This window comes from Silurus meridionalis, chromosome 13 (genome assembly GCF_014805685.1).
Source record: "Silurus meridionalis isolate SWU-2019-XX chromosome 13, ASM1480568v1, whole genome shotgun sequence".
NCBI lineage: Eukaryota > Metazoa > Chordata > Actinopteri > Siluriformes > Siluridae > Silurus > Silurus meridionalis.
This window is the reverse complement of record NC_060896.1, coordinates 22,369,064-22,441,152: the sequence shown is the minus strand read 5'-3', so window position 1 is coordinate 22,441,152 and position 72,089 is coordinate 22,369,064. Positions and strand designations below refer to the sequence as shown.

At 37.5% G+C, this 72,089-nt stretch overlaps 3 protein-coding genes across 9 annotated transcripts in view; 2 read left to right on the top strand and 1 right to left on the bottom strand.

The window, feature by feature from the left end:
• The window catches only part of kifc3 (kinesin family member C3), a 44,441-nt gene extending 20,608 nt beyond the window's left edge, over positions 1 to 23,833 (top strand). For 4 of the 5 annotated variants that reach the window (XM_046864404.1, XM_046864401.1, XM_046864405.1 and 1 more), the window contains exons 2-22: positions 733 to 841; positions 3,534 to 3,673; positions 7,047 to 7,248; positions 7,334 to 7,470; positions 8,795 to 8,860; positions 9,861 to 9,992; positions 10,147 to 10,377; positions 12,191 to 12,352; positions 13,841 to 13,988; positions 14,066 to 14,196; positions 15,171 to 15,282; positions 15,806 to 15,984; positions 16,079 to 16,183; positions 16,285 to 16,415; positions 16,848 to 16,971; positions 17,524 to 17,653; positions 18,004 to 18,233; positions 19,652 to 19,804; positions 20,109 to 20,235; positions 21,184 to 21,230; positions 22,974 to 23,833. In XM_046864404.1, coding sequence (XP_046720360.1) covers positions 760 to 841; positions 3,534 to 3,673; positions 7,047 to 7,248; positions 7,334 to 7,470; positions 8,795 to 8,860; positions 9,861 to 9,992; positions 10,147 to 10,377; positions 12,191 to 12,352; positions 13,841 to 13,988; positions 14,066 to 14,196; positions 15,171 to 15,282; positions 15,806 to 15,984; positions 16,079 to 16,183; positions 16,285 to 16,415; positions 16,848 to 16,971; positions 17,524 to 17,653; positions 18,004 to 18,233; positions 19,652 to 19,804; positions 20,109 to 20,235; positions 21,184 to 21,230; positions 22,974 to 22,982 — 2,778 coding nt within the window. In that variant the 5' untranslated portion in view covers positions 733 to 759 and the 3' untranslated portion in view covers positions 22,983 to 23,833. The remainder of the gene's footprint in view (positions 1 to 732; positions 842 to 3,533; positions 3,674 to 7,046; positions 7,249 to 7,333; positions 7,471 to 8,794; positions 8,861 to 9,860; positions 9,993 to 10,146; positions 10,378 to 12,190; positions 12,353 to 13,840; positions 13,989 to 14,065; positions 14,197 to 15,170; positions 15,283 to 15,805; positions 15,985 to 16,078; positions 16,184 to 16,284; positions 16,416 to 16,847; positions 16,972 to 17,523; positions 17,654 to 18,003; positions 18,234 to 19,651; positions 19,805 to 20,108; positions 20,236 to 21,183; positions 21,231 to 22,973) is intronic. The other variant, XM_046864402.1, reaches the window with a different exon arrangement.
• Positions 23,834 to 25,188: 1,355 nt separating this feature from the next.
• wt1b (WT1 transcription factor b) lies at positions 25,189 to 44,085 on the bottom strand. 3 transcript variants are annotated; one of them, XM_046864971.1, is made up of 9 exons: positions 43,347 to 44,085; positions 40,685 to 40,795; positions 39,126 to 39,216; positions 35,807 to 35,878; positions 31,765 to 31,867; positions 29,888 to 30,035; positions 27,314 to 27,403; positions 25,851 to 25,934; positions 25,189 to 25,718 (listed from the first exon to the last, which is right to left on the bottom strand). In XM_046864971.1, exons 1-9 carry the CDS (start codon positions 43,726 to 43,728, stop codon positions 25,597 to 25,599), a joined length of 1,203 nt encoding a protein of 400 aa, XP_046720927.1. In that variant the 5' UTR covers positions 43,729 to 44,085; the 3' UTR covers positions 25,189 to 25,596. The 3 variants fall into 3 exon arrangements, with proteins under 3 accessions (XP_046720927.1, XP_046720925.1, XP_046720926.1); XM_046864969.1 differs by having other exon boundaries at positions 25,842 to 25,934; positions 43,347 to 44,083; XM_046864970.1 differs by having other exon boundaries at positions 25,842 to 25,934; positions 40,685 to 40,792; positions 43,347 to 44,079.
• Positions 44,086 to 57,997: 13,912 nt separating this feature from the next.
• Positions 57,998 to 66,565, top strand: eif3m (eukaryotic translation initiation factor 3, subunit M). Its single transcript, XM_046865205.1, has 11 exons — positions 57,998 to 58,127; positions 59,793 to 59,925; positions 60,102 to 60,240; positions 60,934 to 61,057; positions 61,143 to 61,237; positions 61,336 to 61,419; positions 61,505 to 61,604; positions 62,118 to 62,199; positions 64,686 to 64,829; positions 64,993 to 65,053; positions 66,348 to 66,565. Exons 1-11 carry the CDS (start codon positions 58,086 to 58,088, stop codon positions 66,469 to 66,471), a joined length of 1,128 nt encoding a protein of 375 aa, XP_046721161.1. The 5' UTR covers positions 57,998 to 58,085; the 3' UTR covers positions 66,472 to 66,565.
• Positions 66,566 to 72,089: the final 5,524 nt, after the last annotated feature.

Sequence of the window (72,089 nt, the reverse complement as noted above, 5' to 3'; positions counted from 1 at the left end):
TCGAATGTGCAGTGGGATACTGCAGTAGGTAAATACACTAGAGCAGAGGTCTTCAGTCTCCTCGACAAAGGGCTACTGTAACTGCAGCTTTGCATTCCTGACATTCCACACCTGTTTCCAACAATTTACGGTGCTAATTTTGGTCTTCTGTTAAATATTAGGTGCTTCAGATCTTTGATTGGAAATAAAACTGGCATCTTAGTGCATAGGACCAATAGGAGATGCCCTGGTTTAGGCTAGGAGTGATCATCATGTCACAGCATGGCTTCCACAATATCGTAACGATCCTGGAAAATCTGTCCTGCCAGTTGGATTGAAAGCAACAGCACCTCAGGCTTTTCCTGTTTGTGGTCTAAACTTGCAAATGAGCCATGTTGTCATGTGTGTGAGTGTGTGATTTGTATCTCTCCCTATGCTTGCATGTCCCTGTGTGTCCATGCCTGAAAGGCTGGTTCTACACAATCTGTTTTTTTTTTTTTTTTTTTTCCCTACATCTTTCCGTGTGTGTGTGTGTGTGTGTGTGTGTGTGTGTGTGTGTAAAAAATCTGTGATCGGAATTCTGATTAATCAGAACCGTATTGCTCTGGAATCTAAGAAATTCCTTGTAGCAAGGAATCATGGGAAACATTGCCACCTGCAGAAAAGGTTCCATGCTCTGTTGCATATAAAGGTTGAACCGGGCACGCGAAGTCATTGTTTCTCTTGCTCTCTCTCTTTTTCTCTTTCTGTTAGCGGTACACTCTGCTTGGCCCGGCGGTCATGTTTAGCACAAGGAAGACGTGGGACCTCGGCCACACCCCCTGCCTGCAGGAGCTCTGGAACACAGACCTCTCATTGGATGGTGAGTGAGCTCACGTGCTTTCGCTCAAACCAGTGTGTCGACATTTTTTTGATGACAAGCGTGTGTGAATGAAAGCGAGAGGAGGGTAGGTGTGTGCGGTTGTCTAGCTCAGTCAGAGAGGAGAGGAGAGGAGAGGATAGGAGAGGAGGACAAGAATGCGACAGAAGGAAAGGATATCATGCTGAATATGGGAAAAAGCATTTACACGTATTCCAGGTAAAGCTCTTGCTCGATTGAGAATGAAGGAGTTTGTTAAAATGCTGAATGAATGTCGATTCATTTTTGTCATTTTAAAGCTGCTGATGTTAACGGTAGTGTCTGTGACATGACACACTAAAATATTTGGCTCATAGTGTTATTCGTCATGGTTTGTTCAGAGCTGTCATTTCCCTGTTTTTAAATCGAAAAGCGGGTTTCTTGGATAACGTTCTTGACCGGTTATCTGCTGAAGGACATGCAGTTCCTCTTCGATCATTGGCTCGGGGGTTACCAAAATTGAATCGCATAGATGTCGCATTATATGTCGCATGTAAGGACCTCGGAGGAGTCGGTCCATCTAGACTAGTGTTCTGAGAAATGGCATTGCAGCTGCAAAAACATTTCCCACTGGCATGATGACTTTGAGAGCATGACGACCTGCTGCATTCATGAGTCGCGTTTCCTGCATTTGCAAAAAAGATAAAGATAACAAAATATAAACAGTTCTGTATAAACAGGCAAATATTAACATCAACAAGAATGATCTGAGTGCCATCATGTCTTTACACTGTATGTACACTAGCGGTGAAAAGGTACACAATCGTACTGAAATCCCTCGTACTTTGTCACCGTTTTGTTTTGGTTTTTGTTTTTTTTAATCATCAAATTTGTAAACATACGCAACAATGCCAGGGCTGTGAAAAAGAAACTCGAGTTAGCGCAGTGTCACTGTGGCTACTCAATCTGTGCGGGAAACACGGTTTGTAGTGCATTGTAAAATTTTAGTTTTGCACATGCGTGAAATCGCCACCACTTCCATTTTTACGTCTCGCGATATGGATTCTTTTGCACTTCATGTCCAGCTTCAAGAATTCCTCTTAAAAGGAGAAAATTCTGCATATCAAGGGAGCAAATGAATGAAGGATAAAAGGAATGAAGACATTTGTTAGTATGCTGAAATGCGCACACACACTGTATTATACACATCTGTATTACCCAAATGGGGTCTTACAAATGTAAAGTTTTTAATACAATTTTTCCATTTATTAGAATTTTATTGAACTAATTTAATCAATTACTCAATTTAATTAATATAACCAAATCGTACCGTGCTGTGAATTTCGTGTACGTTACACTTCTAATGTACACCTAGAATATAATATTATAGCGGCCTTTTGTGACGATTACTTGACTTATTGTACAAGACAATCAAATATTGTACGATTTCTATAACAGAATGTGTGATGTATGCGAATGTTCAGCATGTCGGATTAAATAACATTCCTCTATAGATAAACGTGTTGATAAAAGTCTTAGAGAAATCAGGATTTTATAAACGTTATTCAAAGTGAGCTGAAATATCTTTCTGGTCTCTGAGCACCACCATATTTGTAGCTGTCCCATGAGTTTTGCACAATCTCCGTATCACAGCAGCTGTCAACACACTGACATTTCAATCACACGTCTCCGACACTGCCGGAGCGTTGTCTTACGCGACGCATGCAGCGTAAACCCGGCTTTAGATTGCCGTGCTCTACGTGCATGCTTCCCAGTCGCTTAGCAACACTGCGATCACTACCTTAACCACTTGAATGGCAAGCATACCCCTCCCATGCCGAAAGCACGAAGCCACCGGTTCTCTTTTTGACGTCATTAATCGGCTGCCTTATTGAATTTTACAAGCCTTGCAGCTTCTGAAGGTTTGCTGTATGCGCTTCCTCCCGTATTGTCTCAGTAGCCTTTTAAGAGATTACAGAAAGTTTCAGGTGAAACCAAAATCCATCAGAATCGCTACCTTGTTTTTTTTTTTGTGTCACCAGGGTTTGTTGGAGCACAGAGTCCTGATTGTTTTCCCATGATAAGACTCGGAGGCACTGTGCAGTAGATTAAAAAAATCAAGACACACACACACGCGCACGCTATACATACACACATGCAGGCACCTATGTTAGGTTAATGTGTCACTTGCAGAAGCCTTTTATCTGTTAACATACCATGATTATCGCACTGTTCCTGTTTCCATAGTGCCTGGAGGACCTTGAAATTGTTGTTGTGGAAATAAATGGACGGGGGCATCCAGAGGGGGAAAAAAGGATCACAAATTTTAAAAAAAATCTGTGTTAAAAAAAGTTTGTCTATTTTGTAAAGCATCAGAGTTCTCCTCTACCCCCCCATTATTCTAAATGAGGTTCATCCCCCTGAATGTGTTTTTGTTTTCAAACGTTTTAAAAATGTATGCTGTGTTTGTTTATTAGGGCCTGTCGGATTAATAGAACACAATATTAACATCTACAGATGTCACAACTAGTAGCCTGTAGCTACAATAACCAATACAGGGTTTTTAACCTGATAATTATATTTAGCACCAATTTCGTTTTTTTATATAATTAAATATTGTCCATATCCCGATGTGTGTGTGTGTGTGTGTGTGTATAGTATGCATGTATGTATGTGTGTAAGATATAGATATTGATAATATATTGTGTATGTGCAGCAAGCTCAGTGGATTTCTTGATCAGTGATTGTGAGGATGAGAGCTCCTTCCTGACGCTGCCCAACTCCGTTCTCCAACGCCGTCGTTTGACCTCCGACCTCTCCGATCCCAGCCTTTCTGACCAGCAGCTGCTCATACAGGTAACATTAGCTACTTATTGACTTTGCGTTTTAGCTGTGCTGTGTTACACTCAGGGATTTCCAGCTACTCTAGTGCTTATTTCACTTTAATCCCATGAGATGAGGCTATTTGAATAGGAGAGGTTATTCAAAAGTGGGGAAAAAAAGTGTGTGCTTTGAAGGACCTGCATAAATGAGTACATCACCTTTTAGAAATTCCGGTTTTCATCTATTTCTCAGCAAATATCAGACCAATTTTCTGCATTTATTTTTTTTTGTTTACAAAATTTTAAACATTTACTTTTATGATCATGATCAATTAAATAATTTATTTCTGAAAATGACAAGCAGCTATTTTCACACACACTTGGACTTGTTTATCTTATTGGACACACTACATACTCAGTGGTCATAGCTCACTATATTAGGTGTTTGTGCAATGTTGAAATATCACACACATTTGTGTGTGCGTCTGTGCCTGTATTTGTGTGTGTGAGACCGTGTAAGAGGAGAGGGTATAAATGGGAACGAGCTGGACTCTTCATACCCGAGTTTCTAGGCTCTTCACTTCTTAGCTCATGCTCAACCCTGATTGGTCACTGATCACATGCCGCCCAGCTGCGTTCCTGTCTTTGAGAGGCCAGTGCTTTTCCCTTTGAAAGTGCAGTGACTTTATGATCAAACACAAAAGCTTTGACGTGGGACGCTCTTGCATGTGTACCACAACTGTGTACTCTGCATTGCATTGACGTCCTGTCAAGCTTGGTTTTTAATGTTGACGCCTAGCAGAAAGGGATTTATTACTTGAGTGTCGCTCTATCTACCATTTTAGCTAACTCAGCTCGACAGTGCATTTCCAACTCTGTTAGGCAGATTGGAGAGCAGGCATGTGTGAGTATATTTGACTCTGTATGTTACGGTTTAAGTTGATTTGGTTTCTGGTTTTGAATTAAACATGAGCTAAGAAAAATGCTGCTGTGCTTTAGTATTGTTCTGCTCAGCATCTACATCTAATGTTAGTCCTGCTGATCATTTTTCAACTTATATTTATATTACATTGCTGATTTTTCACTCCCCCCCCCTTTATCTTTTATCTATTAATGTTTCCATTCTTTCCATTGTCATTATCATGGGACTATATACTCCAACACACTTGGATTTTTGAGTTCTTGAACTCTCTAATCTGAAAGAGTGTTTTTCTAGCTTTTGATTGATCACGTGTTGATTGATTTATAGATGTATATGGTCGACACCATGCACACATACTTTGTCAAATAATAAACAAATGGGAAACATTTTGTTTTTAAACAAAGGTAAGTAAAAGTATAACTGCTGTTATTGTGGTGTTTTCTGTTAACATTTGCCATCACATTGTTAAGTCAGTTACACCACTGGAAATACTTCAAGATGGAGGAGTTCTTGTTTCTCTGTGATTTTTGTTTACCTTTGTGTGAGAGAGAGAGCACGAGCGAGTGAGAGGGAGATCTAAAGCAAAGTAAAGGTTGCTGAGGGATAGACCGGTATTATGCTATTAATTAAATGGCAAGGAATTGTCTCGTACTTGTTCTATATCAACAAATGTTAAATTGTACCCGCTAGTAAACTGATGTGATGTAAACGATAAAAAAATCACTGGGGTGATAACAGTAACATTCTCGCATCGCTCCTTATTACTCCTGCGTTGCATGGGTTAGTTTTGTGTATCGGTATGCCGTGTTATTTGTTATGTTAAATAGTAAAACCATCCGGTTTGGTTTGTCTGTATAACTGTCCCCTAATGCATTGTTTCCCAAATCAGTTTTTTGGGACCCCATGCCTACCCACCCTCCCCTCCTTCCTCCAGCTATTTGTATCATTAAAGAAGAAACTGCTTAATTAGCCTTTATAATTGTCTTGGCTCTCTCTGCACCATCTCACCTGTACAGAAGGTCACGTGCGCGCTCTCTCTCTCTCTCTCTCTCTCTCTCCCTCTCTCCCTCTCCCCCATGCAATCGTTTATTCACATTCTCTTCTCCCTCCCCATCTTTGTGTTTAGCTGTGACCTCTTTTTGTCATCACCGTGATTCTCTTTATGGAGAACCTTCTCTACAGTGCTGCGGGTTGCTGGTCCACTGCTAGTTTTATTGGTCAGGCATTCACATACTGATTCTGTTTGGAGATCAATAAATAAATAAATATTTTTATTTTATACATTGTAGAATGATGCAGGTGTCATGTTTTAGTCCTTATAAACACATTAAAAGTTGTGGGTGTCTCTTTTTTTCTTTTCCCCCTCACTTTTCTTTTCACCCCAGCTTGGTCACTGTCGAGTTCCCACTTTCCAGCTAGCTCTCTCTATTCAATAGCATACAATAGCCACCATCTAGGCTGTTCTCTCAGACATATCAGAGTCCTAGCTGTGATTAGATACCCTGATATTGCTTTGTTGTTTCCTAATGATCATTAAAGATTGGAAATGATGGCCTCAAAACAGTTTAAACCAGATTACACTTCTTAGATTAGATTAGATTCAACTTTGTCATTGTACGAAGTACATGTACAGAGCCAATGAAATGCTGTTAGCATCTAACCAGAAGTACATAAATTGGCTATTTACAATAAATAACTATGTTAAAGGAGGGTATGGGTCCATATGTACAGGGCTGAGAGTGATTCATGTACATAAGAGTGCAGTAGATAATAAGCATAATACCATGCTCAATAATGATATTCATATATGAATGCTTGTTGTATACAGTATATGCAGAATTAATATTATATATTTATATAATATTGCAATGATAACCCAACTAAAAATTAGTTATGGATGGTGTGAAGGTGCATAGTGGATAAAGCAGTGCAATACAGACAAAAAAGTGACAATGCAGTAGTGTATTTGTTGACATTATATGATCAACTGTTCAGTGCACAGGAAACAGTTTGTGCAGGCTCTGATGTAGCATCTGCCAGATAAGAGAAGGTTGAATAGTCCATGATTGGAGTGAGATTGAAGTCCTTTGCCGACACCGTTTCTTGTAAATGTTCTACAAGGTGGTGGCTGAGTGCTGATTTCTCCACCCTCTGAAGGGCTTTACAGTCCGAAGCAGTGCATGCGGATGGTATTGTGAGGATAGTACAGCGATTAAGTTCTCCAGTATCCTGTAGCACAGAAGGGACTTTAAGTCTCCTTAGAAAGTGGTTGTGCTGTTGTGCCTTTCTAGTTGGATTGCAGTGGGTTGATTGCATTTTTTTCCCTTTTTTTACTATACAGATGTCTGGTATTAAAGTTAAACAAAAACCATGTCCCTAGTATTGATATGATACTGAATTATTTGATGGAGATGCATGACATCACTGAATCTTAGCATCACCTAATAGGATGTACTGTAACTAGTTTGAATTGTCTGTACGCCAGGCGCTGCAGGAGAAGGTGTGCGAGTTCCAAGCTCGATTGCGCAGTGAAGACACCACCGACAGGCGACTTCTACAGCGACTACGTGCACCGCAGGTCAATCAAGACCCACAGAACAAAGTAGGCACAAGCCAAGAGCATCCATTCACTAATCAAGAGATTCTCGAGCAGGACAGCCAGCAAAGCCAGGCTGCCTTCAACACAAGTAAGAGAACTGGTGCAGGATTTAGTGTATAACCTGTAGTGGAGTTAAGATTTGTTGTATTGACATTATTTTTTGACTGCTGTAGGTGTAGGGAGCGTGAGCGCAGGATCTCCACATCCACAAGAATTTCCTGATATTGCTGCGGTGAGAAAAGGTCACGCACAGCCTCGGTTTAAAGAAGACGTCCACCAGCTTGCGCTTATCACAGGGCTTCACACACAGGTGAGCACACTAGGCAGGCATGTGCTGGTAATAAATGTTCATGTCAGTTATATGATCTAACATACTGTAACAGTAATATTGTTACTGGGGCATGTTTTATTAAGGTTCATTTAGTTTGCATTTTTTACCAAAAAAGTAAGCTGACTGTAGCTGTTGTGAGCTACAGATATATCATGTAATGTTATGTTAATTAGTTAGTTAGCTACATTTATGTAATATACCCCGATCAGGCATAACATTATGACCACGTGCCTAATATTGTGTTGGTCCCCCTTATGCTGAGGAAGACAGTCCTGACCGCCGATGATCTTCTCAGCCATCCTCACTATCCTCTGTAGGGTCTTGAGATCCGAGACGGTGCAGTTCCCAAACCAGGCAGTGATGCAGCCGCTCAAGATTCTCTCAATAGTCCCTCTGTAGAACGTGGTCAGGATGGGGGGAGGGAGATGAGCTTTTCTCAGCCTTCTCAGGAAGTAGAGACGCTGATGGGCTTTCTTGGTGATGGAGCTAGTGTTGAGTGACCAAGTGAGGTTATCCGCCAAATGAACACCAAGGAATTTGGTGCTCCTGACGATCTCCACGGAGGATCCATCGATGTTCAGTGGAGAATGGTCACTCTGTGCTCTCCTGAAGTCAACAACCATCTCTTTTGTTTTGACAACGTTCAGAGACAGGTTGTTCACGCCACACCAGGCTGTTAACCATTGCACCTCCTCGTTCTTGCTGATGAGACCCACCATGGTCATGTCATCGACGAACTTGATGTGATTTAAGCTGTGTATTGCTACACAGTTGTCAGCAGAGTGAACAGCTGTGGACTGAGCACACAGCCCTGAGGTGCCCAAGTGCTAAGTGTGGTGGAGCTAGAAATGCTGTTTTCGATCCGGACTGACTGAGGTCTCCCAGTCAGGAATAATGTTATAATGTCATGCCTAGTCGGTGTATTTACTACATCCTTTGATGCATCAAATATAGCTAGAATAAGAGTTGTTCTATAAATAGAATTATATAGTAATGCATTTCTTGTCCTATAATTTCCATTACAAAACAGTTATTGGAGCGTTGCTCTTCGTAGGTGGTAAAGTAACCAGTAAAACTGGTGTGTGTGTGTGTGTGTGTGTGTGTGTGTGTGTGTGTGTGTGTGTGTGTGTGTGTGTGTGTGTGTGTGTGTGTGTGTGTGTGTGTGTGTGTGTGTGTGTGTGTGTGTGTGTGTGTGTGTGTGTGTGTGTGTGTATGTGTGTATGTGTGTGTGTGTGTGTGTGTGTATGTGTGTGTATGTGTGTATGTGTGTGTGTGTGTGTGTGTGTGTGTGTGTTCCTCTCAGATTGAGGAGCTGGAGAAGAAACTGGTGGACCGGACTCAGGAGGTGGAGAGACTGCGCTCTGAGCTGGTAAGTGAGGCTAGGCCTGAGTTGCCATTAGGAGCTGAATGTTGGAGGGAAACACTCAGTCCGATAAGGATCGGAGGAGTTTACTAAAGTTGTGTGTTTAAAATCTTACCTCCTTGTGCAATAAGTACAAACACTGCCTGCTGGATTTCACTTTTAATAGCCAATCTGAATTAATCCATAAAAATGTAGTGTTTTCACACAGCTTGCCACTCAGGTAAAACTGTTCACTATTAATGAACCAAAAACGTTAGTGACAGGTCTGTACAGTCCACACTGATTTGCATGTTATTAAGAAAAGCTTTTTGGTGACACAGGAATTATAGCTGCATTCAATGTAATTCACTGCCACAATGACGTCTGTCATGAATGCCATGAATGTAATGTAAATGGTTGCCTGTCATTCACTCGCTAAAATAAAAGTAGGGCAAAGGTAGCATATTATATTAACAGCTAACATCCGAACAATTAGGACATTTTATTAATTTAAGTCATGTTGTCTGTCAATAAAGCTCCTGGTTTTGTACGAGTTTGCTGGCTCATGGCCGAGGCAGCTTACCTGTTTTGGTTTGAATTTTGACTTTCAAAGCAGCTAGCTTCAGATAACATTTGCGGTCATCATTTCTTACGCTTTTAATACTAAAAGCAGAGGCTCTGTTGTTTTGCAGTCCTGGTCAGGACATAACAGTGAATACTGTGTCAAAGTTTAGTTTCAGCTAGCATCAGTTTCTTTGTGCCTGGTTTTATCTGAGAGCTGAGAGAATGTCCCACTTTGAGACTGAGCCCAACCTAGTTTACATATGAGAGCAGCAAAGCCTTTCAGTACAATCTATTTACGTGTGTGTGTGTGTGTGTGTGTGTGTGTGTGTGTGTGTGTGTGTGTGTGTGTGTGTGTGTGTGTGTGTGTGTGTGTGTGTGTGTGTGTGTGTGTGTGTGTGTGTGTGTGTGTGTGTGTGTGTGTGTGTGTGTGTGTGTGTGTGTGTGTGTGTGTGTGTATATGTAGGGGGCGACAGACCTGGAGAAGCAGCTGGAGCTCCTAGAGAGCGAAAATCAGCGGCTTAAACAGGAGCTTAAGTCCAAGAGCATCCATGAGCCTGCACATGCCTGCTCCACCTCCAGCTGCCCTCACAGCCAGGTAACACTGAGAGATGTACTCACACACACACACACCTGTGAGACTTCTTTTTTCAATGTTCAGTATGATGTAAGTAGCACAATACATCCTAGAACAGTGACTTGCATAAATGTGGTGCATGCCCTGTCTGACATCATCTCTGTGTGTGTATCAGGAGGCAGCAGCCCTCCGAGGGGCGCTCTCCTTATGTGAGGAGCGCTGTAAGAAGTATGAGTGGCACATGGCTAAGCTACAGCATCAGCTTGGGGAACGAGCGGGCTCAGTGGACGAGCTGCACGTGTGCCTTGAGGAGGCGCTACAGAGCCGAGACAAGCTTCACAAGCAGCTCTCTCACACAGAGGAAATGCTGCAAAGGCACAGTGTAGCAGCGCCATCTCAGGCCATGGTGAGAACTGTGCACACATTCATAATAACCCTGCAGTTTGCCTTTAGCATTTACTATTTACTGCAGTCTATTTTTTAATACCGTTTCAAGAATGTACACTTACTGAGCACAGGGCTGCCGCAAGGTCTTAAAAAGTCTTAGAGTCAAATCTAAAAATCAATTAATTTAGCTGTTCTAGGTCTTAAATTATTTTAAACAGGTTTTAATTTTCTGATGTCCATGTAACACAACCTCTAATTCTCATTAAAATGCTCTCTTTAGAGCTTTAGGATTTATTTGTTTGTTTGTTTGTTTGTTTCCTTGGTGTTGTAGTTCTTTCTTCTGCTAGTCCAAATGTAATTTGATGTATTATGACTGTTAATAAACCCAACAGGCAATCAGCTTACTGTTATTGCCACAAATCAGATTTTTTTTTTTTTTACTTTTTCTTTTTAGTTAAGCGATATGCATAAAAAAAAAATGGCTTGGTGAAAGCCAGTAGCTAACAACGTATTTGTGTGTGTTTAATGTCCTGATTATACAATCTGTTTTAGTATTCTTGCTGATCATGTACATGCTAAAATGTACCCATTTCAGTGGATACTTCTAGCAGGATAAAGCACCAGGTTATAAAGCAGCAGAGATCATCTTAACCTAGTTTCTTGAACTTGACAATGAGTCCAATCTACTTCAATGTATTTAAGTGGTATTTAAATGTATTCAAGATCTAAATACAATAGAACATGTGGGAGGGGATTCAGTGCATGGAAGTGCGTCTGATAAATCTGCAGCATTCATGTTAACTTGAACCATAATCTCAAAATAGTGTTTCCTGCACCTTGCCATGAAGCATTAAGGATATTTTGAGTGTAAAGGAAGGGTCCACCCAGCAGTATTCTCAATAAAGTGCTCAGAGTGTGTAGATCCCTTAATTAGTCTTTTGATTGCTAAGTTTTTTAAATCAAACATTTGATTTAAATGGGGAAATCTTCTTTCTAATGAGGTTGTGTTCATTTCACTCATTTTTTCCACAACAGAGAAAGAAAGAATGAACGGACAAACTATGTAGCAAGTGTCCAGCAATGTTACATTTTATCTTGGAATGTACAGTAGAGAGAGAATGTTCCATCGCCTTGAGCCATCCTGTGAAAAAAAACATACAATACTGTTGTGTTGCAAGTTGCTTCCGTTGGGCTATTTGCTGTTTGTTACTAGTTCAGTTTTTAAGCATCAAAAGCCTGACACATGATAAACATGTTAGGAAATTCTCATATTGTTAAGAAAAACAAGACAATCTAGCTTCCTCTTAAAAAAAAATATATATTTTTTTTTTTATTATTTATTTTTTTTTTAAATGATTGTGTTCGTTAGATTTCGTGAGAACATTTAATTGTAATGAGTTTTTATAATGATCTGAGGTGTCCAGGATATACTTTTCAGCCTAAATCCTTATCTCCTCCTATCTTTGTATCACTTCAGTCACCAGCTCCAAAACCTTTTTTTTTTTTTTTGTCATCCAACAATTGAGATTTAGAATTTTATTCTTTATTCTTTTTTTGTTTTTGCATACTCTCATTACTTTTTCATGTCATTTTGCAAATGATAAAAAGCCTCTTTTTATGTAATGCAATACATCCTCAGTCTACAGTTAATGCCAGTAGCGTCAAATTTGATACATAGAATTTTTCAACAATTACAAGTCTTGTTTCAAAATACAAGGAAATCAGTGACACTTAAATTTTACGTCCCGCATTTTATGCATTTTCTCTTTCGCTCACTCGCTTGCTCGCTCACTCACTATTTATGTCTATCTCTGTCTCTTTATCTGAGCAAGGCAGCAGAAGCAGAGTCGGCTCAGTGGAAACAGGCTCTAATGGAGGCTCAGGCACATAATCAGGCTCTCCAGGAGCAGCTGGGGGTCCAGCGCCACCTCCTCCGAGAGCTTGAGCAGAAGCTGTATGACAGCCAGAGAACCAGCAGTGAGCTTCGCAAGCAGGTACACATATACACACACATGCGCACACAAACATCTAATTATGCTCAGTATCTTAATGTGAATACCAGAGCTTTTTCAAACATAGATGATGAGCAACTTATTTCTCTGCTCTGCCCATGAGGGTTTCTTCCATTTTCTTTTTGGAGTCTTTTTGATTTTTTTATTTTTGTTTGTTTGTTTTGAAGTTTTGAATACTGTTGTGTGTTTCTTTTATGGTTTAACTGGCATGCTTATGGTTAAAAGCTTGTGACACCTGACCATTTATACGAAGACGTGCTTTTTTTTTTTTTTTTTTTAAATATATAAACATCCCATTTCTGATTCGACCTTCACTCTTTTGGAAAGACATTATACTAGATTTTGGATTGTAGTTGTGTTCATTTGTGCTCATTAAGCATTAGTGAGGACAGGCAGCAGGCCTGGTACTCGGCCACATTCTAAGGTGTTCGAGTTCTTCCCTTCTAGCCTTGTTGCCTCATTTCTTTATAGGGCTCACATTGTGTACAGGGAACTTTAAATAACATATCAGAATTTCAGCTAGACCCTGATAATACGTTTTACATATACTTCTTGTCTTACTGTTGATTTTTGTGACCACCTCAGTCTGACATTTTGTACAGCTCTGTCGTATTCTTATTTATTTATTTATTTATTTATTTATTTATTTATTTATTTTTGGTTCTGAAGCTGAATTCTAAAAGGGCTCAGCTCTGCATTCTGTTTTTTGATACTTCAAGCTATGCTCTGGCTTTTTGAGGCCAGCTAGATTTTCCTGACCAGGGTCAGCAATGTAAATGTAAAGTGTCCATATCCAAATGCATTAATTATCTTTTTTGCCTAACTAATAATAGATTAATCTAAATGATGGTTTTATGGATGTCATTGAACTGTGCTTTTTGAATATACAATATAAAACTGTTAGGCCAGTATTGGTATTTGATAGGATTCAACACTGTCACGCGATTAGTACCATATATCTCCAAATCCTTGTCGGTGGATTTTGCCCATTGTTGATCCTTGAAGAGTAGAAGAATATGTACTTTCTCAATCTGTATGAATAAGTGACATGGTCTCACCCATTGGGGTCCTTATACCTTGGTGGACTCTCACAGCCTCCAAGGTGTTTTTTCACTGGGCTATATTAGACTTGAGTGTCTGACTTCTCCTTATTCATTCTAAAAGGAATGTTAGTAGATTAGTAACACAAATGGTTTTCAAAGTGGGCTATTTATCTGCTTATGGGTGTTAAAAATGTGATTGTGTATTTGAGAAATGTCTGAATTAATCACAAGATATGCATTAATGCTCGACTGATATTTGAGATTTTTCTTTCCAAATAGTTTTTGATTTTAAATTTACATTTTTCATATTATTTTATTCAATATTATTAATTCAATCTGTTTTGCAAATAGCATTTATTAAGTTGCTTATCACTTTATTTATTTATTATTATATATATATAAATATATATATATATATATATATCAGATCCTGGCTTATGAGGGTGAGATGGAGCAAACTCGAAGCCAGCTTGCAGCTGAGATTCAGAATCTCGAGGAAGAGAAAAACAGGGTCATCGAGGAGGCATTCATCAGAGCCGAGAGCGAAATGAAAGCTGTGCACGAAAACCTTGCAGGTGTGTGTATTCTGGATGTTTGTGTGTGTGTGTGTGTGTGTGTGTGTGTGTGTCTCTAATCCTCTTTTTACATACAGGCGTAAGGATGAATTTGCTGACTCTGCAGCCTGCTCTGAGAACACTTACATGTGACTACAATTGTCTGAAGAGGCAGGTCCTGGATTTTCCCTACATGCTGCAGAATGCAATTGCTGAGGCTAAGCAGGAGGTGAGAATCCAATAGAAACGCACTAATGTGTGATTATGAACATATACATTTGTGGTCATGTGACCTAGTATTGATCTTGCACAGCTGCAAAATATACATGTGTATATAGTAAAGCTTAAGTAATCATTTTGTTTTAACGGGGGGGTGTATGTAGAAGACATGGAGTTTGTTGTCTTATATTTTGTCTATGCATACCAACACAAATGGCTAGATTTGGATTTTACGTTTTTAAATTGATACAGAATAAAAACTATAATACAAATAAAAATAATAAAAACACCACGTAAAATAGTACTGAACTTTATTATAAAAATAAATGAAATGCTATGGACATTGTGTAGACATTTAAAGATTACCAATTTAAGCCTGATTGTTTTGAATTTGTGAAATTGTAATGCTTTAAACTACGATTCCATTAGTAACATTAACTGAAATAAAAAATGCATTAAAAGTATTGGGTTTTTTGTTAATTTCTACATGTAATAATACATTTGTAAATTAAGTTGCATTCGATTTTATTTGTTAGCTTTAGTTAATGCACTATAAATTAACAGAAATGAAGTACAGCTCACAATCTAACAAGTCAAACAGCACATGGTGTCAGTGGTTTGACTCTAGAGGCCGCTCTTGTACTGCATAATGACAGCGAAACTTCTCAGCCACTCCAGCACAGACGCAAACCTGGAAAAACTATCAGTAATTTTTGCCGATAGTTCAGCAATCAACAATTGTGCCGGTTAACTGGCAAAACCGATGAATCAGTCGACCAGTGGTACAGATATATCATTTAGCCCATGCCAATTATCATAATTTCTACAGGGGTCCTCTGGCAACATTTTTAGCAATTAATTTTTTTTTAATGCTGTACATAAATATTCTTCACATACTTTTATCAAAAACCATTGGAAAGCTGCTTAATCTTTTTCTTACACACTTAGATGTGCGTGTGTGTGTGTGTGTGTGTGTGTGTGTAGATATGCCACATGATTGCAGAGGTGAGCAACACTAACCAGGAGCTGCTACGCAAATACAAGAGGGAGATGAACCTTAGGAAGAAGTGCCACAATGAACTGGTCCGCCTCAAAGGTACAAACTGTACTGTGTAGAATATACATTAAAAATTATTCTTTATGAAGTGTAGAGTCTCCCTTGACAATGCTTGTATATCGAAACAAGTGCATAACTTCAGCATAATTACAAAACCAACAAACAAAAAAAATTAAACCTACTGATACAATGGGTAAAATTGCATGCTTTAAATTTTAGAAGAGATCACCACATTCTAGCCAAAATGAAATATTCATGTTGTTGAGGATGATACAGCTGGGTAGAGAAAATGTTCTGTATATACTGTAAGTCTATTTGATGGAAATTCTACAAAAATTGTTGTGAACATCAGTTTACAAAAATATTTATTGTAACTGTTAATAAATATTATGTAATTTAATCAAAACATTTATACTCTGTGATGTGTAGGATTTCTAAGGGATGTCTAACGTCCAGTTTGATTCCATGTCTCATCTTTTTAATAATGGCTTAATTTTTATTTAAAAAAAAGACTTGATTCTCAGCAGTTGATTTAACAAATAAATTTTGTCATTTTTAACAGGAAACATCCGCGTGTTTTGTCGCGTGCGTCCCATCTGCCAAGAGGAAGCGGAGACGGAAGCCAAGAGCGTGGTGTCCTTTGACTCTGACGACGATGCAGTGCTTCACCTTTCCAACAAGGGCAAACTTATGGTCTTTGACATGGACAAGGTCTTTCCACCTCAGGCCACACAGGCAGAGGTCAGGAGGTCACTGCAGCCACTGTTTGGGTTTTTTTTGTTGCTTTTTAAGTGGCCTGTAAAGTGATTTCATAGTGTCTCTTCTGTTTGAACAGGTGTTTCAGGAAGTGCAGTCTCTCGTCACCTCCTGCATTGACGGCTACAACGTGTGCATCTTCGCGTACGGACAGACAGGGTCAGGAAAAACCTACACCATGGAGGTAACAGTTTAGACTATGTTATGATTTCACCATAAACAAATAACTATCATCGAAATTGTTCAGATTATGAGTGTTAAATATTTGGTCTGTGTATCACACAGGGTATTCCCGAGGACCCCGGCATTAATCAGCGAGCTCTGCGTCTGCTCTTTTCTGAGGTGACTGAGAAAATGCCCGACTGGCACTACACCATCACTGTCAGCATGGTGGAGATCTACAATGAGACACTGAGGTAAGAACTTCAACACTCTCTCAAACAAACGTTTAGACTCTGGACTCTCTCAACTGCCATACAGCAGTTAACCACAAGAGGGTGAGCATTACATTGATTTTATCACAGCTAAGGGTGTTTTATATAAAAATACAAAACACATTTGGTTGCTTAGCAGCATAACAGCTGGAGAAAATAATTGCTGTAGTGTAAAGTTTTGGTTTGCAACAAGATTTTGCACTCGCTTAAAAATGGATTTGAGTTTTTTTGCAGTTTTATGTATTGCCATCTAGTTTGAGTGTGTATAGAGAGACTCCTGCACACCCCTGCACATGCACATGTAATTACACATTCCGAGGTATTGCTAGATTGTACTCTTTAATTGTGCCGTGTACTCTGTTTAATTGTGTATTTCATTATGCTTTGAATGTAATGTTACTCTGTTTTTCTTAGGAATCTGTTAGGAGACAACCCGAGTGAGAAGCTGGACATTAAGATGTGTCCAGATGGCAGCGGTCAACTGTATGTGCCTGGACTTACAGAGTTCACAGTGAAGAGTGTAGAGGATATTAATAAGGTAAGCGCTCTTCAAATTTGTTTAATTAAAAAATAAATATAATTTTTCTGTATCAATTTATGTTTATCCTATGCTTTGATTTGTTTTGTTTTTCTTCCGTCACTTGCAGGTTAGCACAAACAAAATCAATACTGTATACTATTATTTTAAACTTACAAACATGACATAAACCAAATGTTCTTATACACCGATCAGGCATAACTTTATGGCCACCTGTCTAATATTGTGTTGGTCCCCCTTTTGCTGCCTAAACATTTTTGACCCGTCGAGCATCAACAGCATTAACTTCAATTTTCAAAATTGAGCTACAGAAACTCGTCTGTTGGATCGGACCACACGGGCCAGTCTTCGCCCCCCACATACATCAGTGTGCCTTGGTCGCCTATGACCCTATCGCCTTCCTTTCTTCGTCTAGTCATCACAATTTGGCCCTCGTCAAATGTTATAAAATGTTATAATGTCAATGTTATGCCTGCTCAGTGTATTTGTGTAGTACAGTGATTAACAATGCTGCTTGAGTGGAAGTGTAATCTTTGTCCTTTAAACCTGTAGGTTTTTGAGTTGGGTCACATGAACAGGGCGACAGCATGTACCAACTTGAATGAGCACAGCTCTCGCTCTCATGCTCTCCTCATCATTAATGTGGCCGGATTTAACTGCTCCACAGGGCACCGCACCTCAGGTGATCTCACATACACACGTACAGAAACATTGAACAGCTTATCTGTTAAAACCTATTCGATTGTTCAGAACCTGCTCTTTTCTGCTGGTTAGTCTTGCTGTTGTAAACAATCCCAATCATACAGGCTAGTCAAAGTTTTTGTAACTGGTAATACTCATTCATGCTAACACTTTCCCTGATTCTGGTCTACAACCTATCAACATTGTAAAGTAAGGCACAGCTATTATTGAATGCAGCTTATTTGTCGAGGGATAATCTATGTACCTGTTTTCATAGCAGCTTCACTTTGTATTGTTTAGTGATAAATGGAATATTGGCAGCTGTTTTTGTTCGTATGTATGTTAATGCAGGTAAGCTGAATCTGGTGGATCTGGCTGGTTCAGAGAGAATCTCTAAATCTGGGGCTGAGGGAAGTCGTCTGCGTGAGGCGCAGTGCATCAATAAGTCGCTCTCTGCACTGGGTGACGTCATTAACGCACTTCGCTCTCGCCACTCACACGTTCCCTTCAGAAACTCACGGCTCACGTACCTGCTGCAGGACTCGCTCAGCGGAGAGAGCAAGACACTAATGCTGGTGCAGGTGTGTGCACTGCTTCATATAGTTTGGCTTGTGGTGATTGAAAATGGTGACCTCTGCCGTAACTCTTCATGCAGCACCATCTATTAATGAATACTGTCTGGTTTATGAGTTTAAAGTAATACAAAATCAACTGCCCTACTTATTATCAAGGCATTTTAATAAGCAAGCTGATTTATTATAACGATAGTATTTTGCTATGTTTTTAGGGGGTAACAATTAAGAAGAAAGAACACAGAAAATTCTTATTATAACAGTAGAAAATCATTTTATCAATCAAAAAATGTAAAAACCTAGGGTCCATAAATGTTATTTAAACATCAGCAAGTTCCATCAAACACTGTATAACATTGAGCAATATTCAACACCAGGTTAATGCAACATATGTTCTCTAATGCAGGATTTTCATGTTGAGGGGAATGTGGAATAGGTTGGGCGTGTAATAGGGGCATAGAGTTTAAATTATACATTTTATATTCAGACTTTTTAAATAAATCATCTTTTAGAGAGTTAAACTTCCGTAGAGATTTAAACTGTGTTAGAACCAGTGGTGGACAAAGTACACAAACCCCATGTAGTTGAGTTGAAGTAGAGAAACACTCTAAAATATTACTCCAGTAAAATATGCTCTCTTTAACCTTTTCTTGAGTAAAAGTACAAAAATGTTTGCCTTCAAATGTACTTTAGTATGCAAAGTACTATGATTATTATGGGAATAATGTTCCTATTAGCATTTTTTATTTAATTTTTTTAAGACTTTTGCTTAATCAACTCAAGTTTGTGAAAACTATAAACGATCTATTAATAAAATGATATTATGAGTCAAACACTGATATCTATTACATCATGAGCCCAAAACCTTTTTTATATTAACTAAAAAAATAATTGTGCAAATAGCGTCATCATTTATGAGTCTCAAGATGTTTTGCTTGTTGTTGAATTGACACTGAACTGTATGTTCATGCCATGTAGATACGCCCAACCGGCAATCAAAACAGTTTAAAAAAAAAAAAAAAAGAGCCTGATTGGTGGCTTGCTGTGTGCTTAAAGTTTTTATTAATTTATAATTAAAAAAAACGACTGATTTCGCTAAAAGTAGTCGAGTAAAAAGAACAATATTTGACTTTTAAATGTAGTGAAGTTAAAGTAAAAGTGTCCCCAAATGGACATACATCAGTAAAGTACTGCTGTTTAAAAAAAAAGCTACTTAAGTACAGTAAGGAATTACATTTACTTCATTACTGTCCATAACTGACTAATATCCCAGCAGTATACTAAATAAGCAGCAGCAAACTAGGACTATTTCTAGGCTGGATTGAGGTACTTTAAGGCTAACTGTAGCCTGTAATACTTTTTAGCTTTTGTAAAACAAGTAATTCTAATGTACGAAACAGTGCAATTATTTATTTTACTTTTTTCAGGTGTCTCCTTTAGACAGCAATATCATCGAGTCAGTGTGCTCTTTGAAATTTGCCCAGCGCGTTCGCACAGTTGAGCTCGGATCGGCCTCCTCTTCACGAAGACAAGCGGAGAACTCTTCAACGTCCTCCTCACCTACCCATGACAGTGTGGAGGTACACGCTAAGAACATTTTCAAATAGTATGATACAGATAATCAAACATAAACATATATTATTAAATTATAAATGAGACCCCAGAGCGGTCCAGAGTTTAGCGAGTGGTGCGTCAGTAATAACGGTCCATGTGCAGACATGGTGCTGTGCCTGTAGTGAAATGGACTAAATGAAGCATCAATGTAATTTGTTTTAATGCTTTTTTTTTTTTGTATTCGAATTACTCAAGGAATCGTTTTCTGTCAGCATTAAGCACATAACTTGCGAAGTCAGCAAGATGTCTTTCTCTTTCTCTCAATCACAGTTGGATTCTCCACCCATAACTCCTGTGCTTTTACCCATCTCCCGGGCAAGCAGTGTGGGCTCTTCTCTGTCTACTATCTCCAGGGTGTCCAGCACACGGAGGCGATCCCAAAGCCAGCAAGCTCCAGGTGAGAAGATACACAAGCCTACGTCCTATTGTCTGTTTCCGAATAGTTTAAAATAATAGGAACAGAAAATACGTTTTTCAAAGTCAAGTTCTATTTCTCAAATAAAACTTTTTAACTAAGTGAAAAAATGTTAAGTATAAGTTCTCAGGGAACACAGAGTAATGGCATAGTTATAAAAAAGAAAAGAAAAAAACAGCCATGTGGTATAAAAGTAAGGAAGAAGATGTAAGTAATAAAACATAGCAGGAAGTGATATTTTTAATTTACCATTTCTAATGGTTTGCAATAAAATGCATAAAATAAGTCTAATTCTAAAACCATTACAAGAAACAAGTTTATGTAACCACTTTCCTCAAAGCAGCTATAAACACTAATTTTTCTTTTTGAACATTAATGAGACAAAATAACCAGTTTGCCATTTTTCCAAGAAACTGTTAGATAAAGGTCTTGTCTTGAATTATTTCCCATATTAGGTGGAAAACTTGATGGAATGTTGAACCACTCCTATATTTGCCAGTCATCCTTAAAGGTTTCTTTTTTTTCCACTGTATTAAGTTATTACTCATGGTGCACTTTAGTACAGAACCGTAGCTGGGCAGGAGGTGATATAACAGTTAGATTTGCAATTCACCAAAGGATTTCTCAAATGCTTATAAATTCCCTTCTTCTAGTCTTTAAATGTTCGGATTTTAGTGTGTTTTTTAGTAGTTCAGGTACAGATCAGACACCTTGTATGAAAGTCGTTACTTGTAATGTTTGTGCACAAGAATCATTTGTCTTGCATGTGTATTTCTTAATATACTTTTTAAATGCATTTTCTGTTTACTTATAATGCAACCATATTTCAACTATGAGGGGATCTAAATCATTCCTCATTCCTATTTGCTGTCCCTTGTCACCTTGTCTGCATTGTGATTGGTTGGTCTCCTCTGATTGGTTGGTTTGCAGACAGACAGGTAGACAGAGGCAGTCCATTGCTTGGGGACAGTGGGCAGGTAGGTAGGGTTTTATCCGATTAGTCTCTCGGCATGGAAATGCTCAGCATGGCATCCGTGTCACCTGATCACCCTCGGTTCATCTAACACAATGTGTGCTAACCCAAAGAAGGTGTGTGTGTGTGTGTGTGTGTGTGTGTGTGTGAGAGGAAACCTGTGTTGGTGTTTTTCCTTTTTTTTTTGTGTGTCGTTTACATGTGTGTCTAAGTACCTGCTTTTTTTTCCTGTGGCTTTCTTTGTATGTGAGAGAGAGAGGAGTGTGTATGCACCTGCTTTTGTATGGCTGCACTGTTCCTTGGTGCTCACTGATTGTATATGGGTAGACCTACAGTAGATCATGAACACAGAACCCACATGTACATGGCTCTTTCCAATGTTGAGCTCTTGCTTTTGTCTAATCCATGAATAAAGCAGGCTGTTATTTTCATGCAACTTTCATGGCTGGTGACTAACGAACTGTAACGTATTTTCCATACTCCGTCACGTCAGAGCGTAAGGGTTTATTTAGACACACTTCCCTTGTAACCCTAATTTTATCTGGTCTTTTTTTTAAACATATATATGGTTAAAGGTTTGTGATTATTGCGCGTATATGTGGTACGTCTGTTTCACACTGCTCTCACAATGAAGCATACAGTTGCTTGAATGTCTGCACTAAAACTAAGACTCTGATCACACACTCCTCCTCATCTGAGACATCAGTAATGCTCTTGTAGCTGAAAGAGCCCAAATTGCCACAGCCACGTTCTAAACTCTCTAAGTCAATGTCTATGGCTTATAGCATAAATGGACATGATGAGAGAACAGATGGAGAATAGATCTGGAGTGTGTGTTTATCACAGATTGGTTGTTTTGTATACACAATAGAGTCTTTATTTTTCATTGAGAGAGAGTGTGATTCTATTTCATTATGTGCTTAGATGCTACAATTATTGACTTCAGACACTGGATCAGTATACAGTCTTCGTTTATACACGTTTTGTTCACCCACAGAAGTTGTAATTAACACTTATTTGGGACTGTTTGAACATTTGTTATTCTCACTGTTATTTAGGGGGGCAGTGCTGCATATACTGTATCATACTAGAATGAACAGAAAATGAATGTAAGCCGAAAATTACAAATGGCTCGCATTTGACCATAAATGACCAAACAAAAGTACACTGAACTCATATTTTCTGCTGTCTGATTTTAGATTAAGATCTTTCCAAGCAAATTAATTGTCCATTCTTGGTTTTGTAATGCTAAGGAGATGGGTTCTGCACGTGCAAACACTTCTCCCTGAGTTTCAACACATTTCTCTATTTTGCATTTGTGCCAGTTCTATTGTAGATCTCATCCAAACCCCATGTCCTTCTACACTTTCCTGCTCTCAACAGCGATTTGTAGGCCCAAGCTCGCATGACTCATTGTTTTGGAGTTGTACAGTGACTTGTGACAAGCTTGTAAGCAATACAAGCTATGTTTATTCCTAACCCCATATTTGTTCATGTAAACAGATGTGAGCTATTATTTTTGTTCTTGGAATGAAATGATCTACTGAAAAAGCGAAAAATATCCAAGATAGTATGGAAAATACAATGTGGTGACTGGCTTTTTTTTTTATTGGATTTTTGATTTTTTTTTTCTTAACAGTCAGCTGGATTATTAAGTCAAAGTGGGGAATGTGGGTTTTACTTGTGGGCTGTTTAGATTATTGTTCTCTTGCAGTTTTTTAATCTAAACTCTTTGTTCTTTGCTCAGGACGAATGAAGCTTGCCACATGATGCTCTGATGGATCGAGTGTGCTGAGAATCTGCCCTTCAACATGCTCCACCACGATTTTATTTTAAACACCGGGGACCGGGACGAACCAAACTGACAAATCAGGGATATGTGCAGCATTTCTGTGAGAGACTTGACTATACTATTTGTGACTGAAGAACCTGCTTTCCTGCCAGGCTCTGTGCTGTCTCATGGAGAATGTGAACACTTCCTCCCTCATGTCAGTGTTTATGGACCTCTATGCACTTTAGAACACACTGATCTGATCATTCATAGTGTTAATAACCCAGTCTGGTTTAGGACTATCACAGGACTGGTGTTTAACTTTAAGTATGTGTGTTCTTTCTCTTTTTTTGAGAGAAAAATACTAGTGTATTCTCTTGTTTTTTTGTTTTTTTTTATTGTCCTTTTTTTTTAATATTATTATTCAAAGCCTAAGAACAAAGTCATACTTCTGAAAACTTGTGTAGCAGTCGCAGTAAGCAATAATCAAGGCCAAAGTCGAGCCTGCCTGTTAGCAGTCACGTTCTTGTTGTGTATATTTGGAACTGAAGGCAGCATATTGAAGTCTTCCCGATTTAAGCATGTGTAATTTCAAATTTATTATCAACAGCTGACTTATTCATTCCATATAGCTGTGAATAGGAATGCTTTACATTTCCACCCACAGTCACTATTGCATTTTCACTGTATGAACTCTTTCATCTGAAATGGACCACTGAGAGAGAGCGGATATTGACTGCTGTGGGGTTTTGCTAGTTCCGGTTTATAATAGCATTGCTTTGTATGCATCCCAGTTTTTTGTACACTTTTTAATAAATGCCTTCAATGTGATTTTATTCTTTCGCCTTCCCAAAAGTTTGTGCATTTCTCTGATGCCGAACAGCATCAGTTACAACAAAGCAAATGTTTTTTTTTTTTTTTCCTCCAGGTCTTTCTCACCTAAATTCTTTATATACACTATATAATAAATTCACCATAATTATTTCTTTAGTGTCACAAGATGAAACCTCTCCTGACCTGCGTATCTGAAAGAAAGCTGGTTCTTGTACATTTACGAGAGAGAAAAGATGCCGTGATTGTCAAACTCAATCATAGAGGGGGGCCAAAATTAAATAGCAGGTCTCAATAGAGATCCAAACGCTGTCAACATTTAATAAACAACAAGACAGAATAAAGTGTGAAAAGTAAAGTAAAGTAAAAACTTCTGCTCTTATGCGAATTTGCCTTAACGAGATGCTTGGCATTGTTTCTTGGCTGTCAGTTTAAAGTTTAGGGTTTGGGGTTTTTTTTGCTGTGTCCCAAGATGAATAGTAGAAACGGTGCAGCACTCGGAGTCAAACTTTACCAGTTATAATAGAAATATGATTTTACCTCACGGCCTGGATATAATGGATCGGTGAGGCTTTGAGTTTGACGTCTGCGGTATTCCTTTTCCTGTAATTGTATACTTTATTTGATAGCAGGAATGAGGCACGAAGGCACCATAGCAACAAACATTCACACATTTTGCAGAACAGAAATTTTTTTTTGCCAGAAGGCAATTTTGTATTATAGTACAGTGAATAACACTGATTAATACTCATCATCATGGCATCTGTTAGTAGGTGGGATTTATAAGGCAGCAAATGAACATTAAGTCCTTAAAGTTGATGTGTTAAAAGCAGAAAAAATGGGCAAAAGCAATGATTTGAGTGAGTTTAACAAGAGGCAAATTGTGATGTCGTCTAGACGACTGGGTCAGAGCATTTCCAAAACTGTAGCTCTTGTGGGTCTGCAGTGGTCAGTATCTATCAAAAGTGGTCCAAGGAAGGAACAGTGTTGAACCAGTGACATGGTCGTGGGCAGCCATGGTTTACTGAGGCACGTGAGAAGTGAAGGCTGGTCCGTGTGGTCCGATCCAACAGACGATCTCCTGTAGCTCAACTGCTGAAGAAGTTAATGCTCAATGGGTCAGGACTGTTTTGGCAGCAAAAAGGGGACCAACATAATATGAGGCACATGGTCATAAAGTTACGCCTGATCTGTGTATCTGTGGAACTGATTTATACATTACTAATGGCGGACTAGTCTCTTCTTCAAAATGCCTTTCAAGCAAATCCACTATTCCAGTCAAATCTGCCATGATTAGCATCATGGTCATGTGATCTTACCAGTCACCAGCTATTTAAACATGCAGAAAGGATTTTCCATGTTGATTTGTATAAGAAGATTTTTAATACAAAATATGGATATTAAAAGTCTGTCAACGATTAACATACAGTATATACAAAAAATACATAACAGTGCATTTTTGTTTTAATTAAAAAAAAGGGCACGTTTATAAAATCAGAAATGATCATAATTCTATGTGAGCCAGTTTATCCATTAAAGAGCTCAATTCATGAGTTATTTACAGCATGAGATGATCTAAATTATTCCTTCATTCAGGCCTCTGAAGCCTTTTGTTTGTTATTTTTTCTGGGGATTACTTTTATATTCCAAAGCAGTTTAATGAGGTTAATAATTGAGTGTTCAGTCTTGGGCATTGCCGTCGTCGGGTCTGTTTTAATAATCACCAGGAGTTAGTTAATGATTGTATGTGTGTAAGGATTGTGGGAGTTCAGAGAGACGACTGCAGTTTGGTGACGTTCCTCTCATGCATGCTATGATGTCTGACGAGCTCGTCCGACCGAGCAAACTTCTTCTGACAGCTCGGCCAGCGACAGGTAAACGGCTTCTCACCTGAGACAGGGAAAAAAAGAAGTGTGAGAATAATTAAACGCATTAGTACTAAGCTATATAATAATTGCTAATGAATCTGTACTTAAACTGAAAAAGGATGAGGATGAAAAGGGGATTACGCACTTGTTTTACCTGTATGAGTCCGCGTGTGAGTCTTGAGGTGGTCAGAGCGTGAGAACTTTCTCTGACACGTCTCACACTGAAATGGTTTTACTCCTGAAAAGGGGGAAATGAGAGCATGAAGATTTTTAGAGAGCAGAATAATGGGTCAAGTCTGATCATTATTTATGTTGATATGCTGATAAAGACACCATGGATTATATTATTCTAAAAAATACATAACCATGTACAGTAAAACATGCAGTAAAATTCATTTCACAACATAAGAAGGCTGAAAACCTTCAAAAATTGAACAAAATAATAAAACTAGAATAGAGGAATAAAAACTACATGGATAAAAGTATTGGGACACCTGACCCAAATGTCCTCCAGAATGACAATGTCCCTCTGCACAAAGAGAGCTTTATGAAGAAAAGCTTTACATGGGTTGGAGTAGAAGATCTTGAGTGGCCTGCTATAAAGTTCAAAGCTCAACCCTATTGAACTTCTTTGGGATGACTTGGAATGCTGACTGCACCCCAGGCCTCCTCACCTCACCTACATCAGTACCTGACTAACCAGTACTAACACCCTTGTAGCTGAATGAGCACAAATCTCAAAAACACACTTCAAAATCTAGTGAAACATCAAAACATTAAATATGTTCTAAATGTTCATAAACCACAGTTTTACAGTCAGGTGTCCACAAACATTTGTCCATATAGTGTAGTAGAATTTAAAATAGAAATGTAAATACATTATGGAGTAAATATATGTGGCAGTATTTATACTCCCATTTTGGGAAGGCAAAAACAGTGTGGATTCTTTAGTAATTGTCTTTGATTTTTTTTTTTTTAATGAAAATTCTCTGTGTAAATATTCAAGAAACTAAGAATAACACAAGCATAAACACATGTTGACTGATTGAAAATTATTCATGTCTTGCAGGACCTAAAAAAAATTCTCCTGATTGATTTTCATGCTTAATTTTACTTCTTATGTTTCTGTTGTATTTTAAAAACACACAGTGATCCATAGCATTACATCAGGCACCAAGAGCTTTTATCTTTTATTAGCATTTCCTGCAAACAGCTACCCATTAATTACTAATAAATACGGTCAGTCAAGATTGTTTATTAATTTGAGTTACAATTTGTATCTGAAATAAAGACTTTTATATTTTAAAATATTTCCAAATGATACTAAATGATTCTGATAAGACATGGGAACAGATGTGTAGAGATAGCTGAATGGCTGCTACTCTAGATTACTGATTACAAGGTTGAGGGTTCATGCCCTGGCATTGCCAAACTGCCACTGTTGGGCTCTTAACCCTTTCTGCTCCAGGGGTGCCGTGTATCATGGCTGGCACTGTGCTTTGACCCCAGCACCCTAACAACCTGGGATATGTAAAATATCACTGCAGATATGAACCAAAAATGTAATGCATATATACCATTAATACAAGTTGAATAAAGAGAGCGCTGGAGTCTGACCTGTGTGTCTACGCTGGTGTCTCTTTAGCTGGTCGGATCTGGAGAATCGGCGGCCACAATCCGTGTAGTCGCACTGGTACGGTTTCTCTCCTGAACACACACATAATTATAAAATACATGTTTAGAATGCCTCTGTTTTTGGAACACAGCTTCCACCTGAAGATACCTTTATTTTAATTTATATTATAATTAAAGTTTATTCCTAAAAGTAGTTAACCTCTTAGTCGTCAGTGCCGCGTCCGCGCAACCAATATCCCGTTGTTCTCAGGTGTTAATGTTTATTAAATAGATTAAATAAATTATTAGATTAAATAAAAATGAAATAAAGAGGGAGAAAGGTAACCATGACTAACTATACATCATTCTAAAGGTCTAAGCCTCAAGTTTGAGGCTTAGACGTGATTTCAGATCACTGTTTTTTAATGGAAAACGTCTCAATTAAAGTGTGCTGAAGTCTGCCAGTATAAACAGAGCCACATAGCTTATATTTATACAAAAATGCTAACAAATTAGACAACATACTCAAGCAAAGCTAAGCTACATCTATCTAACTAGAGAACATACTTAAAACATAGCTAGCAAACAAATAATAGAGCCAAGAAAAAGTTAGCTAGCTGGCATTAGATAAAGAATGTTTTCCAGACTTGTTTGCTAGTTAACATTAAATAATATGCTGAAACAAATCTAGCTGTCATTAGTTGATTAATGAATAAAACGAAGCTATCCTACTGGCATTAGCTTGAGAATGTACCCAAAAACATCAGCGACCTATATGGTATGCACAAATGCAGCAAGCTAGCTGCCATAAAATACAGAATTTGCTAAAATTTAAAAACAGTGAAAACATAGCTAGATAGCTGATATTAGGTAGAAAAGGTAAACAATAAATGTTTTTATTTAAAACTGGACAATATAGCTAAGCAAAAACGAGCTAGCTAGCTGGCACTGGTCACCTCGCATTAAACAGTATACACAAAGCCAGATAGCTGGCATTAGATTGAGATTTTGTTAGTTAACATCAAAAAATGTACTGAAACAAAGTTAGCCAGCTGTCATGAGTTGATTACATTTCATATTAGACAATGTATGCAATAAACTAAATTATCTTACATGGAATTAGCTAGAGAATATACCCTACAACATCGGCTACCTAACATTGGACAGTATACCAAAATACACAAAGTTTGCTGACATAAAATACAAAATGAGCTCAAGGAATTTAGCTAGCTATCATTTGACAATATATACAAATAAATATTAGATTAGATTCAACTTTTGTTGTCATTATATTATTATTATGCGAAAGAAACAAAGTAAAAAGTTAAGCTAGCTGCCTTTAGGTAGGGAAAATACAAAATAAGTTATTTAATTAACTTAAACAAGGCTAGCTAGTCACCTTTAGCTAAAGTACATTCTCATTAAATAGCTTTTATAAATAAGGCCAGCCAGCTAATTGGCATTAGCTAAAGAACAAGGAATTTAGCAAGCAATTTAGACCGTAAACCCAAACAAGGCTAGCTGGCACTAGCTACAGACGTAATTTTCTAACAAAGCTAGCTAGCTGACATTAGGAAATATACAGAATCCATGTAGATAGTGAATTGAGATGGACATGCTCAGGGATGTGAGGTGTATATCCAGCTAGTGAGCTGTGATTCACTGAGAGAAGATGGGAGTCAATCAGTTATTAAGCTATCACTACTTTCCTTGGAAATTGCATATTCACACACCAAGCCTTTCCCCATAAATAGGAGTCAACATGTGATTAATTACACACACACACACACACACACACAAACACATACATGTTGGGAGTGGCTTTAAATAAATGGGTGAGATATAGTTGAATGATGTCACCATGGTTACAAAAGCAGTTCTGGTTCCTGTATGACCCCATGGTGTGTGTGTGTGTGTGTGTGTGTGTGTGTGTGTGTGTGTGTTTACATCTGCTGTATTCACACTCCATTATTAAGAATCTGATTCATTCTTTCATGAGCAACTAAAAACTGGATGTTGAATTAAGGACTATATTTTAAATTTTTGCCAGCTTCTTTTATGGATTTGTGTTGGAGCGAGGCAATGTTTGGATAAACATGTCAAAAATTTATTACCCCTCACTTGAGAATGTCCAAGCTTTTTCCCTTAAGGGTTGAGAAATCATAAAAAAGAGCGCAGTATATTACCGGAATTGTGTAGTGGAGACTTGAGACTGAGACAGTGAGTAATACGTCTTACATTTTTTTTTTATTTATAGTGATCACATTTAGAATCACATTTTACTACTGTCCACCACTGGACATCATGCTCTGTATGGATTGTATTAAATTGTGATGACATATTATACATGGATAATTTTATGACTGATTTTTTTTTCTCAACACTACAATGGTGCATTATGTTGTTATTATCCATGCATGGTGTATTAATACACTTCGTACAGTCATTGTAATGAAGAATCCTTTCAGTTATCTTGCTTATGTTGTGGTTATGCATCATAGCCCCCAAAAAACGCAAGGATAAAGAACAAGTGTGAATGTGTAGACCACTTAAACAACAGACATGAGTGTCTCTTACCTGTATGTTTCCTTCCGTGCATCTGGAGGTGTGAGAGTTTAAAGTATCTCTTGCTGCAGCCCGGGTACGAACACACAAATGGGCGCTTCTCATTGGGTTCGGCCGACCTCACGATGGAGGGCGGGATGCTCGGGACTCGTCTCACATCCTGGAGGAGGGTGAGACAGGCCTGGGGTTAAAAGCAGTATGTGATGGGAACACACAAAGATACGTGTCTAACTAACAAACAGCTCGGTGTGTGTAAAAACGTTCTTCATCAGCAGTCAAGATCTGAAGTTCTTAAGATCGCTTAAAAGCAGTAATCTGTGTGAGGACTGAGTGAGGACTTTTGTATTTACGGCTCTTCGTTTTATTTTCTTATGGTGTTACAACTACCAGTTTAAAGAGAGAATTTATCTGCTGTTGAGTCTAGCTACTAGAAATGAAACATTACCCTATCCAACTTAGCTCTGTTTGTTTAAAACCACTTCAGGGAACACCTTGTTTCCCTGTTTTCCCCAACAGATGTCACCATTTTGTCCCTTTGTCCTCATTAATTTTTAGTGTTTCCACCTGAGTCCTGTTTGCCTTGAGTGTTTTTTTTGCCCTTTTGTCTCAGGTTCGTGCTTGGTGGTTAAAGTTGTGTGGTCCGTTTTCCGAGTTTGTTTTCCCTATGTCGCCCGCCTTTTCCAGAGTTCCAAGGTTCCCTTTCTTTTGTTTTGTTTTTTGAGTTTGTTGCCATAGCTCCAGAGAAAGACTTCACTTGTAGTTTTAGATAGATATTAAAATATATTAAAATTTCAGAAGATATAAATTTTTTTCTTATTGAGTTGTAGACAGATGCTTTTCCATTGTGCTGTATTTTTTAGAAACTAATTCATTTTTTTGTTCAGTTTTTTTTTTTTGCATTTAAAATAAATACAGAGTTTGTCTCTGCATTTGGGTTCACACACACACACACACACACACACATACACACTCTTGTGGCAAACTGCTAGAGCTCCCACTTCGCACTCAGTCAACCCCGGTTTGAGACTAGACCATGAAAGTGTGCACTTAAGAGTCAGGAAGAAAACGCTCATATACTATATGGACAAAAGTATTGGGACACCTGACTTTTCTAGCCATTTGTGGGTCTTCCCCAAACTGTTACCACAAAGTAAAAGAACAGGTTAGGGTTAGGTTAGGTGCATAAGGTTTTTGATTATTACATACTGATCCCTCTTCTTCCATCGAAAGCATATTGTGACTGGCATTTCTTCAAATATACAACTTCACCTCATAATTATTTCTGAAGCTGTGAAAGTTTGCTAGGGAACATGTCTATAAAATGATGAACAATCTGCCAATCCAAATATAAACTTATGAAGCTTACAAAAATACACTTGTTCTAAAGCAATGGTATTAGTAATAGTATTACCAGTTAGCTGCATTACATTAAATGATAAGTTACATTATTATTAGCTGTAATTAAATATCTTGTAATGTATTGGATCATCAGAGAGGTGTGAGATCAAATGAGAAGCAGAAAACATCATTTCTTTAAGGAACCTTTGAGACATTTATTTCTCAGAAAAATGGAGCCAGAAAAAGGGGATCAATAGTATTTGTTGTTCTACATACCCCCACTGCACTGACAAGACTCTGTTTGTATCTAGCTAATGCTTTTCCTGATGCTGAACAGAGTTAATGATCCAAACAGCAACACAACATGGGACAGGTCTGACTAATTAAATGTTCAAATCGACCTGTCCTTGACACACAATCTCTGCTACAGCTGACTGACAGGATTTCGAGGGGAGTCAGTTTGTGACCTTTAGTTGAACCTGTTTAACAGTAGCTGTGTGTGTGTGTGTGTGTGTGTGTGTGTGTGTGTGTGTGTGTGTGTGAGTACACACCTGAATTCCTCGGAACATGCCATGTGTGTGTATGTGGTACTGAGCACTGTACATCACAGGAGCAACAGCTGCCGTGGGCTCGCTCTCGAATCCTGTAGTCGGACTGCAATACATCACAGAGAAGACACAGAAATGTGCATGTTTACTCATCATGGCAACCTCAAATGAACACGACAGTTTGTTAATAAAGGACAAAATAGCAGGATCTAACAAACCTCTACACATATTGTATATGGAATATACAGGGAATGATATGTACAGTATTTCGAAATGTATATAACTTATGCGGTGCAATGTCTTATGCACCTGAATAGATAAAAAATTAGGAAATGTGGGGAATTAGGACCTTATTTTACTTTGCTTTGGCAAGTATATTAAGATCTTTCCTCCTACCTTTAATAATGAAATGAAACGTTATTAAAGGATGTTTCTAGTAATGAAATAAACACTTTATCTAACCCTTAATTGATATTAGTTTACTCATAATACATTCATCATCCACTTTACTTTAAACCACCTGTACATTCATGCAGCTATCCAATCGTCCAATCATGTGGAAGCAGCACAACAGAAAAATTAATAAATCAGTGGTGGATGAAGAACACAAACCATGTACTTGAGTTAAAGCGGAGATAAAGTCGCTAAAATATGATTCCAGTAAAAGTAAAAGTGCTCCCTTGAAACGCTTACTTGATTAAAAGTACAACGTATTTGCCTTCAAATGTACCTAAGTATCCAAAGTACTGATTTATTACAGCTATTATTATCATTTTTATCACAAGACTTTTGCTTAATCAACTCAGTTTATGTTAAAAGATTCCAATGTTCCTCTTAACACACCGTCTATTAATAGAATGAGCTTAATGAGTCAAACACTGATTGATATCTATTACAATCATCATGAGCCCAAAATGTTCTTTTTAACTACTTCAAACAAATCACACAAATAAGGCCACGGGTGTTATTCCTCTCAAAGGTTCTGCTTATGATAAGTAGATACCACTAAGCATCAATCACAGCGTTCAAAATGGAGGCGCTCTACCCTGATTGGTGGATTGCTGCGAACTTGACCAGTTTTTATCCGTTTATAAATAAAAACGAACTACCGATTTCGCAAAATATAGTTGAGTAAAAAGTACGATATTTGACTTTGAAATGTAGTAAAATTAAAGTAAAAGTCTCCTCAAATGGAAATACTTCAGTAAATTACAAATACGCAAAATAAAGCAGGTACAATTGCATTCACTTCGTTACTGTTCACCAAGGCATTAAATATATATGAAATGGGGAAAAAGTGTATTGAATATTTTATTAACTGCAGATCTATTAGGATTTTTATCCACTGCTAGTTTTAGCTGTACATCTATAAAAAGGCACAAATGTGTGAAATACGTGCATACATTCGAATGTTTTGGCTAATGAGATGGATACTACAAAAAGAAGCAAAGAAAGAATGCTGAACTGATATACTAAATCCTAAAAACTATTTCCTTCTGACTGTTGTGTGTGTGGTATGAAGAATAATGTCTGTATGAATGAATTTTCAGCACTGATAAAGTTCAGAGTCAGGATGTGTAGGGAGCACCTGATGAACCACTAGAGCTCCATAAAGCTCCCTTTGTCCTGTTAGCTGCACATCTCAGGCTAGCCAGTCATTCCTCAGACTATCTATCCATCTTTCTGCACAGACAAACAGCTCACTGCTCATGGCAAAGAGGAGGAGCAGGGGCATAGTGATTATCTGCAGGAACGTAAATATTACACTCTGCTGAAGTCACGCCCCTCGCCCATGCTCGCCCATCACGCCGCATTCCACTACAACCGCGTCAAGATACTTTATCTTCTCTGAACTGGTTGACTGAGCAAAAGCATGACCCCCTTCTGTCTCCAGCTCCCTTTCACCAGTACGAGTTAAGCATTGATTTCATTCTGTGAAGTTTTTTTTCTAAATGTTAAGCAGCAAATCCTAAAACACACCCTAAATCACACACCCTTTTAATCTGGGACACTGGATGGTGGAAAAACAAAGCACTTTCTTCACTCACTGTGCACTGAGCCACATCTTATTGCCTCCTCCTTATACACACACATACTTAACCAATACCCACTGTCTTTTCCTTCCCCCTGTCTGTTTTTCTTTTGTGCTATTTTCTGAGTTCACGGTCAAGGTCAGCACTCTATAACTGAAACCTTCAGAGGAAGTGGCTCCCACTACAACAGCTCGAAAACAAAATAGTTCTGCACTCTCAGGAAAGAAGGGAGTGCACTACTCTATTACCTAGAGCTTCGCATCTGCAGTGCTTCAAGACAAAATGAACATATTCTTTTTTTTTCTTTTTTTAGCATGTTACTGCTAACATGCTAGGCTGCAACCTGGTAACGTTTGAACTGACAAAATTATTTTTTACCACTTATTTTTGCACCAATTTTATTTAGCTGTTATAAGTGACTTATTTTGTACATACTGCAAAACATTACATATAACTACAAACATTTTTTTTTTTAAGTATCACATGCTTTATACTTTGTGTTAGTATATTGTTGTAGTATCAGGTCCAGTTCTAGCCAATTATTTTAGTGTGGGCTGGTACAAATAGTAGGTGGGCAATCAGTGGTAGTGGCCCCAACACCTAATCCAGTTCTCCCCATAACTAATATTTATAAAACTAAACTAAACTAAAATTAAACAGTGATAATAAAAACAACTTCGAAAACTTAAAACCTTAATAAATCTTGTTTTTATTGGATCAGATTAGTTCTCAAATGAAATTAAATCCTAAATCAACTTAAAAACATTTTTTTAACTACAGTACAAAATCAGAACGCTATAAAAAAGTTAATTTTTTTCCACTTTTATAGAACTTTTTCCTTTTTTTCCCCAAGATTCATAACTTAAACTCATAATTCATAACTTAAAACTTTCCACTTTTACTAAAAAAAAGTAATATTTTCTGCCCCCTCACATTATTACTTTATAACCAACAGCAACCTTAAACTTTATTTGCATTGTTTTTTTTATATTGTACCTACCAATTTTTTGTTTCTGTCTAGCTATTGTTCTGTCCATCCATCAATCTATCTACAGCATTAATCTCCTGTTTTCCTTGGTAATTCATACATGACTAAAGTATCTGTTATGGATTTCTCATGGGTCAACATCTCTAAATTCCTCTTTCTTTTATGCTGCATTTTGTGATGATAAGGGGTGTAGGATTCTTGACAGTGTAGAGAAGGAACTCTCACATGATGATGAAGACACCAATTTCCAGGTCTCCAGCCATAATCATGTGCTGAACCAGGAAGAATTAAATAAGCGGCATATGTTACCAGAAGCATGTTTTGGGTAATTAGCTAATATTAGCTGAGATGGCACAGAACTGGGGCTGTAACAGCCAAGAGATGGGTCTCCTTTGGTGCACTTGTTGTGGACTAATGAGCTTATTAGACGTATCTAATAATAATAAAATAAACTTGTGAACAGGTGTGCACACGGCCAGCCCTTTATTGTATATGCAAGGAATAAAACACTTTCGTATAAAAGCATGCTTAATCATGTCCATGTACAATTTTCTTCCTCAACATAAATCATTTCCTACCCCATAGCTAAGTGTTTCTTTAAACTTGAGTTTAAAGTGTACAGTTCTAACCCTAACACAATCTAACTTATCTGAAAAGTTATGAATGAACCATAACTATTAATATTTACTTCAACTAGACTTCCTTCGTGCTCACTATTCTTTCTTCTCTTTCAAGCTGTTGATTGTGTCAGCGCTGTTTTCAACACTACATATATCTTTGCAGCTGCGTACTGATATGAAACCGAGTCCAGTTCTTTGAAGATAACCCAGAGTAGAGGCTATCTGTTGCCAAAAGAACTAATCTCAGGCCAGGTCAATGGGATAGAGGATCCCGCTTTTATATTCACTGCACCACTTCTTGCATTAACAATGCCTTTACTTTTTAGGTTGAAAAAGAAAGATGTGGTAGAGGACTTTTTTTAAAAAGTGCAAAATAGTGCAAAGTAATCTGCGAAATGCCATACCTCTTTATGGTGGAGGTCAGACTGTTGACTGGGTTCCAGGTCATACACTCAGCCATTTGGTACAGATTATCACTGCCAGAAAACAAATACAAATACAGTGTTAAAACAATGAAAACGATTGGAAGGTTGTGAGTTCAAGTCCCAGGGCTGTCAATGAAACTTTTATTTCTGAACCTTAAATTCTTTAATTGAATTCACTACAAAAGTAAGGAATAAACTATAACAGGCCATGCTGTTATATGATATTTATCAACAATAAAGGCCTGTTATCACTGCCTTATTCCAAAGCAATTAGCCTGTGATTACTTGATTAATAAATAACATTTGATACTTTTTATCCATTTATAGTTATATTTAATGCTCTGAAATGTCCATAAGGCCAGTTAGTTCCTGTTATCACTTACAATGTAGCAGCTATAAGCAGTCATTCCTTCTCTGGACAAAAAGATGCTGAAGACAGATGAAAAACTTACAAAGTGCTGACAAATGAGATTCCATAAATGTTAAGTAAAAGCATCTTTGTGGACAGCATCAGCATAACAGTTACAATGGTTAAAAAGACTTTGCCTATTAGCTGTGAATGAGTTGTTACTAAAGAAACAATAACATCTAAAGAGCATGTTGAGCTTAAAATAACTTTGATTTGAATTGTTGTTCTAGAAAATTTACATTGATGGAATTTGCCAGACACTTTTATAGAGAGTGAGTTAAAAAATTGTTATCTCATTCATAAAACTGTGCAGCTATGGGCTTAAGGGCTTGCTCAGGGGCCCAGGACTGACAGCTTAGTGTGGCCAGGAACTCACAACCTTGGGATCTAATGTCCAATGACTTAACCACTAAGCTATCATCTTCCCTAAAATTAATTGACACCTTTTGATCGGATTCCAAGATTTCAATAATGTTGTTTTATATTCCGTTTATTTAAAAACGATTTTTTTAAAGTACCCTTTATTTTTTATGAAACTTCTTTCACTGTATTAAGGAATCGTGTAGAAACAATTTAGTGTGTGTGTGTGTGTGTGTGTGTGTGTGTGTGTGTGTGTGTGTGTGTGTGTGTGTGTGTGTGTGTGTGTGTAAAATGTTTAATATTAGCATCCATTAACTGAAAGGTTGCTTTAATCCAGCAACTCTAGGTGAACTTCATCCAATCCAATCTTGTGTAGTATTAAATGCAGCAAGTTTAAACCAGGAATAGAGATACACAATAGAACTGACAAGAAATCTGTTAGCCTCTAGTTAACCTCTAGTGAGCTACTAAACAGCCTTCTAGTCTAAATAAATAACCATTGAACCGGCTGTAGTTTCTTAAATATAAACTATATGCGATTTTCAACTGAAAACTGTCTCATCTGACTGACATCAAGCTCAAGCTCCTGTTACCTCTCGCACCTAAATTGTAATCAAGGTTACCAGCTCATACATTCTAATACTTTTCTAGCAAAGTTAGCAAGCTAGTAACTCAAGAAAAGCTACTCAAGTGAAGTTTTTGCTTTTGAAATCACGATTAGTATATTTTGTACGATTTATTTAATCAATGTGTTAAAACATGTAGAGTATAAAAGCTCTGTAAAAGGCTACTTTCTCAGTTTTCTGTTTTTGTTTCAGAGTTTCATAGGGATCTACTATGTTGTAAGAGATATGTTTTGCTAAATACATTGAAGTTTGATGTTGTGTTCTACAACTAGTAAATAAATGATTTCTGATTTTTGTAGAAAAGCACAGGAGCTGCTGTACTGTAACTACTTTTCTTAGCGTTCGCAGGAAGAGAAGTGGGGCGCCCTCGCTCGCATATCTGATCAATGACAGCAGAACTGCAGAGGTCTGGAGAGTCAGCGTGCCTGGTACAGTGTCGTAATAATGTAACAAGGTGAACGTGCTGACAGCAGGGAGGCGTTGAGAGGGAAAGAAGCTGAATTAACCAGCATGGGGTGCTTACAGTCTGTGCTTGAGTCAGGCTAATTAATGTGTGAATAGAGCTACAGTTTTCGAGTGTGAAGGAACACAGTGGTAATGTATCACATTAAACCTAAATGTATATAAGTATAGAAGATGGACTTTCTTTTTCAAGTGGATCGCTGTTTTATGTTTATATTTCTCACCCTTTTTTCACTGTTTTAAGTGTAATATTTTTATAGGCAGTAGATTTTCCAGCAAAGGTGGATACAATACATCTTATACCTGGGTAGTTGAGCAGAAGTAGTCAAATTTTTTTATCAAAATAGTCACTGTAGTCACATTAATCAGTTTGACATTCAATGTTTAGTACCCATGAACAGAAAATGAAAAGCAAACTACAAACGTTGAGATTGGAGCTATTTGCTTTAGAAACCCATGACTTGCTATTTTTAAAGTGTTTTATTATTAACCACTGGCCTTGATGTTAAATGCTAGAAATGCTCTTTCTGTTGTGTTGTTCGTGATGTTAGTGATCATTGTGTTTCTGTATTACAATGTAGGGCTGAATAGTTCAAATCTTTTTTTCCTCTTTTGTATCATGTGCTACAGGGAATTGACTGAATACGCAGCAGTACTACAGGAAGACGAGGAGGCGTCATTAAATCTTATCTACATTCGTTCTCATATTTTGGGTTCCACACGATCTGCCTTTTCTCCAAACAACATGAGCACATTATTCCAAGAATATTTCAAGAATCATTGAGTCTAGTGGTGTACGCTTGTTTTGCAGAACTATTTACCCCCTTCACCCGATTTACAATGAATGAGTTATAACCTGGAACTGAAATGGATTTTATTCGGAATATTTCATTTATAAAAATAAATAAATGTATTAACTAAACCCTAGATTGTTTTTTATTTTTAGCACTATTTGTTTACTTATAATCAATTATAATTATTATTAATCCCAATTAATTTCATTATAACACTACAAATGATTGGAGTTGATATTTATTCAGAACACCTTTTATTCCAGTCTGTCTTCTAAACTATTGTTATGCCATACCAGTTAGTCCTCTCCTGTCCTTGTGCCCCATACACGTTTTAATATCCCATAATTTTCCTTTCTTGGCCCCCCACTTCTGTCCTCAGCCTCTGATTTACCCCAGTACTATTCTCTCTGGGGATGGCCAGGCAGGGAAGAGGAATTCAGAGGAAATGGACTGTAGATCACCCTGAGTGTATTTTGGCTTGCTGAGGGCTGCTGTGCAGTTCCTAACCTTTATACAGACAGCATGGCTCTCCGCAGGCTTACACTAGATTTCTGAGTCACATAGTGGGCGAATCTGCCATCAGCATATAAAATGCTGTCGGATTAGATAAAGAAATGAATGCTTTAAATGCGATTAGATGCTTTTACCTGTTGTAGCTGTTTCGTAAAAGTAGAGTCTGGCTGTCGCTAGGGGTGTGGCAACCATAGACAGGGGGCGGGGCCATGTACTGCTGCTCATCTATGAAAAAGAAGGGAATGAATTTTAAGACATTTTCAATGATTTATCAATGTTATTTTGCTGTCGTTATTGCATTGTATCAAGTATGTTTTAATTCTCACTGAGAATTGCAATGGACAGCTATCTTAGACAATCTAAATAACTTCTTTCAAAGGATTTAGAATCCCTCTAGCCATTACCAGTACAATATATTTGTTAAAATGTTTACCCCAATGTTTAAAGCCAGGATTCTACTGGAGAGATTAAAGTTAGGAAGATGGTAGAGTTCCAGCAAAGTTTCTCCTTTTTTTCTTTACAACATTATCTGAAACATTTCAATTATCTAGCAAGATTTTCAGGAACACTGACCTTCACGGCTGGTAGCTGCTCAGATGAACGCTCCAAACTTTATATACCAAATATCCAAAGTCTGCCATGGATAAATTTAGTATACATGAAAAGTTGGGACTAAAAAAAGCTCTTGTACTTGTACCATTTTCCCCTCCTTCTATTTTTCTGTTTACTCTGTACATAAGGACTAACAGATTGTTCTTCAGGGAGTAGATATTGAAGTGTGGCCTTTTCCTCACTCCACTTATCCAAACAGGCCCTGTGCTCTCGGAACCCATAAAGCACTCACATGGATTTCTGTATCAAGTGCTTACAACTAAAAGAGGATTATGTATTTTAAATTTACCAGCACTACAGGGGGTACAAATGGGTCATCTGGCAACATTACACATTCCTAGTCTTTATCACACTCTCCTTCAGTTTCTTTACTTCAGTGGAGGAGGATTGGACAGTTATTTACATTTAAAGGTGATAATAATTTGGAGCGAATTGGTTTGCTACATTGTTGTTAATATCCTGTGCTTTGATTAGCACTGCCTGACCCCTGGATTGCTCCACTTTACAATTGTAATGTATTCACCAATGTAAAAGTAAAATGAATGAAAGCAACTGCGATATAATTTTAAGGCTACCAGACAAGATATAGAATCCAAATCATAGGTTTATTTAAAAACATTTGTTCTGATGTTTTATCTTTGTGTGGTAACAGCTTTGTCAAAATGGCAGACATAATGTACAATACGGTAAATAGCTTCATTAACTATAATAAATGGATTTTGTAAATATTTAATGAAATAAAGGTAGAGTTGTATTTTGGAAGTTTCTACCATTGCGATGTCTAAAAATTCAATGCATTGTATTTTGCAGTATTCACATTAAATTAAGATTAATTGTTTTATTTCTTTATTGAAAAAGATCATTGGAACAGTTTTTGACACAGAAGGATGTCAAATAATAAAAAGTAACACAGGGAACACTAAAGTATTAATATATATATATACAGTGTTTACTGCACTCACAATAATTTGACCTGTCTGTTTTCTTGTCCCATATAGTGTAATCTCTAATGGTGGTGATTTAAAAATGTATGTAACAGCTAATTTGCAATGTTGTGTGGGTGTGTATCAGGTGCCCTTACCCACAGTGGTCTGAGACAGAGCATCCTCATGTTTAAAAGGGTGAGAACAAGGAAAAGGTGACGAGTGATGAACAGGTGTGTGAGAAAAACTCAGTGCTCCATCCACATCTGCTGTGTTAGAAAGAAAAAGTTAGAAAAAATAGAGTTAGCCCTCCAATTTATTTTGTGTCATACTTTTTTTTTGTATTTATAAAGCTTTAAGGGGGAACAGTTGGACCAAATCACGACTGAAGTGTTATAATGTGTGCGGTTATAAGAATAGAATCAACTGTGATTTTTCAGTCAGGATTCCAGCGTCATTTTTATTTTTTAATATTTTTTGTTTTTGTTTTTTTATACTTACACCTCAGAAATTTGCTGAATATAAATTTTTTTATTCAAAGATTGTATGTACTTTTTTTGTGTATGCAGACTGTCATATTACTCAGTAACCACAATGCCTGCTATCCTGAATACTTTCCCATGTTTCATGATTCATCAGAGAAAACAAAAATATATTATAAAACACCATATGAACACTAAGGCATTTGTGACCTTATGTTAAAAATGAGAGAATCAAGAACCTTGCAGCAGAATTAAAGTTGCGCTTGTTAAAAATGAATAACATTCTAAACCACAATATTTGCGCATTCAGCAGAACTGTGGTATTAAAATGTAATACTGTCAAATGTAGTTCATCTGCCAAGTTCATTTGTCAATTGTTATCATTTAAAACTGGAGCTGCAAAGTAAATGTTGGGTAAGTTTAAAAACTGTAAGTTTATTTTATTAAACACTGGTAAAAAGACATGGGATGACATCAGAAATAAAAATGCATGCCTATTTGGGCTTCCTAAATCACAGCTAATGTATAATTTGCTTTTTCATCCTATTTAAGACTGGTGTCTTACCAAATTAAGAAAAAAAATTCCAGCCACTATGATTTACTCTCAATTTACTTTTTATTTAAACTAAGAGACCCAAACCTATTCCAACATGACAGTGCCTTTGTGCACAAAGCCAGCTTCATGAAGATATGGTTTACATGGGTGAGAGTGAAAGATCTCAAGTGGCCTGCTAAAGTGCTTTGACCTCAACCCTATTGAACACCTTTGGAATGATTTAGAATGCTAACTGCATGCACCTAATGCTCTTAGATAGTGAATCTATCATGCCCTTATGGGTGAATGAGCAGAAATCTCCACAAAAAACACTAAAATTTTGTGGAACATCTTTCCAGTAGAGTGGATGTTATTATAAGAGCAAAAAAGGACAATGTGGAATTAACGGTATCACAAGTGAATCTTATGGACAGGTGTCCACAAACTTTTATTTACACAGTGTATACAAAGTTGTTATATTACTTCACATTCATGGAATCAGATTTTCTCCAGGACAGAGAAATTTGAAATTGCATGTTTTTTTCTTACTGGTGGCCTAATGATATATAATGCTGATGTGTAAATGATGTGTTTATAGCTGTTATATTGAAAGTCATAAATTGTTTAGACAGTACACTTTTTTTTTATGTATGCTAATTAATATTGTACAATTACTATATTATTAACATTGTATTATTTAAAGGCTCAATGGATTTTACTCAACCATGTGGTTGATTACTTTTTCCTAGAAAAGCAAGCCCTAATGTTTTTACTCCTCACAGATAAAAACCATATTTGTATTATATTTCATTGTGAGTCCTGTAGTAGCTCCTATACTACTTCTGACTCCAGGACGTATCTATATATCTTCTAACTTTAACTACATTTATAAATCACAAATAAAATATATAGGACCAAGAAATCACAGCATTCCCTGAACAGCAGATCCTGATATCTGTCTATTAATCATTAACAGAACACTGATGCAGTACATGATATACTCTCTGTGTGATAAATGGCATATTGTAACATTATAGTAAGATATTAAGAGGTGAGTGAGCATGAATATATTTTTTGTAGTTCCTGGCCCTCGTGATGAGATTTGGTCCTAGTCTGTGATTAAAGGTCAGTGAAAGTTCGCAGTAAAATCATACAGAGATTGACTCGTTTAAACATTCACATATAGTTTTGGCCAAGTTTTAACACTGCAGTGCTTTGTGGACAATGATGATCATCTATCATTGTTGTTTTTCTAAAAGCAACCTGATCTCAGCTTTTCAGCAATGTTTCATTTTTGTGTTCCAACATTCGTTCTTATAAATTGCTTTGTTAGACGAGTTTCAATCAAACAGCAGTCAATATCAACATTGCACCGTTACTGAACACTTGATTAATATTACTTTATTTATTATACTATAATTAAATAATGCAGTAAAAGTAACCCTTATAAGAGTTCAAAGTTACTGACTGACAAAACATTCACTTCAATTCTTCTAAGTATTTAAAAATAAGTTTAGTTTAAAAGTGATTGTAGATTTATGCTGTACAGACGTGTGGACACTGATGCCATCTGACATTTTCTCTTTCTTGAAAATAGTACTGAAATTTTCCAACACCACCAATTTAAAGGAAGACAAAATGTGTGTATTTTCAATTGACATAATTAAATCCATTACATTGATCTACTTTTAGCTTTATGACTGACCCAGTAGTGAATGTTAATGAGCGAGATACAAAATGAATGCTCTGTTGTTGTCTGCACAAATGTTTTTAAGAAGAACTTGATGAATGAAGATCACTTACCCCTTGGGATTGGAGGATTTTCAGCACAGCCATTCAGATATGGGTTGGTGCTGAACCCCCTGTTCTGCCCAGAAGATGACTCTGTGAACGCCCCGTACCTGCAGCCTCCGGTCAGCTGCCCTGAAAAGTGCACAGTGAAGGCTCCGAGGGTGCAGTGAGGATCATCATGGGTGTCTACTGACCCCCAGCCAGGCTCCTGCTTGATCAACGAGTGTGAAGTCAGAGCTCCATATGGAGAGCCAGGGTGGAAGTCGACTATCGGACCCCACTGAGGAGCGCCGCTGTTTGGACCTGGAAGAGGTGGTAGAGTGGGTACGGCGGGCATGAGGGGAGTCAGATCTCGGACGTCCGATCCCATCAGCCCGCAGGACTCGGTCAGCATTTAGAACAACGGAATCAAAATCAAAACACGAATAGGAACTAATTTCACTTTATAACTTTTCAGAACTCTGAACTTTCTTTTGGGGAAAAATGAATGAAAATGTCTTGCAAGTTTCTGCCCGAGAAGATCTGCCCAAGTCCGCAGAGATGCAATAGAAATCAAACTCCAGTATAGGGAGCACTTTGGAGTGCTGGTTCGTCTTCTTTGGGAGAGAGGTGCATGCGATAGAAAAGGGTTCAGAGGAAGCAAAAGGAGTTAGAATGGGTGAGATAGAAGTCACCCCGATCCTTTCTAACAGTGTCTGGAGCTTGTCCGTGTGAGTCGGATGTAAAACAATCCTGGAGGAGGAGGAGTTAAAGGAGAAATGATGAGCACTTCATTAGCTTTAGTCATTCTTCTAGACAGCACTTTCTGTGACCTGACTAATGTCATGATTAATGTTTCTGTGGGGGTGGGGGGGTGTGTATCTAATTATTACAAGATTATAAAGTAAAAGAAATAGTGTTTATTAGGGTTGTAATGGATTGATTGACAAATAATTTATGTTAATAATAAATAATAGTAGCAGGATATTAACAAACCTCAAAGTGCTATTCAATCTAGCCAATGGTTACGATGATTACAATGGTTACAACTGCAGGGTTTCCTGTTGTCCTTGAAACATCTGTAACAAGAATGCAAACTTATAATGAAACTAATAGCAACATTTGTGACAAGGAGCAATTGGACTTTATAATCCGAATCTGTTTGAAATATATGATTTGATATGATAAACCATCTAAATTGCTGTAACTTTCACAGTTTCCTCTTTTTCACTTCCCAATTCTTTTGAAAACCATCTGGATTTCATTAATAATTCAATTTCTTTCTTACAAGTCAGCAATTTTGAGAATAAATCTAAACAGTAATTTATATTTACAATTACATTGATGAAACACTGAGATTTTATTAAACTACATTTTTGATGATATTCTATAAAAGAATAGACACGATAACAAAGTTTTGAAAAAAAAAAACTACAAAGATAAATTATTTTAAATTAGACTTTATTTACTTCCATTAGCAGTAATGGTTATTGGTAAATTTTACATTTTACATTTTTGGTTCAATATTGCCCCAAACAACATAAAGATCTTTCTTTATTGAGAACTGTAATTGACTGTAATATTGATTTAAATTATATTCAATAATCATTTTTTACTTTATAAATTACATTTCTGCAACTTTCCCCAGGTGTCATTTGTCAGTGATCTGATTCAGCTCCATGGGAAAAAGACAAGGAAGCCATTAAAAGTGTCTCTGGCGCTGAAAAGGGAAAAAATCTCTTGAACACATTACAAGCATATCCACACTCACAGAGACAAGACCGTTGTGAAACATCCCATCTGTTAGACTGTGGAATTCTCTGCAGCAGTACTATCTAAACTAAGCCTCACCTGCTGAGCCTGGGAAGTGTCTGGATATAACCACAAGTATCTTGTTTAATCAGCCACACCCACAACAACAATGTTAAGAAAATGACTCCACACTGGAGTGACTTACAGTGCAATTAAATAACAGCAAGAAAAATTTGTTACACTAATATACAATATTCACTTGTCAGCCATTTTGATAGGAATTCAAATAGATCCCGTTAATAACATTTGAATCGTATGTGGCAGAAGCAAAATGCTAACAATTATACAGATTCAGGTCATCAGTTAAGGTTCATGTCAAACATCAGAATAGCAGAACATCAGGATGAGTGATTCCTTACTCAATTAACATTTTATTTCTTGGTGAAGTTCCTTCGACTGCTAAGTACATTAATTGCTCTATTGAGCAATATGCGGTAGTGGGCATGCTGGCTGACATCTGTACAACATCTGGAACGGTAACCCAATCCAAAAAAACAATTGTATTATGCATAAAACTATGATTGCGACAAATACAAATCTTTATTATTTAATTAATCAAGGAAACATGAGCTTTTTCGTAGCAACACTTTCAAACTGATGGTCAATCAAAAGATTGATATTTCAGTGAATTTCAAATATATGAACATATGAGTGAATCTGGATATTTGAAAGGTTTCTATGGGAACCTGAGATCAGAGTGCTACTGACCCAGGGCTCAACTCTGTATGTACTGAAGAAGAGGGGGATGGTGGTGTCAGAGAGAGTGCAGAAATGCTGAGTCCCCACTTGTTGCATCATCCAACAGCAGGACAGTGGGGGAATTTCTTTACTCCGGAAAAGCTGTGATTCACTGCAAATCTTATGCAGTCTCACAGGACCGTAGCTTCTTTTTTTCACAATACAGGGTTTCATCACTAGGACTTGATTAAATATAATACGTCGGAGCATGAGCTATGTTACAGTAATTGCAAACCTTTTTTTTTTTTTTTTGTACAAATGAAGAATTCTGAAGAATTGGCTAAATTGAATAATTAAGAACTCATGGTACATTTATTATTTACTAGGTTTTTAATCCAAGAAACAAAAGGGAAAATAGGGGCACAAATTTGGGTGCAATGAACCTTGTTTAACAAGGACAAAATCAGGAGATGTAAATAATAAGCTAAAACCTTTTTTATATATATGTAATATATAAAACAGTTTTAGCTTATTGTTTACATCTCCTGATTTTTTTACATCTGATTTTATATTAGTGATACAAAAATCACGTTAATCCAAATAACAAAAACTGAGGTAAACTGTAAATTTGCCATTTATCTTCTCACTATTTGTCGACAATTTATTATAAATAATAATGTAAGCTACAATAATTCCTGTCTTAATTTCAGTCTTCTTCTTTAGGTTAGAAATATATAAAGTGCCAATTAAAGTCAGTTTTAAATTGAACTAAAAAATGGCTCCAGTTTATCTTAGTGTATATAAAAAACATTTACAGCATGTGTCAGACACCGCTATGCCGCTATGTGGTTAAGGGCCTTGATCAGGGGCCCAGGAGTGACAGCTTAGTATGGCTGGGATTTTAACTCATGACCTTTTTATTCAAAGGCCAATGGCTTAACCACTAAGTGACCACCTCCCAAAAAGATGTTGGTCAGTTAAGCGTTAATAGTACTCTCAGCATAGGTCATACAATGGTCATCTTAAAGAACTCATTTTGCTGCTTACCTCTACTACTAATATTAGAAGTGTTAAAATCTCTAAAGACAATTAAGCAACCAGGAGAATGTGAATGTCCTGTATATAAATAACACCACAATAAGTAATGATACCCAAGACTAGCATCAAACCTAATAAACTGGACAAGAGAAACAATTACAAATGTTTAATGAAATCTGGAGCACAGTGTGATCCAGTAAATATTACTAAGGTGGGCTATATCCAAACTTCTTCAAATGTTTTTTTTAATGCAAAGAAATGTAAATGTAACCAATTCTACCTGTTAATACCAAGTGGATGTATGTGTTTAAATAGACTGTTCATAGGAAAACCTTAAAGAATGAGCAAAAATATCAGGATCCAAAAGCTCAGTGTTGAAATTTCATACTGTATCCCGAAAGGCTACCAGCCTTATAAATGTTTGAGTAACCTTGTGTGACAAAAAGAACAGCACTCTAAAATTAATTCTAATTAAATACAATTACATTTCAACACTACAAAAAGTGTATGAATAAATAACGCTCAAGGGGGCAAATAGCCTTTATTAGTCACATATACATTACAGCACAGTAAAATTTGTACTTTGCATATCCCAGCTTGCTCAGAGCGCAGGGTCGGCCATGAAGCACAGACGGTTAAGGGCCTTGCTCAAGGGCCCAAGAGTGGCAGCTTAGCTTAAACCCCCGACTTTCCGACCAGTAACCCAGCACCTTAACTACTGAGCTACCACTCCCATACTTATGCAAGGCACTGTACACGTATCATTCAGATACCGAAGGTGTCTTTTGCACTCAAAAAAGCAAATACAATAAAATTGTGCCAACACTAAACACAAAACTGCACAGATGCTAGGGTTTGGGTTTCTGTAGGATTCTTCATGACATTTTTTATTCACCATTTGAATTCCTTCAACCCCAAACCCAAACCCAAACCCAAACCCAACCCCAGACACACACACACACACACACACACACACACACACACACACACACACACACACAAATATTAAGGTCAGGTCCCAAGAATGATAAAGGTGTCTGATTTTTTACACTTCAGAAAGACCAAAGCATCAAAGCAAAGATAAAAAAAGTATAAACAAGACACTTGTATTGCTAAATGTTCTGCAGATGTCTTGGCTTGTGTTTAAGCAAAAAACATTACTACTCTTCCTTCCCCTTCATCTTGACACATACACAACATTGCTACATTTACTGTTATATGACATACTTTCACCCAGAGGAAATGTCTATGGCTGTGTCTCAAATCAGTAGGGTGTTTTTAAAGATATGGTTTGATCATAAACAGAGTATAACAAAATTATGGATTTGAAGAAGAATGTAGAATTGTACAAACAGCACTTAATTTTCTGATAACACTTGAAGCTGGCAGCTTTAAACAAGGTCCTAGTGACAAGGGAAAGTTCCTGAGACAAAATGGGAGAGAATTTGAGAGGAACCAGGCTGAAAAAGGGAAATCATTGCTCTCCAGCAGTTGTATGCTATAATGTAAAGCACTGATAAGTGTGTTTAAATGTATTCTATTCGGAATGTTTATTAGTGTTGATTTCTGGAGTTTACCTCTATAATATTTTAAGTTTTAAGCAATTTATTTACTGTAACAGTGGATATCTGGCTTGAGTGCACAGTTCAGAGTATAAACATCTACAGTCTAAAGATCCATGAAGCTGCTGAGGAACTCAAGAACTTTGAGGATGGATTTGGACTGTAATAATTATCACCTGTCTAATTCAATGGCATAGGACCACATGTTGCAAGAACAGCTCTGCATTTAAGCACCTTTACTACACACCCCAACAATGGAACTGCAATGAATGGGTATTTTGTGCCACCCAGATGAGGATGGGTTCCTTTTTGAATCTGGTTTCTCTCAAGGTTTCCTCCTCATACAATATCAGGGAGTTTTTCCTTGCCAATTTTACCACTGGCTCGCTCATCAGGAATAAACAATTATAAGGAACAAACTTATAGGCAATAACTTATAGGCACAATTTTATACCACCTTATAAACTTTATTTTAGACACTGTTCAATGTAAAAAGTGCTATACAAAGAAAAATGAATTTAATTGAATTGCAAATTTTTGCAAGTGTAATCACTGGGATTGTCATAAGAGGACATTCACCATCATCTATGTGATACTCTCCACAGCAACTTCACAACAAACTTCAGGGACAACAGGTGATTCTCAGGTCATGAAGGCTCCAAGCAAACTAAGAGTATCAGGATGAGTCAGGCAAGGCCAGCAGGCATCTCAGTAGGGAGCAGGAGTAACATCTGGAGAGAGAAAGAGCGAGAGAGAGAGAGCCCAGGTATATGCAGGGCTCGCACTTGTGCTTTAAGAGGATATACATCATGCCCTGACACAAACTCTGGCAAGACTAACTATAACAGAATAACTAAAGGGAACGCTAGAATGTGACACAAGCAGGAGAGCACCCTGAGTCAGTCATTCCACCATTATCAAACCAAGGTGAATAACCACTGAATGCCTCCATTGCAATCTTTGTTATTCTAGAAACCAAAAAAAAATAAAAATCAAAAAATCAAATGAAATTAGGCATTAAATTACTTCTGAAGTTTTGTTTTTAGCTCACAAACCAAAGTCAAGTCAAAACAGCTAACAGTGGGTCAGTTTAAGCAGCTTGGGCCATGGCACTGGCACATTTTGTTCATTTATAGATGACAAAAGTGTAGGTAACGCATAATGAGTCTCACCTGTGGCTTGTTACAGACAGTCTTTTTAGTCTTTTCTTGTTGTGCTTTCAGGGTTGACTGTAACTAGAGAGAACTGAGGAACCGAGGAACATATTAGAAACCAAAGAGAAAGTGTTTGCTTCTTGAGTTTTCCTCCACATCCTCCTTGTAAGGTTCTACAATTACAGTATCCTAAACAAAATCTAAACAAATGACCAATGCGACATGATACACTGTATGGTCAAATGTATGTGGACACTTGAGTTAGGGACACTTGGCTTCCAAAACCCTGAGCATTCGGTGTAGTTAGTCCTCCTTTATAAAGGTTACAATTTTCAGTTAAGGAAACCTCAATGTAAAAGAATTACAGATTTGTTTTTGATATAATGGAAGTCCCATGTGGTCCAGTTTAGTTTGAGTCTACAATAATGTTTCTTTTACGCTGATGTAATCCACATAATATTCAATTTTGAGAATGGCTGAGATTAACCAGGATACATCTTACAAAAAGATACTAAATCTCCTCACAGATAATGGCATGCAAGGACCCAACTAACAGTCACAAATCATGAGCACTTTTCCTCTGACACACTTGGGAACTTGGGAGCGAAAAACCTGCCAGCACTCACAAGTTCACTGTTTTATCTCAAAAACCTTTTTTAAGATCAAATACTAAACTTAGTCAGATCCAAAGCTTTAAAAGTGTTCTTGTGTCTCTTGCAGTTTCTCTTCCATGTAAAATAAATGACTTGTGTCTGAGCAGTAATCTGTCTGCAAGAGCAGGTGAACATCATTCGGTCCACTAAATGAGTACTAGGTTAAATGTCATGTTGCCACTGTTGGGCCCTCAAGCAAGGCCCTTAACCTTAAAGTGCTTGGTTGTATAAATAAGACAATTGTAAGTCGCTTTCCCAAATGGTGTAAATGTAAATGTCCATATTTGGACTTAAATTTAGTTAAAGCAATGGACTTTGGATCCTAAGGTTGCAAGTTCAAATCCCAGCCACAACAAGCTGCAACTCCTGGGCCCATGAGAAAGGCCCTTAACCCCATAGCTGCTCCGTTGTATAAATAAGATAATTGTAAGTCGCTCTGGATAAGGGCATCTGCCAAATGGAATACATTTTATCGTAATTTTATTGTAATTAAATCAAATGCATTTAATGTGTTGTACTATTTAAGAGATATATTACTGATATAACCAAATATAAATACATTATTTGTATTATAGTCAGGTCTATATAATGTATTCTACACAAATTTAAATACAGATACAAATAGAAATATCACATCACAATAAAAAAAAGGTCAGTGAGCACATCTGTTTAAATCACAACACATCTGTAATTAATAATAATTATAAACTCAAGTAATAGTAAGATTTTCCCCATACTCATGTGACCAAATATGAATGGGTGCAAACAGAGATATGAATAGGAACAAGTGCACTGTTCTTTATTTCTTTGTTTTAATCATTTTCATGTACAAATTGGCAAAATAAACCAAAGAAATATATTTGCCTTGCTGAGGAAGCTGAACAAGCTTCCTCAGCAAGGCAAGTCTCTAGATCTGAAACCTATTGAGCACCTGTTGGGCATCCTCAAGCGGAAGGTGGAGAAGCGCCATGTGTGTAACATCCAGCAGCTCTGTGATGTCATTATGGAGGAGTGGAAGAGGATCCCAAAAACAACAACCTGTGCATCTCGGGTGAATTTCATGTCCAGGAGGATTTAAACAGTGTTGGATAACAGTGGTGCTCGCACAAAACATTGACACTTTGGACATAGTTTTGTTACCAGCTATTTACAAAATAATTGCTGTATGTTGAGTTCTTTTTAGAGGACAGTAAATCTGTACTGCTATACAAGCTACACATTTCTATAGTATTGTCCCATGAGAAACTGCTAAAATGGCTGATAAATTGTGTTGGGTGTATTCACTTCCGTAAGATACAGTATTTTTGCTAGCAAATAAAGATTTTAATTTACTTACATTCATTGGGCATTTTAATCATTCTTAAATTCTTTGTTATTATAAAACAAATATTTTCCTTAAAATCAATAAAGGATTGTAATGGAGAAGCATAATAATTATTTGGAATGTAACCAACAAAGTGCAGAAATTCTAATCAAATATTATGTGCCACAGTTTCACGGTTTGCTCTTTTGAGATATAGATCCCTAATGATAAATCACATTAGATAAAAAGCTTGCCAGAAGCTCCACAGGAGATCAGTTTAAGACTCAGGACAGGTCACTGAAGTTGAGTAACTTGAGTAAATAAGTACAAATTAAAAATTTTGTTTTGCTAATTCCTATTTGTTTCTATTTGTTCTTTGAATTTGGTTTTGAAAAAAAACTTTTCGACGACTTGTTATACTTTTACAGCATTTGGCACCCTTAAAACTAAGAAGTTGTTAAGAAGTGGTAGCTTGGTGGTGCTGAGATTTGCAACTTATGACCGTCCAATGCCTTAACCACTGAGCTACTCCCTTCCTAGACTAGACTACACCCTCTTTAGGATTAAATACAAATACAGATAGAGGTCTGAATATTTGGAACTCTAAATAGCTAGAGCTACAGATATTGCATTGCATTACAGCCCTACAGTATACTGTATATATGACCTTTAGATTCACCTGTTGACACAGAAACAGTTTTGAATTTAATTTCAAATGTTCTCATAACGATCTGACTTCATCTAACAATGAAACATACATATTTCTAAGTAACAATGCCATGAATTTTCATGTTTTTCGAGGCGTCGTTTTTAACCATAAAAAAAGTAATTTACTCAGCATTTGCATCTCATACTTATCATTTAGCTTTCAAGTTATTTTCAGGAAGAAAATAGGAACTAATCACTGTTGTCTGTTATTGTTGTCAGTGGTTTAACTTTCTCTGGGTGTTCATGAAATACCTGTATGGCACCTGTTTTTTTTGTATCTCCCTTTAAAGTCAGTACCTATTAATAGATTTTTAATACAGTCACCAGATGTGCTGTACATCAACAGTTTTTGGGAAAATGTTTATGGCTTTAGATCAGTTCTGAGCAATAGCTTATTCTCAGTAACCACAAACACACCTCTCATCAAGCTCTGTAAGAAATATTTGGAGAAAACTGAGGCAGCACTCTCTGTAATGGATTGGGATGCACAATTTTTATGACTCTTACACATTCTCGCTGTCTTGGGAGGTGTCAGACCAAGAGATTCAGGGGGAAGGTATTTAACCAGCCCCCGAAACATCTGGGACATTCTTTTGGACACCCAGTAGGACATGTCCAGAAAAAATTCAATACAGCAGTCAAAAAGTGATATTGATCTTTTATATATATATATATATATATATATATATATATATATATATATATATATATAGGGGTCGCCACATTAGGGGTCGCCACAGCAGATCATCCACATGTTTGATTTGGCACATGTTTTTACACTGGATGCCCTTCCTAACGCAGCCCTCCCCATTTATCCGGGCTTGGGACCGGCACTAAAGCTTGTGCAACCCTAATAGCTGGGGTTGGTTCCCTGACTGGGGATCGAACCCAGGCTGCAGCGGTGAGAGCCCCGCATCTTAACCACTAGACCACCAGGGAACCATATATGTGTGTGTGTGTGTGTGTGTGTGCATGGTACCCTGTGATGATCTAGAATACCATTCAATGTTAGTTCTCCCACCATGTCCCTATTCACTGAAGGTTTTTTCCTCAGGTATATCAGATTAGTTCAATATGCCAATATAAATTATTGCAAACTGACAGAGGCATGTATTTATTATTTTTAAAACCTGTTGTTCTTATTATTATTATTACAAACATATTATCATTCAAAGTCATTTAGAATTTACAAAATGCAAACTGCACGAACAGTAGAAAAATCTTGCAAGTCAGGAAAACTTGCAAGTCAGTGATTTTGTAGGATCTGAATCAGGTGTATGATTAACCATTACTGAAACAGAAACAGCTGTGTAGGAGGCTCTCCCAGGCAAAGTCTCTCCCAGGCAAAGATTTCAAAGCAGACTGCAGTTTCAAAATGTGCTGTTCAGCCCAGGAAACTTAGTGGATGAAAGACTAAGTGGATGAACGCAGTGGATGAAAGACACATCATGCTTACTTCCCATTGACATCAGATGTTCATCAGTGCCATTATCAAAGAAATGGTGGAAACTAATCGGACTCAGATGCACCCATTTAATGTCTGAAAAAGTCTGGTCAGAAGTGGTCTTCATAGAAGAATTGCAGGCAAAAAGCCATCCCTCCAACAAAGAAACAAGGCTAAGCAACTCAACCATGCATGAAAACATAGGAACCGTGGTACAGAGAAATTTTAGAAAGTAATCTAATGAGTCAAAATCTAAAATATTTGCCGAAGTGCTGGATAGCGGTACAATAATGAGAGTCAGCAGGCAAAAGTGAAACATGGTGGTGGTTCCTTGCATGTATGGGGCCGCATTCCTGCAAATGGATCTTCAGTAAAGAGAAGAACAAACAAGGAGTCCTGGAAGTGATGTTTTGTCTAACTGCCCATCCGCACCACTGGACAGCCTTGACTTTAACATCATCGAGTCTGTCTGTGATTACATGAAGCGAATGAAGAATTTCAGGCAGCATACATTCACAGAAGATCTGTGGTTAGTTCTCGAAGATGTTAGCACAACCTACCTGTGGAGTTCCTTCAAAAACTTTGTGCAAGTGTACCTTGAAGAATTAATAGTTTTCTCACAAGTGCTTACAACATTTGCACAGTACTGTATATATGTTTTCATATTTTGGACTTCTGATTTTTTTTCCCCAAGCACTATAGATAAATAGATGTTATATGAAATGACATTTTTCAAATATTTTTAAAAGTAAAAAGACAACATAATGTAAAATAAAAATAAAAAAATGTTCATTTGTTAACATACCTAACATACAAGGTGTCTTACAAGTTGGTTTTAAATCCCATGGAATCTGTAGAATATACAAAAAAATAAGAGAAGTTTTGGGTAAAAAAACAGTGTTTCACATCTTCACTTTATGGCGCAAGAACAGTCGAATTTGTCAATATGAGAAATCTTCTTACAAAGACTGGGAAACATTCCAGGAAAGTATTAAAACATTGTCTGACAAAACTTATACCAGCTTTACAGTAACAATCACACCCCCACTCCTGTAACTATCTCTCTCGCTGCATTCAGCTGAATCCGTAGATATTTTAAGCTCATTTCACTGGAAGCTGCATATTTGCTGTGCTTTTATAGTTACTAATAAAGCAGAAATTCACATACCTGCACAAATTACCCTTGTACATAAAATTTACTAATGTATTTTTAGAATAATACAGTTTTTCCAGTTACAGCTACAAAGGTTTTAGCCTTGTTTGTTTGCTTTAACTTGTTTTGTAGAATTCAGCCATAGCACCTAATTGGTCTTTTCACAAACCAACACACATATATATCATATATTTTCTGTGTTATTTGCTAAAATATTTTTACTAGACACCTAAATATAAATGTTAAACATAATATTAAAAAGAAAATCCTATCAACCAATTTATACAATAAAACCAATTACACACTACACCTCACACAGCTAGTTCTCACTAGTTCTCATTGTTGAAGTGTTGGTTTTGGTTCAGTATCCAGGGCATGAGGAGCTCACTGAAGTGAGGCGCTTAGTGAAGAGGTCACTGACCTTACTGATGGATGAGGACAGAAAAATAGGTAGGTGGATGGGGTGAGAAGGTTTGGAGGATGGTGGGTAAGTGTGTGGAGTTGCATTTTGACTCCAGCTGAGCCGAAGGAGATGATTTAAATGTAAAATAAATGTCTTGATGAACATAATTTATTTCTTATTTTCTTGCATTTTTCTTTGCTGAGATACAAACCAAAACCTTTAACAGTTAACGATGTTATCGAAGACCTGTGAGAGACTGAATAGTTTTTTTTTTTTTTAAGTGAAAGAGTTAAAAAAGTTTCTGAATTTGATACATAGGAGTATTTGGTACCAGGCACATCCTTGCTGCTAGGGGAATGATGTAGTGTAGCTGGCCTACATTCTTTGGAGATGAAATATAACTCATCTCAGCTTCTAAAACAATGTTTCACTTAATTCTAGTACAAGGTCTTTAAAATGTTATGCATTTTCAACATTATTAAAAGACTTCTGATCTCCAGCCAACAAGAAAGTGAATTATTCGGACTCAGATATTAGGTTTGTTATACATGCTCCTCTTGGTTTCTTTTGACGACTGGTACAACAACGTGTCTTTTCCGGCGAATGATGGTCTGTGTCATTACCTTGCTGTTTACAGGCTGTTCATTTTTCAGACAGCTCTCTGAGTCACATGATGTTGCAACACTTCCTAGTGGGTAAATGATCATAGTTTTTGTATCCAGATCTTGAGTCATCTTTCTGAAATGTGTTCAACTCTTCACGGTGTCATTTGGCTTGCTACTTATTACAGGCTTATTTAATCAGATATACTTGCTTCATAAAATCAGTGACTATAGGAAAAAAAGAGGAAGATCACTTGGGTAATGGTTTCTCTGTAAATCCATTGTTTTATTAATTGTTTATGAAAATCTGGTGTTGGATTTATACCATTTTATTCAATCAAGTCAAATCGAGTTTATTTCTATAGCGCGTTTCACAACAGACGTTGTCTCAAAGCAGCTTTACAGAATTTAACAGTTAAGGTGAACGATGTATATTTATCCCTGATGAGCAGCCATGGCGACTGTGGAAAGGAAAAACTCCCTTAGATGTTATGAGGAAGAAACCTTGAGAGGAACCAGATTCAAAAGGGGAACCCATCCACATTTAATCTGGTGAATCTTTGAAGTAGAATGCTACACATGATCTGGCTAAAAGCAGATGTGTAGATTTGAATGTTGGGATTGTTTTTATCTGGTTACTCTGTTTTCCTCCCTCCTCTCAAACTCTGTCTAAAGGGTTCACTGCTACTGTATGTTGCCCTGTGATGGACTGATTTATTGTCAGTCATCTTTCTGCCTTATGTTTAGTGTTCCTGAAATAAGCACTGAATCCAGCACAACCCTGACTAAGACTACATAATTACTAAGGTTTATGAATCTATAAATTTTATAATCATAACAGTGCAGTACATCAATCACTCACTTCATGGGTTTACACATTCCTTGCACAATTAATTGCCTGTGGCATGTTTTTTTGGCCCACACTAACTGGATTGAGCATTCTGGTGATCTCCTGGAATATATAGGCATGCCAGCTGGGCATTGAGTGGTTTTGACCACCTTTTGCAGGGTTTTCCATTCACACACAGTGGAGCTGCCATACCATACCATGATGGAATTGGTCAGGATGCTCTCAATGATGCAGCGGTAATAACTCATTAAAGTCCCTTGGGACATATGGACTTTCTTAAGTCTATTTTAAGAACTATAGATGCTGTTGCGAGTTCCTAACCAGGGCTAAAGTTTGCTGGTGCCAGGACAGGTCCTCAGAGATGTAGACTTCTAAGAACTTAAAGCTGGAGACCCGCTCTACCCTAGATTCATTCATGTAAACAGGGGAGTGTCTCCTGCTGTTGAATTTCCGGATGTCCACATTGAGCCCTGAAGTCTTCATTAAGGCTCAGGTTGTTGGTGGCTCACCATACTGCCAGGCTTTGGAACTCTTCCCTGTAGGCCGATTTGTCATTGTTGCTGATCTGGCCAACCAAAGTGGTGTCATCTGCATACTTGATAAAGATGTTGGCTTTATACAAATAAGTGCAGTCATGGGTGAACGGGAAGTAGTGTAGTGGGCTCAGAACACAGCCCTGTGGGATGCCAATGGTCAGAGTGTGGGTCAAGGATATGTGATTGCCCAACCTAACAGATTGAGGTCTGTTTGTGAGAAAGTCCAAAATCCATCTGCATGTGGGGGCTTGATGGTCAGTTTAGTGAAGATGGATGGATGGAAAAACATCAGATGAGCAGAGTTTCTAGGAGAAGAAACATCTTGAAGAGAGAGGTCCGAGGAAACTACACAGACTATTAAATCAGTAATTCGAAAACACTCTTTGCAAACATGATGAGCAGAAAAACATGGTTGAACCATGAGGTGGCTGAGCTTCAGTAATCTGGTTTTCACACTGGATTTTAACAGGAGGCCATTCAGAAGGCAAAGTGATCACAGGTTTAAACTTGGACAATGGAATAAAACCTGTTCTGAATTATCTGTATCTACATACTTTATGAATATATAGTGAATATATAGGCTTCCTAATAAACACATTTTTAAAAAACTAGTGAGTGTGTACTCAGGTTGCATGTTGCTACATACGTTATGTATATTTTACTGCTGCAGTGTGATAACTGCACCAGTGAATATAGGCTTCCTAAAAAAAAAAAAAAAATAATAATAAAAAGCTAGTGAACGTGTACTCAGGTTGCATGTTGCTTTAAGACAGTCACCCGGAAGTACATAAGCGGCTCCGGCGTTATGCGTAAGTTCTTTTTCCGGTTGCTTGAGCCTTGCAGTGAGCGTGTGGATTTTATCTGCGCTTTACAAGCATGAGTGTTCCGGCTTTTATCGACATCACTGAGGAGGATCAGGTATCATTCAGGCTATTTCAGACCATCTACATGTGTGTGTGCGCGTCTGTTAGCATCTTGTACTGCATTGTGCGGTATTTTTGTTTGGTTAACGCGTTAGCAATTAGCTCTTGCCCGGCTCCTGGCTCATCAATGGACTAATCCCAAATTGATCCCTACTTTGTATAAGTGTGCACTACAAAGGGTGTGGAGTAATAGTTTCTATACTCTGCGTAGTACACTTTTTGTCCTTTAGGGCTGTGTTTGGGATGCTGCCTGTAGATCTCTATCCCACTGGCTAATTTATTAGCTGTGTCCTCATGGCCTGTTATCACCCTCTGCTATATCTCATCTTTTTTATATAGGACTGTTATACCGCCAGTCATCCTCATCATAATTTCAGCCAAGATTTATATTTATTAAGCAACTATAGAAATACAAATAAGTACTGTCATTTGAGGCAACATTATTCATCATACATCATTCAGCTAACTCTATTTTAATCTACTTTTTTATTTGTTTATTATTTTAATAAATCGAGTGTGTCATAATTATTTGAATTCCTGTGGAAACTTTGAGCATTCTTGTAATATGTTTGTGGCCATATGTTGTCTGTTTTGTGTAACATAGCAGTACAGATTTACTGTCCTCTAAAAAACCTCAACATACAGTCATTGTCTAAATAACTGCCAACAAAAGTGAACATGTCAAAACTGTTTAAAGTGTCAGTATTTAGTGTGTTCACTATTGTTATCCTGCACTGCCTTAATCCTCCTGGACATAAAATTCACCAGAACTGCACAGGTTGTTGTTAGGATCCTCTTCCACTCCTTCATAATGACATCACAGAGCTGCTCAATAGCCACTCCATCACCTTCATCTTCCTCAGCAAGGCAGTTGTCATCTTGGTGGTCTGTTTGGGGGTCATTATTATGTTGGAAAACTGCTGATCGGTCCAGTTTCTGAAAGGAGGGCATTATGTTTTGCTTCAGAATGTCACAGTACATGTTGGAATCAACGTTTCTCTCAATGAACCACAGCTCCTCAGTACCAGCAGCACTCATGCAGCCCCAGACCATGATGCTACCACCACCATGCTTGACTGTCAGCAAGACACAATTTTCTTGTACTTCTCACTGGGGCCTCACCCAGGTTCATGTTCTGGACACCATCCGAGCCAAACAAGTTTATCAAGTTACAGGACACAGGACTCTTTAACAGGCTTGGACTTAAAAACCTTTAACATTTGTTCATTTATATATTTGGTCAAAATAAATGTTTTTGCACATAACCAAAAGGAACATGCATGTGCATTTGAGAAAAAACAAATATTTACAGGCACTGTATATATTCACTTGTTTACATTTATGTAAATAAAGTGTTGACCAAATAATAAAAATAAAATTCCAATAAAAAATATTTAGCTATTATGATCCATATCCAGACAAAATGAACAGAAAAATATGGCCACAAAGATATAGATATAGATATATATATATATATATATAGATAGATAGAGAGAGAGAGAGAGAGAGATGAATTTTATTTATATATATATATATATATATATATATATATATATATATATATATATATATATATATATATATATATATATATATATATATATTTATTATTATTTAGTGTGTGCTTGAGCGAGTTTGTTCATGTGTCTTCTCCCTGTAGGCCTCTGAGTTGCGGGCCTACATTAAATCCAAAGGAGCAGAGATCTCGGAGGAGAACTCTGAAGTAGGCCTTCATGTCGATCTGGCTCAGATCATTGAGGCCTGTGATGTCTGTCTGAAGGATGATGACAAAGGTATTGAAGCAGCCATGTCCATGCCTAACATATGGTCTAAAACATTTGAACTAAATGCATATTGCTTGTGTTTTGAGTTTCACACTTTTCTTGCTCGAATCTTTTACCCCAGCTAGGGTACACTTTTATCATTCTAAAATAGTGCTGGTTTAAATTTTTTTTGGTTTTGTATGTAGATGTGGAGAGTGTGATGAACAGCATTGTGTCTTTGCTGCTGATCCTGGAGACAGAGAAACAGGAAGCGCTCATTGAGAGTCTTTGTGAGAAACTGGTGAAGTTCCGTGAGGGAGAACGGCCCACTCTGAGGATGCAGCTGTATGTACACTTTACACTTATTCGTTCATTTTTACATCTTTTTAGTGTGTTTGCTCCTTCATTTACCCACTCGTTCATGCATTCATTCACTCCTTTTCTCACCCCTTTGTCCTTCTTTTCTTCTCTTGTTCCCTCTTTCTCTCACCCTTTTTTTTTTTTTTTAACATCACATTCCCCATTTAATCCCAATTTTCTTCTATAATTTCGTCCACTCTTCTGGGAAGAGGTTCCACTAGATTTAGGCGTGTGCTTGTGGGCGTTTGTGCTCATTCAGACACACGGGTGAGGAGGCCTGGGGTGCAGTCAGCGTTCCAATTCATCCCAAAGGTGTTCAATAGGGTTGAGATCAGAGCTCTATAGCAGAACTTCAACTCGAACACATGCAAAGGTTATCTTCATGGAGTTTGATTTGTGCACAGGGGCATTGTCGTGCTGGAACAGGTTTGGGTCTCCTAGTTTAAGTGAAGAGGAAATATCAGCTACTGCATCCGAAGACATAATATACAATTATTACCTCAGCTTTGCAATAACAGTTTGGGAAAGAACCACATATAGCTGGGAAATTCCGGTGTCCCAATACTTTTGTCCATGAATGAAAATGTTTACCAGCAGGAGTCTGCTGGACTCTGTGGCATATTTTAGATTTGCTTCATATTTAGTCAGTGTCTGATGTTCTTTGTTTTAACGTTTCAGCCTGAGCAACCTTTTCCACGGTATGGACGAGACTGCACTGGTGCGATACACGGTGTACTGCAGTCTCATTAAAGTGGCAGCTGCCTGCAATGCCATCACCTTCATCCCTACCGATCTGGATCAGGTACACCCTGAGCAGCAGAGCTAATGCAGTGAGTGAATTAAAAAGCGATCAGCTAATTACAATAACTATAACAATTTGTCTGTAGGTGCGCAAGTGGATCGTTGACTGGAACCTGACCACAGAGAAGAAGCACACGCTTCTGAGACTGGTGTATGATGCCCTGGTCGACTGTAAGAAGAGGTGCAGACATTCTTACAGTTTTACTGGAAAAGGTGTTAGATTTTATTTCGTTTTAATTTTTTAGCCTGTTCATTATCATGTGGTTTGTATATGTATAGTGAGGCTGCAGCGAAAGTGATGGTAGAGCTGTTGGGAAGTTACACAGAAGACAATGCTTCCCAAGCCCGGGTAGATGCCCACAGGTATGCTGTTTTTCCTTCTTACAGTTGTCGTTTTAAGTATTCTGTTCAAAGAGAGATACTACATACCCCGGTCTTTCTCAAACAGGTGCATTGTCCGCGCTTTGAAAGACCCCAACACGTTTCTGTTTGACCATCTCCTGGCTTTGAAACCTGTGCGCTTCCTGGAGGGAGAGCTCATCCACGACGTGAGTAAAAATTAGGCATATATTTGTTACATTTCCATATTTTTCATTTAATTTGTTCTCTGAGAGACAAATAATGAATAAAGAAATAAATCGCGATCGGCTTTCCTAATTTATATTACAATTTTTTTTAAATATATAAATGAATATATATATATATATATATATATATATTTATCACTTTTAAATACATGGAACGACGTATTTAATGTTATTGACCCAGTATCATATCCGGGATAAATAAAAAGCAGGAGATAAAGCTATAAAATCACTGCACACTTTAACAGAGATGAACTGTAATAAATGGACATTCTGTGCCACCCAGCTGAGGATCGGTTGCTCTGGTTATTCGTTTATTACCGCTTTATCTATTTCAAGCTGCTTTAAGACAAAGTCTGTAGTTATATGTGCTATACAAATAAAACTGAATTGATTTGAATAAAAGTAAATTGTTTATCCAAGTTGGTATTTTTACTCAGGCAACATATTAATCACGTGCCTTTTCTTTCTTTTTAGCTGTTGACCATCTTCGTGAGTGCAAAACTAGCAGCCTATGTCAAGTTCTACCAAAGCAACAAGGACTTTATCGATTCTCTCGGTAAGTGCTTCAGGCTTCATGAAGCCTAGAAGTTTTAAACAAATTAAACACATGCCTGCATCAACCCTCTGGTACCTGTAATACCATAACGTGTAGCTCTCTGTAGGTTACATGTGAATCAGTTCCATCATATTATTCCACTAATTCTGCACAAAGCGATGACTGATTATGTGCTGAGGTAGAATGGGATTTTGAGAAGATATCCACTACTGTCTTTGTGATATGCCATCCATTTCTTTTTTTCCTGTTTAGTGTCTCAAACCATGTAAGCTTGTCTGTTTCTTAGCAGCTTGGCCCAGTTTGAGTGGAATAAGTACGTAGGCATTCATTTAGTTCAATGTTAATGATTTTCCAATCCATTAGCTGGTACAGAAGAAAGGGAAAGCTCTTTACTGTGTTTGAATTTAATGTCTAGGCTAAAAGTGTTAACAATAGTGTAACACATAATGGCTAATAAACCAGTTAAACACACACACACTATATATATATATATATATATATATATATATATATATATATATATATATATATATATATATATATATATATATATATATATATACACACTAACTTGTTTTCATGCTTGACAAACAGGCTACTGCCTAATATTAGTTTACAAGTACAGTACACTGATCTATTTGTTGAATAGGAGAATAAAAAAAAGCCCTTGCAGTCTGAACGAAATGGGGAAGAAACTGAATAATGGGATTGCAAAAAGGCAGCGTGCTTTAAGCCTGAGCTGATGAGCATTATTATTTTAGCATCACGTTCACCAAAGCGTGAAACGCAAGCAAAGCACAAGATGTTCCGCTAGCATCTGGGCAGTGTTTCTGATCTGCTGGAATGTACCACTCAGCAGAGGCTTTGTTTGGTGTCTGCTCCATGATGCGAGTTCATTAATGCTGGCATCCTCCCTACCTAATATGAACAAGACATTTCAGACACTTTGTAAAGACTCAGCACCTAATGAAATGGATCATCGCTTCTCGGGTTGTGTCACTGGCTAGTTAATTAATGTAAATACATTTTTAATTTGGTTAAATGTTAATTATTTACATTGCATCAGCATTAGCTATTAGTTAAATATTCGTGTTTGGAGCACTTCTATGCTTTTCCGACGGTGCCAGGGTGCAAATAAGGAAATGAGAACATAATATTAAAGTGTTGCAGTGCGATTGTCATTAGTGTTCATGTACTGATATTAGAGTGACACTGTGCTGTTCCATTCCAGTGTTAAAGTGACAGTTATGCAGTTGTGCAAAAGAAGGAGTCCAGTAAGAGACGGTTGTGGCAGTATAGAATAAAGTCAAAATATTTTGAGAATAAAGTTGAAATTATGAGAATAAAATCGTAGCAATACGAGAATCAAGTCTATATGCCGCAACGCATTAGGACCCCAGCTGAAGTACTGGCATGCACCGGTGTTCAACTCCTTTAGGGTCGATTTCTTTAAACATCATCCTCATCTTTTGGAATAACACGCAGATTTAAACATCAATATTCTTGGATCGATCATTGGTCGCCATTTCAGATTGCACAAAAGAGGCAATTTCCTGTTTGATTTTTTTCTTCTAAATTAATTACATTTCCTAGATAACTGCTGCAGTGTCTATTTATTAATTATTACTACAAGCTGATGCGGCAAAAGAAAATAATTTCCTTATTGCTAAACCCTGACCTAATGATGGATTTAACTAAATCCTCCAGGTCCATTTAATGCAAAACTCTTCTGTGCCACTTCTGTGCGTTTCTTAAAATGTTACCACTTTAATCTCGTATTGCTACGACGGTATTCTCATGATTATTTTTTTTTACACGTGGCACTAAAACGCCATCGTATGTCGAGGCGCTGCAATGTAATGAACGTTTTAGACCCCACAGCTCTGCTCTACCTTGATCGTAAATGTACAGTAAGGAAACCTTTCAAGATCCCGCACTCCATGAGCAAAGGTTTGTTTACCCCGACTCGCTTTGCCATGTGCAGCCACACAATATCTAGAAAGTCTTTGCTGTAGTAATATAAATTGCCCTGACTTGACCTAAGAGGCCCAAACCTATTTTGGTATGACCACGTGCACAAAATGAGATCCATGACCTGATTAGCCATGGCTGGAGTGGATGAACTCTCATGGCCTGCACAGAACTCTGACCTCAGAGATTAACAGAATGAACTCTGCAGATTGTTTTTGTTTGCTGCTAGCTACCATTAGCGAGAGAACCCTGGGCTGAAGGTGTCGCTGATTGATGACGGAAAACTTCGAACGAGTGTTTTGTGTGTCTGTTTTTAAATGTCTGGCATTTTGACATGACAACTGAGATCATACAGTGTGACATGGGAATCATGTTCATACAGTCTGACAAGCAACAGTCGCAAAGGACTATAAAGCTTGAGCAGTGTGAGCCTAGCATTAGGCAAGCTCCAGTTTTTTGTTGTCCACCAGGCACGACTTTTGTTTGTTTATTTATTTATTTTTATTTGTGTATAGGTCTGTTGCACGAGCAGAACATGGCAAAGATGAGGCTGCTTACCTTCATGGGCATGGCTGTGGAGACGAAAGAGATTTCCTTTGACACAATGCAGCAGGAGCTACAGATCGGTGCAGATGATGTTGAACCCTTCGTAATTGATGGTATGGCTCAGCTTCTCAGAACTTTTATTGAGATTTCTGGTTGATTGAGCAGAGATCATATATTATGACTTTAGTCATTAGTGCCAAATCAGCTCTTAGTGAACATCAGCGCTGCATGGGTCCTGGACCCTAATTGTTGTGCACGTATTATTTCTTTCATCAGCTGTTCGGACCAAGATGATCTACTGCAAAATTGACCAGACACAGCGCAAGGTTGTCGTAAGGTGAGTTTCCTTAGATACATGGTTTCCGCAGGGTCTTAAAGTTTTTCCGATGTCCATGTAACACTATTTCTAAAGCTCATTGAAATTTTCCCGCAGCATTTTCAAATGGTTTTGTTGTTGTTGCAGTTTCCTTGGTGTTTTAGTTCTTTCTTTTGCTAGTCCAAATATAATGCCCTGTATTACGACTACAAAATAAGACCAAGATGCAACAGCCAATCAGCTTTCTGTCATTGGCGCTAACCTTTTGAATTGTACTACAGACGTAATACGGATTTTATTTTTCAGTTATGGAGAAGTGCAATTTAGCGATACTTGGCTTAAAAGAATGTATTTAGGGCTCAGTTAAGGTCAGTTGCTAACAGTGTGTGTGTGTTTTAATGTCATGATATAGGTCTTACATTTCATTTTAAAAGGTCTTAAAAAGTCTTACATTTGACTAAGTGAATCTTGCAGAAACCCTGTAGATAAGATCTAATATTCTGGTTTTCTTCTCAGTCAGTATTCATTCACACTAGTAGTTGGGGTTTGTATACGTACCTGGGTGCAGGAGGTTTGTTTCCTGGGTAGTGATAAAAGATGTTTCCAGCGATGAGGCATAACATTATGACCACCTGCCTAATATTGTGTTGGTCCCTCTTCTGCTGCAAAAACAGTTTTGACCCGTCGAATAACCAACAGCATTAACTTCTTTAGCAATTTGAACTACATAAGCTCGTCTGTTGGATCGGACCACACGTGCCACTGCAGACCAGGAACATCCCACACAAGCTGCAGTTTTGGAGATGCTCTGACCCAGTCATCTAGACATCACAATTTGGTCCTTGTTGAACTCGCTCAGATCCTCCAAAATTTTCACTTGCTGCATAATAAATCCCTCCTGCTAACAGGTGCCATGATGAAGAGATAATCAGTGCTATGTTATGCCTGAGCGGTGTATATTTAGTTTTGTATTTCAAGGTCTTTAAATATGTTGTATGAATTTCCATAAATTGGTTCAGTCATTTGATCTCCATATAAATAGCTGAGGAACGAACACCAAACCAAGTTTTGCAGAGTTACGAGTTTTGTCAACGTCTCAGCATTTAAGTGCACAAATTTTCCCAAACTCCAAAACATCCAGTGGAACGCTATTAAAACGGGAAGAATGTGGTAGACTGACTTGTATTATACAAATGTAAATATTTCAATTTTATAGTTTAAATAAAAAGCAATAATCTGGAAGAATAGACCATCACTAATCAGTGTTTTATTCCTGGTCCTGCATGCTAACGTGTGTGTGTGTGTTTGTGTTCAGCCACAGCACTCATCGCACGTTTGGAAAGCAGCAGTGGCAGCAGCTTTACGACAGTCTCAGCTCCTGGAAGCAGAATCTGGCCACAGTGAAAACCAGCCTGCAGACGCTCTCTCCTTCTGCCTAACACACTCATAACGTTCAGCAGTTTTTATATATATATATATATATATACACACACACACACACACACACTCAATAAAAGACAAATGAAGACCGTTTATTTTGTGGCGTTTGAACTTTTTATTTAACATTTAACACTCCTTGTCTGTGTAGATTTTAGTTTGAGGCTTTCATCTGACGTATGGAGTTAAGTAATCAGGGTTGTGGCAAATATTATTGCATGGTGAGAGATGGGACACAGGCTTCATGATAAGGATTGTTTGTTTAGGATAAGAGATAAGGTTCACTTGACAAACATTCAAGTCCATTTCTATAGTCTTTCTCTCCAAGAACAAAGTGAAGGGAAGTGTAATAAGAAAAGGGAATACACTAATGTAGGGCCTGTTTGTGTTAGTATAGATAGATGGATAGATAGATGTTGACATTTCTGACTTAAAAAAAAAAGTTAAAAATATATTGGATAAAACAGGATCAAGAATAAACTGAAATGTAATACTGACTTCAGTGGCGCTAAAGGCAATTATTTATTTGCCCCTGAATCTGCAAACTGCAGTATCATGAATATTAAAAAAAGGTTGTGATACTAAAAAAAGTTCATGTGTGTTACTAATAATTTCCTCTTGTTCCTGATGAAATTTCTTGAGGCGTTTGTATAATTTCCACTGAAACAGGAAGTCAGGGTGAGTTTGACTGGACAGAGGAAGCAGGTAAGAAGAGTACAGAATGATGTCATCAAAATTTTTCATCTGTATTGGTCAAGAGATATTTTGAATGCATATATCTTCTAAAGTTGAGTTTTGGCATTGTTTTGGAGCTTGTGATGTAAAAATGATGCTAAAAGCCACTTTTATTCAGATTTTTGGGGGACTTTAGGCTACCTTATTCCTGAGAAAATTTTGGGCTGAAATAAGTCTCTATTTTTCGGTACTTAAAGCATACTAAAGTGATATTACAGAGGACAATTGCTTTGGTTATTTACTCTATACACTATTCACAATACACTTGTTTTCAATAGAAAGTTAATAAAGGTGGAGTCTGCATACCCCAAACTAGTTACATGGGCTGCATTTGCATAGTTAAATCTGATAGGCTATTATATTTTATGACGCAATAACACTCATGTCGTGTTAAATACAATTTCATATATTAAAATGAGCCTTTTCATTTTTTTAAAACCTCTGCTGTGATCATTATCACACTGTCTAAACTGTGCCCTTAAAAGTGTCCTGAAGGTATACAGTCAACACGTTTGATTTTTTTTTTCCTCCATGCTACAGGTTATGTTAGCTTTTCTCAGATGCTTTTCTCAAATTAGAAATGAAATTCTCCAAACTACTCATTCAAACTCCACATCATGTAGTAACTTGTGCACTTCTTAAAAGCATTTCTCATTGCTTTGATTCAATTGCGAATGCTTTTGTACATTCATTTGACTGATTGTGTACAAATGTCTGCTGTTTCCTATATCATCAGTTGTTTGTCATGTTGATCAAAATATATTATTCAAAATATAAATTTGTATACACCTGAATAGTTTAAACCCCCAAAACATTTCGGCATCAGTTAATTGCAAAAATCATTAAATGCAAAATGGTTACCAGTTGTCAGAATCTGTCGATTTAAATTTCTATTAAACGTTTTATGTAAAAGTGTCTTAAACTGATGAAGTGTGCAGATGATTCTTGAATGTCATTAATGACGAGGACTGTAAGGCATCAGATAAACCAACAATCAGATAGTTCTCTATAATAGGTCAAAATTGAATCTTGTGAACCTTAAATTTTTGAATATATAGAATATATATTGAAAATTCATAGATGCCATAGAGAAGAAATTCAGCTTTGTGCAATTCCAATCACTAATCCAAACTGTTGTTTACCTCAAGGAATACTGAAAAAGTGCACTGTCATTGTCAACACGACAAAAGGTTCTTTTTTAGTGTGGTATTGTTTGTATCAATTATTTTAAGATATGCACTTACTGGTTTGCAAGTATTAAGAATGATTTGAGATTCGAGGAAATGCTTCAAAGCAAAAACTGAGAAAAACTGTAAATCTGTAGTGTGTAGAGAGACTTGGCTGCCTGTTCACTTTCAATCCTAAGCACTTCTCTATGGGGAAATTCAGAAATATTATAAACAATGTCCATGAAAGCATTCCTCCAGCCAAGCAAATTCCACTCAAGTGGAAGATGTTTAATGATTGCATAGCTTGCAGTAATACATGTGGCGGTCTTGGAAAACCCATGAGATGTTGCTGTGGTTGATCTATGGGGAAAAAAAGAAAGAAAAATCCGGTTTGGACCAAAGTTGAGTTTTTCTTCCAATAATATAATGCAACATATGAACTTTTAGCAAACATAATTTTACTAAATTGATATGCAAATATTTTTTATTTGAACTAATTTCTACTCTCTGTAAAGACCATGGTGTGTAAGGAACCAGTTTTTGGTGGTAAATGTGGTGGTAAGAACTATTTTTTACACAAATTACCATAATGAAACATATAATCCCTCTCAATTCAGTTTGCAATTCAATACCACTTGTTGAGTTTGTTTACGCTGCTTTTTCACTGTCACATCACAACAGTAGAATGTAGTTAAATTCTCTGGTAGAGGCCTGAATCAGAAGAACAACCTGACACTGAGGCTCGTTTAAATGCTATAAAACGAGTTTTACCTCAGGTGAAACAGAGATTGTTGATGATGATAATAAAAATTAGTACCAGCAGATCTGACAAATCTGTAGATTTCTTTTAAATTTCGCAACTATATTATACATGCTGATCTAGTTATAAATGTAGAGGTTGATTGTGCACCTTTTAATTTTGGAAGAAAAATTATAGTCCATGTGTTGAAGATGTATGCAAAAAATGTATGTATGTACATTTGAATTCAGGAAAATCTACACAAAATACAAACATGCAATTACAAATACAATGTGACAGGTTTTTTTAGGCTGCTATACACACACATCCATACTGCCATAGGTGTCTTCCAAATGAGCGTATAGGTGAAGACTAACCGTGCCTCACAACCTTCACAACCATCCAGGCAATTTTACTATCACTAGTCTTCAGGGCTGGAAAAATATTATTGGAAAAGATCGTATTTTATTGTGTCTTTACAGTGCATCCAGAAAGTATTTCCAGTGCTTCACTTTTTCCAAAATGGATTAACTTCATTATTTTCCTCAGAATTCTACAAGCAATACCCCATGATGACAAGGTGAAATAAGTTTTTTTAAATCTTTGCAAATATTTTAAAAATGAAATAAATTACATGCACATAAATATTCACAACCTTTGAATTGACACTCAAAATTGAGCTCTGGTGCATCCTGTTTCCACTGATCATCCTTGAGATGTTTCTACAACTTGATTGGAGTCCACCTGTGGTAAATTTAGTTGATAGGGTGTGATTTGGCCATGCCATGCCACCAAGCCATGAAGTCCAAAGAATTGTCTGTAGATGTCCGAGACAGGATTGTATTGAGGCACAGATCTGGGGTAGGATACCAAAAATGTTCTGCAGCATTAAAGTTCCCAATGAGCACAGTAGCCTCAATGCAATGCAGCACTGCACAGAGACATCCGTGATGAAAACCTGCTCCAGAGCGCTCTGGACCTCAGACTGAGGTGACTGTTTATCTTCCAACAGGACAAGGACCTTAAGCACACAGCCAAGACAACAAAGGAGTGTCTAAGAGACAAAACTGTTCTTGAGTGGCCCAGCCAAAGTCCAGACTTGTCCCCAATTGAAAATCTCTGGAGATTGTGCACTGACGCTCCTATCGAACCTGAGGGAACTTGAGAGGTTCTGCAAAGAAGAATGGGAGAAACGGCCTAAAAAAGGTTCACCAAGTATCATACTCAAAAAGACTTGAGGCTGTAATTGGTGCCAAAGGTGCTTTAACAAAATATTGAGCAAAGGCTTATTTATTTGTAATAAATTTGCAAAGATTTCGAACACACTACTTTCACGTTGTCATAATGGGGTATTGTTTGCAAATCTTCTTCTTCTTTCGGCTTCATCCATTAGGGGTCGCCAAAGCGGATCATCCGTCTCCATACCCCCCTGTCCTCTACGTGTGCCTCTTTTAAACCAACTACCTGCACGTCTTCCCTCACCACATCCATAAAATCTCTCCATCCTCAGCATTATTTTACCGATATACCCAAAGTTTCTCCTCTGCACATGTCCAAACCATCTCAATCTCGCTTTCCTCACCTTGTCTACAAAACGTCCTACATGCGCTGTCCCTCTAATAAACGCATTTCTAATCTTGTCCATCCTCATCACTCCCAAACCCCAAAATCTTCAGCTCTGCTACCTCCAGCTCCACCTCCTGTCTTTTACTCAATGCCACTGTCTTTATACCATACAACATCTCAGGTCTCACCACAGTCCTATAAACCTTCCCTTTCCTCTCGCAGACATTCTTCTATCACAAATCACTCCTGCCACTCTTCTCCTCCCACTACACTCTGCCTGCCCTCTTTATTCTCTAACACACTCTCCAGTACACCTTCCACATTCCTCTCCTTAAGACTATACCTACCCATCACCTCCTCATCAACTCTGTTCCCTTCACCTACTTCCCCTCTATCTCACAGCCCACTTGTGGAGCATAGGCACTGATAACATTTATAATCACCCCTTCAACTTCCAGCTTCACATTCATCACTCTATCAGAAACTCTCATCACCTCCACTACACTCTTACTGTACTCTTCCTTCAGAATCACACCTCCACCATTTCTCTTTCCATCCACACGTTGAAATAACAGTTTAAACCCACCTTACTCCTCTTCCACTTGGTTTACTGAACACACAACCAATCTACCTTTCTCCTCTCCATCATATCAGCTATCTCTTTTGGGTTACCAGTCATAGTACCAACATTTAAAGTACCAACCTGAACCTCCACTCTCCCACACTTCTCCTTTTGCTGCTGTCTCTGTAGACGTCTTCCTCCTCTCCTTTTCCTCCTTCGGCCAACAGTAGCCCAATTTTCACCGGTACCCTGTTGGCTAACAATTCCTGTGGCAGTCGTTGATAACCCGGGCCTCGACCGATCCAGTATGAATTTCTGAAACATGATCCGCATATTTGATTTGTTTTACGCTGGATACCCTTCCTAACGCAACCCTCCCCATTTATTCGGGTTTGGGACCGGCACTAAGAGTGCACTGGCTTGTGCAACCCTAATGGCTGGGTTAGAATTTTGAGGAAAATAATGAATTTAATCTATTTTGGAATAAGTCTATAGCATAAAATGTAAAAAAAAAAAGTAAAGTGCTTTGAATACTTTCTGGATGCACTGTAATCTATTGCATAAGTAAACCTATATATTAGCCAACTATAGAGTGCTAAATCTGCACTACTGTATATTTATGATCAGCTGTCATTAAGCAAAGCATTTCCATCTGCACACACTGTGTTTTCTTCATAAACTGCGAATTATCAACAATTTTTATTTATTTAAAGCCCCCTGCTAAAAGCAATTAGTCAGCTTGCTGTGCAGAAGCCTATCTGTGCAAACTGTGAAACATGACAAATCATGTGATTTATAAAAGGGCCTTCAGTGAATTATATGAAACACCACAACAACTCCCACTATCTC

Bases quoted from the DNA above. Each gene is read 5' to 3' on its own strand.
- wt1b (XM_046864969.1), bottom strand. From the start codon at position 43,728: ATGCTGACCGAGTCCTGCGGGCTGATGGGATCGGACGTCCGAGATCTG. The intron at 31,868-35,806 runs GTATGGCATTTC...GATGTATTGCAG, and splicing joins CTGACCTCCACCATAAAGAG to TCCGACTACAGGATTCGAGA. The intron at 25,719-25,841 runs GTGCGTAATCCC...TCCCTGTCTCAG, and splicing joins GACTCATACAGGTAAAACAA to GTGAGAAGCCGTTTACCTGT.
- eif3m (XM_046865205.1), top strand. From the start codon at position 58,086: ATGAGTGTTCCGGCTTTTATCGACATCACTGAGGAGGATCAG. The intron at 61,238-61,335 runs GTGCAGACATTC...GTATATGTATAG, and splicing joins CTGGTCGACTGTAAGAAGAG to TGAGGCTGCAGCGAAAGTGA. The intron at 65,054-66,347 runs GTGAGTTTCCTT...GTTTGTGTTCAG, and splicing joins CAGCGCAAGGTTGTCGTAAG to CCACAGCACTCATCGCACGT.